The following is a 68,947-nucleotide window of genomic DNA, read 5'->3' on the forward strand; positions in this document are numbered from 1 at the left end:
CACAGTGAGAGAAGGAACACAAGCAGGGGGAGTGGGAGAGGGAGAAGCAGGCTTCTGGCGGAGCAGGGAGCCCGACACGGGACTCGATCCGAGGACCCTGGGGTCATGACCTGAGCACTTAACCGACTGAGTCACCCAGGCGGCCCTCTTTTTTTTTTTTTTTAAGTAATCGCTAACCCCAAAGTGGGGCTCAAACTCACAACCCCAAGATCAAGAGTTGCATGCCCTATCGATGGAGTCAGCCAGGCGCCCCAAGAAAGGCTGTTTTTAAAAGGAAGGTGTAGAATTCTTTTTACGTGTTGGCAGAACTTTGTGTTTCTAGGAAACCCGAAGTGAAAAAAAGCCTAAAAAGCAGTTACAGCTTAGAAAGGCCGGTAGCGTTCTAGACCAGCAAGGGTGGGAAATATGATGAAATCGGAGACAGTAAGAAACTTGGTTCAGGTGTCCATCCCTTGGTCATGCAGGAGGCAGCCTTCCGAACTGGCTACCTGAGTGGATTGAGCAGGAGACTCCTGAAGGCGTTCCATCATTTTCAGGGTCACGTTCAGACCCCCTTGGAGCATGATCGTGTGTGTGCATGCACGCACACAACGTGCTGTGTCAAGCCACCAGGTCTTTGCCTAGACCTTCAGGTGTACCTGCCTCTCCCCCTCCGCCAGGCTCTTCCCCCCCCACCCCGCCCCTTCCACGGAGGCTCAGGGCCCTCTGTGACTCCCTCAGAGGCATCCCAGGATGTGGCCCCTCATCTGTGGCCCCACGCACCCTCTGGGCCCTGACGACTCTGTGTCGTCACTGTTGATTTGCTGGCCCAACCTGCCCCCCCGACTACCAACTCTGGAGGAGCAGGAATGAAGTAAGATCAAGCTGCTCCCTCCATTTAATGCTAGTAATTGGAGGAAGCATCAGCCTGTGAGAAAGTGCAAATAACCCTGCAGGTTAGGGAGGCAATCGGGATTGCTGGGGACTGAGGCGAAGTGGAGAATACATTTGTCCACTTGTCCCATCCGGCCAAGGGGGGCAGTCATTTCTCAGCGCTTGCCACGCAGTCTGGTTTTTTTCCGAAAGCTGCTAGAAATCATGATTTGTGTGTGAAATTTCCCCCGTTTTTCAATGTGGCCACCACTTCTATTTTTGTAAACCATGGAGGCTGGGAGACAGGTCCCTGGCTTGTCCCCAGTTGTAACCTCTGTTCCAGGGCCGGGGGGGTGGGGGTGGGGGGGAAGAATCAGGAACCAAAACAGCACACCGATGTGATTCCAAAAGAGAGATTTATTTATTAAGGATCATTTAGTTTCTTGCATAAAAATCACCAATTGTTGTTCCTCATTGGGTTCTGAACACACATCAATTCTTTTGGGGTTGCTTTGTTTACCCCAACACTTTAAAAAATACAGCTCTTTTTTAGCGCCAGGAAGGACAGTTAAGGCAGCGAGGCATTTTCTTGGGTCTCAGATGGAGGGCTCACCCTCTCCCCCGTGAGAGAATACACATGGTAGGTAGTTTCTTAGGTTGGAAAAGCTGTCCCTGAAGAAAATAACTATGCAGAAGAATGCAAATATAGTCATCTGTGGTCACTTACTTGTGCCTGAGAGCTTTAAAATGACCCCCCTCCCCTTGGCCATCAAAGGCTTGCTGGTTGGTTTCAGCTATAAAAACACTGTCCGGCAAAAGACAGTAAGAAAGAGCAGGATCGATAATGACAGGGTTGTGAGGTCGGGCCGTGCAAACCACATGAGAACACATACCAGTTTGCTTTTTTAAAAAAATGCCCACCACAGGGGCCCTGTATAATTTCAAATCAAACTCCTCATGGTCCTTAAAATACCCAAAACATCATTCAGCCAGATCCTAAGGACACGTGCTTCTTCTTTTTCAAGTGAGGTGTATGACACACAGTTCCCCCCAGAGTTATGCTCCGCCTGGGGGAAAAAAAGAAAAAAGAAAGAAAGAAAGAAAAAACAAAAAAAAACCCTTGGACTTGAATAGAAACATTGATTTTTGCCACAATGAAATGGAGGGATAGCAGTCTGTGCTGTTGTGAAATTCAAAGGGGATTCGGAAGTAGGATCGTTATTTATTGCTCCATTAGGATAACCCCCCAAAATGACTTTTAAACAAAAAAACCAGGGCTGGCCGTGCCCTGCGAGCCACCCCCCCTCCCAGCCTCCAGGCAGCTCCCGGGGCGGCCGGCCGGCTGGATTCACAGTGATTCGGTTCGCCTGGTGCTGCGAGCATCCCCCTGCCCCCGCCGGACGTGCCTACACCTTGTAGTTGAGCTCGGCGTTCATCTTGGTGTACATCTCGTAGATGACGTCGATGGTGGCCGTGTAGTTGACCAGGAAGAGGCGGACCTTCTCCAGGCACTCCTCCTCCGTCACGTTCTGCCCCTTGGAGAGCGCTTTCAGGAAGTCGGACTTGTAGGGTGCCGCGAACAGTGCTGCCTTGAGACGGGCAACGGGGGGGGGGGGGCGGCATGGCGTTAGGGGACCAGCGGGGCCACCAAGCGGGGCCGCCGGGCCAGGGACGGTGGGCTTCTGGGAGGGGACGTCCCTGAGGCCCGTGCTCCTCGTGGCGTGGGAAGGGAAAGGAAGAGGGAGATGTGTGTGCCCATCTACCCCTGTGAGGGACAGCAGGACGGACACGAGCTTTTGGGGACCGACAGACCTGGGTTCAAATTCCAGCTTGTGCTGCCGACTAGCTGTGAGCCTTAAGCAAGTTACTTAGCCTCTCTGAGCCTCAGTTTCCTCATCTGTAAAAGGGGGATGACGATGGCACCCACCGAATCAGGTTGCTCTCGTAAAGGATCAAGGGGGTGGCACCCGGTGCTCGGCATGGTACCAGGCACAGGGAAGGTTGACCAGCGCCGAGGAGCCTCTGGCCTCTGGGGCCCCTGCTCTGGAGAAGGCAGACCGCGGGAGGTGACTGCTAATATGGACTGTGGCTTCTTTTGTCCTTCAGGGGATGACGCTTCCCTAACTTTCAGGGCTTCCCTGATCTGTGAAAAGTACTGAGAACCAGAAATGCACAGAATTGCAGAACCGGAAAGAAAAGGGTGCAGCCGGATGAGAAGCGTAGGCTGAGTCTGACAGGCTGAAGCACCTATAAACAGTGTCACATGACGAACACCGACAGCAAGACTCCGGGTACCTGAGTGTAAACCATGCGCCAAGCACTCTGTACACATTAACTTGTTCAATTTTCACTATGACCCTTGGAGATGGGGCCTAGTTTACACCCATTTGAAAGATGAGGATGCGAAGGCTCAGGGAGGTAGAGTCCCAGACCCCCACTTACTGTGTGGCCTGCAGCAAGATACTTAACCTCTCTGAGCACCAGTTCCTCATTTGTGAAATGGGGGTGAGGATGCACCCACTCCACGGTGCCTTTGTGAAGAATACAACCCGTGGGCAGCCCGCCCCGGGCCAGGTGCGCAGGACAGACCGTGCTCACTCAGGTGCCGGGCGTGAGGACTTGGCAAGGGAGCAGCACACAGGGAGGGCAGGGCTTCACGGCGCCCACCCGGGATGGGCCCTGCCCCCAGCCCCAGCGGGCAGCATAGCCCAGAGGTGGCCCAGCTCTTCCTGCCTACACCCAGACTGGCTGCCGGCCCAGCCTGTGCCCTGTGGGAAAGAGGCCAGCCTGTCAGACCCTGGTGACAGGGGGACGAGGATGGGCTGCAGGCGAGAGGGTGGGCCAGAACTGGCTGGGCAAGATGAGCGGGCAGGGGCACCTGGGTGGCTCAGTCATTAAGCGTCTGCCTTCGGCTCAGGTCATGATCCCAGGGTCCTGGGATTAAGCCCCGCATCGGGCTCCCTGCTCCGCGGGAAGCCTGCTTCTCTCTCTCCCACTCCCCCTGCTTGTGTTCCTGCTTTCACTCTCTCTCTCTCTGTCAAATAAATAAATAAAATCTTAAAAAAAAAAAAAAAAAGATGAGCGGGCTGAGAGAGGCAGGGTGGCCAGCAAGTGTGTAGAGCACCCCAAGGGCTGCTTCATCGCTGGAGTGCGCCTCTCAGCCTGGCGACCCTGGGGTCCCCATTTCCAGAAACCCTGCCCAGTGTCATCCCAACATAAACCACCAAGACCCCTGCGGGCCAGTGCCTCTTCAACAGATGCCCCAGCATCAGGGGATGGGGGGGTACAGGAGCCTTTCTTCTCTTCCCTGCCCAGGGTGAGGATCTGGGCAGAATTCGAAGGGGCCAAACAGGCCTGTCCGCCAGCAAGAGTCTCTGCCAGGCTTTCTCCCATGGCCTCCCAATCAGGCCTCATGGGACACAGAAACCCCACGGAGCATCTACAGTAACACCCACTGCAGCCACGGATGGGACTGGGCAAGCGCACAGGATGGGGCCACACAGATAGGGAGACCTTCTGGAGCCCAGGTGGGCCCACAGCTAAGGAGCGGCAGTGTGGGGCTGGCTCACCTGGAAGATCTTCTGCACAATCCAGCCATGGTACTTCTTGAGGGCCATCTCGTAGGCCTTGGTGGCGTTGACGCGGATGAGGTTGGGGTGATTCTCGTCCCGCTCCCCGTCGCAGATGCTCTGGAGGAAGACCTGGATGAAGCGGAGGCCTCTGCAGCCCAGGAGAGAGAGACAGCTCTTCAGGACCGCGCACGCTCCTGCCCGTCGCCCCGCCAGCACACCCCTGCGTGTGGCAGACCCTGACGCACTGGGACTCGGGCACGTGCTGTGCACACTCCTCAGGTTAGTTATCGTGAACCCGGCTGACGTGTAATGTGACCACCCGGCTCAACGCAGCCTCTCCCCAGCACCTTGCTGAATGCAGTCCCCGCTGGGCTGTAAGGTCTACGAGACAGGTCTGGGCCCACCTTGCCCACTTCTGTGTCCATGTGACCTCCCCTGGGTTGGCACTCGGCAGGCGGCTGTCAGCGCTTGAGGACTGAAGACACAGCGCTGGCCCTCAGAGGGCTCACGGACCATGGACTCTGGACACACTGGGCACGCTGACGAGCCTGGCCCTGTGCCTGGGCTCCCCACCCCCACCACAGCCCCAAGCCACTGTCCGCACTCTCCAGCGGCCACTTGGGCCCTTCCTCCAGGGGAAGGACGATGCTTTAAGAGCCAGGAGAAAGCCATGGCCATGGGGTACAGCAGGGTGACTACGTCAGAGATGGGTACATGCTAGTCCTTTAATGCACAGCATTTCATCTCCCTCAGCTCCACAATCCACCCATTTCACAGAGAACACTGAGGCACCCCCAAAAGTCTTGGGCAAAGGCCAGGATGCAAACCCAGCTGTCTCATCCCTAAGCTGGACTCCTGCCTTTGCCGTCCCTCACTGTCCCCCCAGGGTGCCTGGATGAGCTGCTCGGCTGCTTCCCTGCAGGGAGTTAGGGATCGGGTTGGAGGGCTCTCAGGGGCAGGAGCACTGGGACTAAAGGATCTAACTTTACCACCTAGGAGGTGAAGGGAAGTCATCTGTACCTGGATCAGAACCCTTAACCATCAGGGATCAGCCTGAGCTGTGGAACTGAGCCCAGGGGACAATCCCAGCCCTGCCCTGGGTCAGCCACCTCTCTTGAGCCCCTGCCTTCCCCCAGCCCTAATGACCACTCCTCTCCCCAGCAGAGGGGATGAAGCGCCATCTGACCCTGTTGCTGACCAGCTTCATGGACCTCGGTGGCTCCCCAGGACCCCTGATCATGCTGGGACTCACTTGTCCAATCCCACCTGGTCCCTCGCTGCTCCTGCCTCGCATCCAGAGCCTGCTGGACCAGACCCTCCCAGAGCAGCAGACACACCGGGCCTCTCCTGCCCTCCCACCTCTCAAAGGCCTCGTCCTCCTGGGACCCTCCTGCTCAGTCCTAGAGACTCTGCTTGGCACCCCTCCTCCAGGAAGCCCTCCCTGATCTCTCTCTGCTCCAGGCTCTGCTATCCTGCTGTCAGGATCGACCCACCAGCCCGATGCCCCAGCCAGGCTGTGATACCCACAGTGGGGCCCTGCGTCATTCAATGTGGCATTCCCCACACCCAGCAGGTGCTTATTACGTGCTCAGCCTGTTGGCATCTGCCTTCACCTGCCCTCCCAGTCACCTGGCTCTGTCCATCTGACCAGGACACAAACAACCTAACTGAGCTGAACATCACCATCTGCCTTGCTCCTCCCCAGAAACGCACAGAGCGTGCTGATGGATAGACCAGGGCAGTTCTCATCCAGGCCTGGGAGCCTCCTATTGACAGACCAAAGTGGGCAGCTCAGTTTCTGGGGGCAGTTTCTGCAATGCTCTAAGGATGTTAATCATAGCCCACCTCCCCTCTGACGCCCACTAGGCTGCACCCTCCAGGGAGCTGGCTCCTCCTGTTCCATTTCACCAAAGAAGTGTGTGGTGGGGAGAGGGGACTGGCTCCAGGGGATGGGGGGAGAGACAGGGGAGGAGCACCCTTCCTGACGCCTGACTCCAGGCCCGAGAGAGGGCAACACTGGGCACATCTGTGGGGCCAAGAGTGCATCCCTGGCTTCATAGTGGCTGCCAGTGGTGTTTGTACAGCTAAAAGAGAATTCTGTAGCTGGTAGAGAGCAGTGTGAAGGCAGCAAGCAAGCTGCCTGGTCTCTCTGAGCCTCAGTGGCCTTATCTGTAAGATGGGAACAACTGTATCTGGCTTCACGTATTTGCTAGAAGGACAATATAGAGAGAGATTATGAGCATTCTCAAGTCTACGGTAAGATTGTCTGGGTTTAAATCCCATATCAGGGTACCCTGCCCCCAGCCCAGGGGACAGATCTGTGCAAGTTAGATAGAGTTCCTTCTCCTCAAGACACTGTATTTCTGTCATAATATATGAATCTACCATGTGCATGATGTAACCAGCCCTAGATACGACACCTTTGTGCAGTGCACAACCTGCACAACTGTGCTTGGCCAGAGTCCCAGCTCTGATCTTGTGACTTTGGCCCATGATTTGGCCTCCAGAGCCCCAGTGGCCTCCCTCTGTGAGATGGGGATAACCACCACTCCTAACTCCCAGCACATGAAATAGGATCAGGCGCAGGAAATGTTTAGCACAACGCCCAGAGTATGCACTCACTTGCTATGTCTCTCTGATGGGGCTGGAACAGGGAGCGTCACCATCAGGTGGGCCTTGGCCCTTTGGGCGCTTTTCCTCAGCTCCTAACTAGCATCACACAAGGGAGCCTATGTGAAAGAAATGGAGGTGACCTCGCAGGGCAAGAGTAGGGCCAGACGTCCATCTTCTGCAGAGCAGGGCCCCGGGCTGCACCGCCACACACACCCGCCGCCCAAGCCTGTCACCTTTTCAGCCACATCAGCGCCAGCGTGGCTCCCACTTTGGGCCACTCTGCTCCGTACATTTCCTTCTCCACCTCCAGGATGTTCTGCAGGGTCCGGAACTTGGCCGGGTTGGTGTCGTACACAGCCTTGATTTTCTGGAACGGAGCACATGGAGTTTTCCCCTTGGAAAAGCCGTCTTCCCAGATGGCCAGCCCCCGTGCTCAGTCGGGGAGCACCACTTTCCTTCCCACCAGCGCCAGGCCCGGCAGGTAACTGCCATGGCTGGTTGCATTTATCGAGCACCTTCCGTGGGCCGAGAGGGGCCAAGTGCTTTACGGGTGCTGCTTTATTTGGTCCGCACAGCGATCCCAATGTTGCTCTGTCATTCTCTCAGTTTGCAGATGAGGAGACCAAGGCTCAGAGAGGGGACACTGACAGCTGGTATGGGTGGCCATGGGTTCCAGTGCAGACGGGCTCCAGAGGCCATGCCCTCCAACCCTCACTACTGAGAGCCCCTCAGACACTGAGCATCTGCAGACAATCGCTTTGGGAGTCACAGGTGTGAAGGAACAAGGCTCCTGAGTTGGAGCCAGGCAGTTCAGATCGGAATCCCACCTCTGCCCCTTCCTTGCTGTGTGACCTTAGGTGAGCCTCAGCTTCCTCATCTGTAAAATGTGGATAATGACAGACCAGCCTCAAAGGGCTGCTGGGATGTACCCAACCCTGCAGGCCAGGCCCTACGTGGATGCTCATAGGGAGAGGGTCAGTGGCTGGGGGGAAGGCAGCGGGAGCTCCCAGGAACAGGGAAGGGAAGGGCCAAGCCGATGCCCCTGTGGACTTTGGAGTTTATTTCTTATTTGGTTGGGGTGGATACAAGAACCAGGTTCCTGCTCAGGTCAACCCTTCAGACTGTGGTCCCTGTCAGGTTGTGACTGGGGGGCATGACTGCAAAGGAGGACCAGGAACCTTGAGCCCTGAGCTGGATGAGCTGAGGGCCAAGCCCATTTTCCATATCTTCCTGTTCCTCAAGCTTGTGGCGGGGAGCGGGGCACTGGTGCCCAGTGCTGGTTTAGATTCCCGATGCAGGCTCCACGCTGTGGCTGCTGGGCCAAGTACATACCGTGATGTTGCCGCTTATGTCTGCCTTGATGGGAGTAAACACTGGGGACCCGAGGCAATCTGGGGACAAAACAAGAAGAGAGATTCAGATTCCCAGCCAGGATGAAGATTCAGGAACGCCACAGGCCACGGAGGCTTGGGAACAGGAAGGAGGGTCATTTGGTGTGTTGAGGGAAAAGCCGAGCTATTCATTGGTGTTGAAAAGGCTCATGGGCAAGTTAAGATTGAGTGCTGGGCACCAGGTGAGACCAGTTTCTTGCTGCAGGACTTGTCAGAGCCTTTAAAATGCAACTGGAGGGGCGCCTGGGTGGCTCAGTTGTTAAGCGTCTGTCTTCGGCTCAGGTCATGATGCCAGGGTCCTGGGATCGAGCCCCACATCGGGTTCCCTGCTTGGTGGGAGGCCTGCTTCTCCCTCTCCTGCTCCTCCTGCTTGTGTTCCCTCTCTCGCTGTGTCTCTCTCTCTCTGTCAAATAAATAAATACAATCTTTAAAAAAATAAATAAATAAAATAAAATGCAACTGGAAGGGCGCCCGGGTGGCTCAGTCGTTAAGCGTCTGCCTTTGGCTCAGGTCATGATCCCAGGGTCCTGGGATCGAGCCCCGCATTGGGCTCCCTGCTCAGCGGGAAGCCTGCTTCTCCCTCTCCCACTCCCCCCTGCTTGTGTTCCCTCTTTGGCTGTCTCTCTCTGTCAAATAAATAAATAAAATCTTTTAAAAAAATAAAATAAAATGCAACTGGAATATCTAGGGGGCAAACCCTTTCATCCACAGCACCCTTTCTCCCTCAGACAGCACTGTCCAGAACTTTGTGCAGTGATGGAGATGTTCTATATCTGCACTAACATGGACCCCATGTGGCTCCTGGGCACTTGAAATGTGGTGTGACTGAGGCGCTGGATTTGTGATTTTATTTGACTTCCATCCACTGAAATGTGAACGGCACACGTGGCCCGTGGCTCCCGTACTGAACAGCACGGCTGTATAGTACCTTGCAGAACTAATGCTCTGATAAACCCATCTTGGTCAACAAGGCAGATCACCGCTCACTGACCAGCTGCCCAGTATGCAGACTGAGGAATCTTATGAGGCAGAGGAGGGGCCAGATTTATTAAAAATGACCTTCTCATTCACCAGCTTCTAAGAAAGAAACAAGCTGGGCACTCAGAGGCCCCATGGTTCTGAGACCCTGCTTTAGAGCCCGGGAGAGCCCGCAATGGCATCCCAGTCACTTAACAGACATGAGGAATGCGGGCTCGACCCCCACCCCCAGCTCTGCACGCATGGACAGTGTGGGCTGGGGTGTTGTCCCCTCAGCTCCCCCCCGGCCTCAGCTTTCCCATCTGGCCAGTGGGGCAACAGGACCGATCAGACATGCCACGGGCAGGACTAGAAACAGTCCACTTCCAAGACACATGTTTTGTTTATCTCTGGAATTGGAATGTTCTTAACTGGAGGGTTTTTTCCCTACGTGGTTCCTTTCTTGGGGCTACCAGTGACACCTCTGAGTTGAGAAAAGGCAGACCTAGAAACTGGTAGACCTGAAATGCGAGCGGCCTGTGGCCTGCCCGCCCCCCTTCCCTCCGTTGTGACCCCCTGGCAGACCGTCACGAGGACCAGAGATGAGCAGGCTCAACGTGGGCTGCACCCTCAGAGCCTGAGGACAGCTGAGCTCCCCCAACACGTTCTCACTGTCCTCAGCGCTGCGTCCAGAGACCCGCCACGCCTGATCCAGAGCCCAGGGGACAAAGACGCCCGAGCAGGCCGGGCGTGGGTACCAGACCCCCGGGGGGTAAACGCCAGTGCTAGACTCTCCTTGCCCGGCCGGGGGGGCCTCGGTGTGCACACCACCTTCACCGCACAGGAGCAGAGCACTGGGGGGAGCGGGGAACATCCACAAGCTGAATTCCACCCAAGGTGACCCAGCACACCTGGCCAGCCATCTGGAACAGTCTGAGCACAGCTGTTAAAGGAGGTGCACTGGGGAAACAGCTTGAAGACCCTAGAAATGAAATACCCCAAAGCCCAATGGAAAGAAAGTGCGGTAGTCACCCAGACAGGTGGGGTTCGAATCCTGCCCCAACCATGCCCCAGTTGAACAAGTCTCCTCACCTGTGTGCCTCAGTTTCCTCTCACGTCAAAAGGGGCAATAATAGTACTTAATTCATAGGGTTGTCACAGGAATTAAAAACCATGCACTGGATGCACCTAGCAGAGTGCCTGGTACAGGAACACTCAAGAAATGAACTTTGATCATTTTTTTTTTTAAAGATGTTATTTATTTATTTGACAGAGAGATAGACAGAAGAACACAAGCAGAGGGAGTGGCAGAGGCAGAGGGAGAAGCAGGCTCTGCACTGAGCAGGGAACCCGATGCGGGACTCGATCCCAGGACCCTGAGATCATGACCTGAGCCGAAGGCAGACGCTTAACCATCTGGGCCACCCAGGCGCCCCGAACTTCGATCATTTTTGTGACCTCACGCTCCATGGTCCAGCAAACGCCACCCAGATGTCACCCAGCTGTGCTTATAAGCCACCAGGCCCCACAGAATCTCTGCCGAATGGGAACCCACTTGGCCTGTGGGGGCAAACCTCCCTTCAGGGGGCCATGCTGGCCGCAGCTCCGAGGTGCTGGGCCAGGGCTCTGGGCACTCAGTCCTGAGCACTCTGGCCTCACAGACCCACCTGCCGAGGGCACTCAGAAGTGAACCGACTACTCCATCCCGCTCGTTAATCTTGCCCGGCAAGCCACTGACGTCATCCAGCAGAAGCCAACCTGGAGAGGTCCTGCCATTTGCATGCCCTGCGGCGCGTTACTACTGGGTCCCGCAAAGGACAAGGCCTTCTAGACTTAACAGATAATGCAAGTGAGCCAAGACCCCCACCGCCACCCGCGGTGCCTGTTCCCCTCTTGCCCGTGCAGCTGGGGGACACCAGCGCCAACCCTCACTGGGGCCAGCCGGCCGCCACGGATGTGCTGCGTGGGGACCGGGACGGCCCCTCTGAAGGCACGGCTGCTCCCCAGCGCTGACAGCGTCAGGTCCCCACCTTCCAGAAAGGCAGACTGTCCAAACATACAGGGTGAAGTGATAGATGGCGAGCCAGGGGCAGTCAAGCATTAACGGTGGAGTAGAGGCGGTGGGTATACAAATTCTCGCCATAAAATTCTTTCAATTTTGCCCTGTGTTTGAAAACGGTCGTATAAAATGCTCGCGGAAAAGTCAGGGTTCTCTTTGTTGTGTGTGGTTGGTTGGTTGGTTGGTTGGTTGTTGCTCCTCAAGTCACGTATTTTCCTTCTCCTTTTTTTCCAAGACCGTTCCACCGCGACAGTGCTTGTGATCCCACACGTAACTCCGTTTACCCTCCGTCTCCAGCCCTTGGACTTGAGCTTTGAGAGGGCAGGGACCCGGTCGCCTGGGTTGCCCCGTGTCCCCAGCGCCCGGCAAGCGGCCGGACCCCGTTGGGCACTCGGGCGGCATCTGTGGCCCGGATGAGGTGGGCCACCTCCCACCAGGCCTGTCGGGCTGCAGGCCGACCGCAGGGCAAACCTGCCAGGGGAGAAGGAGAAAGCCCGGGGCGCCGTCGCCAGAGGTCGTCGTCAGCCGTGCCCGGGCGGCAGACTGGCGCGGCCGGTGACGGGGCATTCGACATACATTTCAGAGATGCAGAGGAACGGCCTCCGGCCTCCTGGGCTCTGAAAAGGCTCTTGTGCGGTTCGGAGCGGCCGGGCGGCCGGAGAAAGGCTCTTTGTTCCCCGTGTCCCTGCCGGTGCGCTCCGCGGGTCACGAGGCCGCATGGTCAGCAGCAGCCGGGCCCTGACAGCTGCGGTTTTGTGCGGCCTGGCCAGCGCGCTGGGGCAGAGCTCCGGCCCCACTGGGGGCAGGAATGCAGGCCGAGAGCCTAGTGGGAGCCGGGAGGGGGAGGCAGGGGGTGGAGGGCAGACCCCAGAATCCACTGCCAGCAGCGCAGGCGTGTCTGTGGAGCCCATGGCTGAGGTGGGTTTAGGAGCGCCTGGAAGCAGGCCACCTGGGGTCACGGAAGCAGCAGTGTGGAGCTCGGGAGTCTGCCGCTTGGGGTTCAGCTCTCAGGTCTGGAGTGACTGTGGATCAGTGACTCAGCCATGCCGGGCTCGGGCCCCTCCTTGCTGGCCACAGCCCACGGGGTGGGGGGGAGGGGGGGGTGCGCTCTGGGTGTAGCTGAGCTGAAACCTTGACATCTGCTTCACCGTGACCTACCCAAGGCCACCAGGCCCAGAGACCTGCCTAGGGTCACACAGAGGAAGCCAGGCACTCAGGCACAATTACAGGACCAAGGTTGGTTCCACCACTCCCTCGCCTTTGTTTCTTTCTTTTTTTAAAAAAAGATTTTATTTATTTATTTGAGACAGAGAGAATGAGAGACAGAGAGCATGAGAGGGAGGAGGGTCAGAGGGAGAAGCAGACTCCCCGCCGAGCAGGGAGCCCGATGCGGGACTCGATCCCGGGACTCCAGGATCATGACCTGAGCCGAAGGCAGTCGCTTAACCAACTGAGCCACCCAGGCGCCCATCTCGCCTTTCTTTCTAGAATGTTTCCATCCCGTGTGAACTCAACCAAAGGGGGAGTACTCCAACAGGAAAACCAGAAGATGATTTTAAGCACCAAGCACACGGTGGCCTTTCGAATAGTTTAAACTCAGGCCTGCCCCTGCTCCAGATAGAGCGTGACACTATTCAGGTTCACCTTTCCTATAGTATGCAGCCCTGCCCCCAAATTACCTTTCTTGTTTTACCAGTTTGGCAGATACCTCAAAGTTGTTTTTCATTGTTGTCAGCAAACAGGCTCTTTAAAATGCCATCTAGAAGCCCTTCTGCCAGGAGGGAGGGAGGGGGCTTGGGAGGCTTCCTGGTTCCTCCTCCAACCTCCAGGGAGAAAAGAAGTTGTCTTTTTAAAAAAAAAAAAAAAAAAAAAAAAGCAAAACAAAAAACAAAAAACCAAAAGAAAAATCAGATATAACTCCACAATTTTACTCCATAGGACCAACTCTAATGAGCACAGATTCTCAATACAGATAAGCCTTGGTTATCTGGAGTATGTGGCAAATGGCCCCTTCTGTTTGGTGTGGAAGGCTTTTCTAAGCCTGCTACTCAACCCACGAGGCATGAAGGAAAATACCACAAATCTGATTACAAAATCCAGAGACCTCCCGTATGGGGCATGAGGAGATATTCATCACTAATCACAGGCCAACAACAAACTGATGGTTGGAGGTGCTGATCAATGAAACAAACCACGGACTGAAGATTATTATCCCTAATATGTAAAGAGCTCTAACAAATCAATAAAAAAACCCAACTCAATAGAAAAATGGCAAATCACAGAACAACAATAAAATGCCTTATCTCAGTAATAAGAAAATAAAATTAAAGCAGTGAAATATTTTCTAACTACCAGGTTTTATGAATGCACTGACCTCTAGTTCAACCATTCTGTATGGAACTCATCAAAATGTAACACAAGTGTCCCTGATTTTGTACAGCACACCATGCATGGTTTTCTAAACAGGGTCATCATGGAAAATATGAATTATGATAAAGGTGTGACCCAGTAACATCACAGACCCCCTCGACCCTTCACTAAATGGCTCTGCACAGTTTAAAAGAAACTCGTCTTGAGGGGTGATGGTCACTTCCTCCTGCTTTCTCTGCAGTGCTTTCATTCTGCTAGATACTTGGAAAATAAATAGCCAACTGTGTCAGCATCACCTGCAAAATGTGGGCGCCAAGTGAGCGCTTTTGTACCTGACCTCTGTGACAATTCTGGCTGGACCACCTCCTAGCTGGGTCTTCACCATAGTTCAGATGAGTGAGATTGCCAGAGAGCAGAATTCCCCATGAGCCAGCGGTCACCATATGCCACCCAGAGTCAGACGCATTTCTGCTTTCTCTGGCCTCAACGTGGTTGGAAAGCAACAGTCGCTGTGCTCTGAGTGAGACCACAGCACGCTCGATGCGTGGCTGCCCCACAAGACCTGCCCGACACTGGACACCAGGGGGACCCAACTGCCCTGCCTAGCCCACCCTCTCGTTGCATCTCAGGAATGCAAAGCCTTCCATTTCTTAGACACGCGCCTTCACTTCAGCCTGTGTGATTCAGGATGGAAAACACCTAGCCCAACCCATAAATACTTACTCCCCAGAAAGGAAGAACAGGATGCCTGCGTTGATGCTAGGAGCCTGGTATGGGAAGGTTCTATTTCAAATTCAATTTTTTTTTTTCCAATAGCCAGATAATAAGGTTTTGTTGTTATTAAAGACGTGGGGCAGATTAACTTTACAGGTCCTAGGTTACAAGGACCATAATGAGAGGCACTCAAATTACAGCCAATGGAGATGAATCATTTATTAATCCACAGGTATGTGGGGTGTTGTGTATGTGTGTGTGATGTCTGGGTTTGCCTATTTTGAAGAATAAGAACGCTGAGAATGCCCACCTTCCTAAAACTAAAACTTATTATTGAGATAAGGCATTTTATTGTTGTTGTTCTGTGAATTGCCATTTTTAAAAAATCCTGGCTAAGGAGGAAAGAATGTTTACAAAACAATCCAAAAACATTGTTTTTAAAAATCACCCCTATGACATGCCAACTCTTTGTCCGCAGTTGCCTACTTTGTTCAGCAAAAACCAGCCTTGAAGTGGGAATGTGGTTGGGAAATGTGTTTTCCTTGCTGTGTGGCCTGGGAGAAAGCAGTTAACTTCTCTGAGCCTCCTTATTTGTAAAACAAGGCTGATAATGGACCCCACCTCATCAGGTTGCTGTGAGGCTTAAATCAGGTTGTATGAAGGGCTCTGCATGGTCTCTGCCACCTAGTAAGTGCTCCAGAAAAAACGAAGTATTCTTTATGCTTATTATTATTATTATTACTATTATAAATGATAACATCATTTCCATCTTTTTCAGCTGGCACAGGAAATCCACGAAAGAATGATCCCAATGACTGAGAAATCAAAGGACAAAGAGAGGAAGAGAGGGAAGGAGGAAAGGGGTCTCCACAAATGGGTATGGATACAATTAGCAGGAAACCTCCAGTCATAAAATCATGACTTCAAATGTATTCCAGACAGTTAAAAAACGCGATCTCAGAAGGGAATGGAGTAAGGAACTGGGGGGAACAGCAAGGCAGAAAATGAATCATTTCCGAGCACAGGGAAGTGTGAGCGGGCTGGTTTTTATAGGACCCTGGAGAGGGCTGATCAGCTGTAATGACTTAAAAGCTCAGCTACAGTTAACACTCTAACAATAAAAAAAAAAAAAAAAGAGGAAGAAGCCAAGAAAAAAGGCCCCTGATACAAGTAACACTGTAAGAAGGTAACAAAAGGAGTTCACACCCACCCAGGCCGGTTTTTAAACAGAAACAATGAAACCTAAAACCAGAACCCCTGCACTGCCAACCCAGGGCTCAGGGAAATGCCAGGTGGGACCCTCCTAGCGTCCCCTTCCCTCACAAACTGGGAGGAAGGGCCAGAAAAAAGAGCCTTGTCTCTGCCCTGAATAAGACTGCCCTCCCTTGTTGCAGGGCCAGTCCACTTCTAAGCCCTGGGGACCCACTTCCTAGCTGCACCACCTGGTCGAATCCCTTCACCACTCTGAACCTCAGTGTCTTCCTCTGTAAAATGGCACCAACTCCTCCTCATTCCTGGGGTCATGATAAGCGGCTAGTTCAAAGCTCGGCCCATGGGAGCCACTCAAAATGGGGGTTTCGCTAACTATGATGGGGGGAGGGGGGACGCATTACATTTTACAAAGCCCTCTGTCACTCATGTCACTCATTCTTTTTTCCTTTCACTTCGACACCCGCTGGGCAGCTCCACTGGGCCGGGCGTACTGCTGGGCTCTGGGAGGACCCAACTTTTCTCTGCCCGTAAGGGATTTGCAGTGGGGCCCGGTTCTTCCTCCAAGCAGCCCCATGCTGGAGCTGAGGAGGGCCTCTTGAGCTAGCAAGAAACAGAACGGATGCTTGGGTCTTTTCTCTCCTGTTTCTCCATTTTATTCCCTCTAGGGGCAGAGGCCAGACTTTAGTCCTTGACCTCAGGGCCAGACTTCCCTGGATACGGTAGTTGTCTTGGGCTACCCAAAGTGACTTCTCCCTGCTGGGCTTCAAAAGCAGCCAACCCGCAGCTATCACGGAGACAAGAGGCTAAGACTACGGGGCCAGCGGAAGCCCTCCCATTGGGTGTTCCTCGGATCTTACTGGGGCCGGGCCAGATGAGGAGCTGGATGCCTCAGAACAATGGCAGGCACCCAGTAGGTGCTCCTCAAGCCCAGCGGGCCCTCACCACTTGCAAATGCACTGCCAACTAATAACAAAGAGTCTGCAGGCAGTTTCAAGCCTGCAAAACCCATTGCAGAAAGGGTATTTTTGGCTTCTTTCTCCCACAGGACATCGTTTCTTCCTTCTAGAAGTGTCCCTCCCAGGCATACGGTCTACGTCCCGTCCCTAGAGAATCCGGTGCTCAACAGACACTCAACCAAAACGATAACTAACCTGCTGTAGTAAAAGGGTTCATATAGCTGCTTCTCTTTCTGGGGGATATTCTATATAAAACCAAAAATAAACATCTATTTGTCTAAACTTAACAAGCAAAACAAAACATTGCAGAGATCTGACAAGGTGGTCCCAAGTCCCGGAAGGTGCTTGTTGCAATGGGGAGAATAACTTCCCCTAAAGAAGGGGAATTCTTACTCACAGACCAAGGGTGCTGGTGGGGCTGGTTCCCAGGCAGGTTAATGCAATGTCCCAATTACGGGAAAATCTGACCGGTTTGGGACCTCCCCACTGGAGGACTTCTATATCCTACTCATTCAAACTTGCATTCAAATGAGCAAGGGTTATGGGCCCTGCTGGGGAAACCTGTATATCTGGTGTGCGGTGCCCAGCATCTTGGACAAATCACTGTGGGGCCAGCAGAGCCCTGGACTTCTTTGGTCCAGGCTGGCTCCGCGGGGGGTGGGGGGTTCTCCTCTCTCAACAGGAAGCCAGGAGAGCAGGCGGGCACGCACAAGCTAAAACCACTGTGTAAGGAGTTCTGAGGCCAGAGTTCTGAGTTCTAGGCAAACTCTACTGGTTAACACCCCCCACCCCCAGCTGTGTGACCCTGGGCAAGTCACCTAACCTCCTGGGCCTCGGTTTCTCTGGCTGTATAACAAGAAGATTATTCTGTGCTCTGGGCTGCCAAAAATTGAGCAAGCACTGAACCAAAGGGATGGGAAATCACTCTTTCTGGGGTTTTCCCCTATGACTACTTGACGAGCACCAGATAGGTGTAAGACCTGATTCTCTGGACATCCATTTAATTAAGAGATCTAAATGAAGAAAAATCACCCCCAGAATTTGGATTTCAGGAGCTGAGAGATGGAAATCATCCCCTTCAGCTCCTGCATCTTAATTTCTCCCTAAACAGTGAAAGCAAACAGGTGTGATGTCACGCGTCACATCTGACCTTCAGCAGTGTGTTAAGAAAAACGCCAAGGTTGTGTCTAGACTAAAAGGGAGAGAACAGGGTCATGATTGATTAATAATGTCTGCTGTGGGTATGGTTTATGAGTTAGGTATTTTAATTTGGAAAGCGAGAGAAAAGCAAAACTGCTTCCGGAAAGAACCCAGGAAAAAAAAATGCGAAAGGAACCAAAAGCATTCACTCAGCAAATACCACTAGCTCGCCCAGGGCTAGGCACTGAACTAGCTCAAAGTCACAGAATGGGATGGGTTCTACGGTAGTCTAAGGGAGTTAGGAAAGACTTTCTAGATGAGGCAACTTTCCCATGGAGATACGTGGAACCCAGCCAGGCAAACGGAAGGTGGTAGGCTGGGGAGGAGCGGTGTGCCAGACAGAGGCAAGGGGTACCACGGTACCATTTGGGGGGTTGTAAGCCATTCATAGAGGCTACAGCACAGATCTGAAGCTGGGATAATAGGCAGCCACTGAGGCTTCTAGGCAGGGAGTGATGATGAAATGACATCTAAGTCTCTCCCTCCTCCTCTCCTACTCCCTCCGCCCTCTAATTGTTAATGCTGGAGGACACTGCTGCGTAACTGACCTAAAAGATGAGAGAGCAGGCCTCACAAAAGTCAGTTGCAAGCTGATCACTCAGAGGTGAGATCCAATTACTGGGTCAAGGTAGAGAAGAAGATGGACAAAGGGCTGGACTCTAAGTGGACATAGTAAAAGCTGGAGAGAAGGAGGAAGGGCTAGCCCACATCTGACCTGCAGCACCAAGAACAAGCAACCACCCAGGCCAGCCTATTCTGTCACAAACCACACGGGACACAAGTGAAAGAGATGCGGTTGCTCTAACAGGTTAAAAGCCTTCACATCCGTCGACCTAGCAATTTCACCTCTAAAAATTAGAACTAACAAAAGAAGTACACAAAGAAACGTACACGGGGATGTTCACTGCGGCGTTGTTTACCAGAGCAGACAATGGGAAGTGATGTGAATGTCCCACCGCGGGGGACCAGTTACATAAATGATGGCCACATTCAAACGAAGGAGTTCTAAGCAGCCGCGAAAAACCACGATCGGCCTGGAAAGATGGTCAGGCTGCAGAGCTGGGTGGAAAAAGCAGCTTATACATTTTCCCTTAAAGGTGGATAAAAACGAGTCCAAAAGGAAAGGTCGGAAGAGATGCTCTCAAAACAAAGACACACCGACCCAAAAAACCGTACCCCCAAAGGTTCTGAGAGGATTAGTGAACGAATCCACATACAGAACTGGCACATAGTAAGTGCTCAATAAACAAAAGGGACATTTTTTATTTATCATTTCTTCTTGCTCAATTGTCCCTCAATAAACAGATCTTCCTGGCAGCATTAAATACTTTTTAAAAACACAGCTTTCGGGGCACCGGGGTGGCTCAGTCGGTTAACGGTGGGACTCTTGACCCTCAGCTCAGGCCTTGATCTCAGGGTCATGAGTTTAAGCCCCACGTTGGGCTCCATGCTCTTAAATAAAAATAAATTAAAAAATAAAAACACAGCTTCCAGCCCTTTGCCCTGTGTATATCGAGAACAGTGGTTCTCAGCCAGATTTTGTCGCCTTGCGGGTATTTTTGGTTGTCGCAACTTGGGGAGATGAGGTGTTACCAGCATCTAGCCAGGGATGCCACTGAAACATCCTCCAACGCGCAGGACGGCCTCCACCACAGAGTGATCCAGCCTCAGCTGGCAGCAGCGCCATGGTCCAGGCACCCTGCTTTGGAGGGAACTGTCGCTGCGACCTCCCTCAGACTTCTTGCATCCCTTGAGCCCAACCTGCTCCGTTCAAGAGACACACACACACACCACCCAGATCATCCAGGTGACCAGATGCTCCCAAGACTTCACAGAGCCCCTGTGTTACAGCCGACAGGAGATCTCAACTGAGCCCTGAGTCCCAGAGAAAAGCCCCTGGTGGGAGCGTCCTTGGAAACCTTAAATCCTCAAGAACTCTTCCCCCCAGACAAGCATAAAGGTTCCAAATGGATCATCGCATTTTTTTTTCTTAAGAGTGCTAAGAATGATTCTGCGTGGGCCAACCCACTGGGGCTTCCGTATCAATGGCACCTCTGTCAACAGATGTGATGGCCCACAGCACACGGCTCACAGCAAAGACAAGGGTCCTTTGAGATCAGGGGAAGGGAGGAGGGGCTGCTCTTCAGCCCTGACATCACAGCACTGCTGGTTCCAGCGGCCACCATCCCCTTTCCTCTGAAACCAGCCAGATAATCACATTCAATAAGCCCCCCCATCCCCCCCCCCCACCGCCCCGGGGCTGCAGACCCGCAGTACATGCACTAGTGCTGACAATAAGGGATGAAAAGCCCTAAAAGGCCACAGGGCTTAACTCGGGGTTTCTCCGCCTCGACACTGCTAACATTTGGGGCTGGATCAAGTCTTTGTGGCGATGGCTGTCCCGTTCATGGGAGGGTATTTTGCAGCATTCCTGGCCTCTAGCCACTCATGCCAGGGGCACCTCCCTGCATGCCCCCCCAAAGCTGTGACAAACAAAAGAGCCCCTAGACGTTGCTGGATGTCCCCTGAGGGGGCCAAACTGCCCTCAGCAGAGAACCACTAGCTTCAACAGATTCTGAATCCTTGTCCAGGGCAAGCTGGCTCCATCCTGCGAATGTTGACAGAACAAGAGGTGGGGTGGGAGGCACTGAAGCCAGTTGGTTCCCAAGCCCCTGCCTGGAGGGTCTGTGTTATCTCAACACTGAGATACCAGTAATAAGCACATTTCATTCATTCCATGAGTACTGACTAAGCACCTGGCACTACTAAGTGCCAGGCACTGTTCTGGGTGAGGGAGGCTGGGAGAATAAGGAAAAGAGAGGGCTTATGAAATGGGAGGATTATTTTAAGGGGAGGGGGTTGAAAGTCATTCTGAAAAGGAAGAAGGGAATGGTGGGGGCAGGGATATGGGATTTGGGGGAGAAGGGGTGGGATGTTTTGGAGGAGATGGAAGACTGGGAAATTGAGGCTTTGGAAGAGTGAGGGGTGTCTGGGGGAGATGGACCATTGGGGGAGCCCAAGGAAGTGGAGAACTGGGGGCATCTGAAGGATATGGTGGAATGTGAGGTGCCTGGAAATGGAGTGGAGACGGAGCATCTGGGGGTGTCTGGGAAGAGATGGAGAATGTGCCATGTTGGAGGGAGAGAGGACCTGGGAGTGGTCCGGGGTGGGGAGAACTGGGGGTGCCTGGAAGGAAAGGGGGTCTTGGGTGCCTGGGGAAACAGGATTCGGGGTGTCTAGGAGAGGGATGGCTGGAGGATGCTCGGGAGATGGCGGTTTCGGGTGCGTCTGGGAGCGCTCTGGGGCAGAGCTGCGGGCCGGCTCCCCCCTTCACCCCGGCTCACCGAAGAAGGGCGGCAGGTGGGACACCGCCTCCAGGAAGGGCCCCGTCTCGATCTGCTTGTCCGCGGGCAGCGGCTTCAGCAGGTGCTCCGCCAGCAGCGCCATTTCGGGGTCGAGGCCGGCGGTGATGCCCCAGCCGGCGCCGCGGGCGTCCACGCCGCCCCCCGGGCCGCCGCCGTCAGCGCTGGGGCCGTCACTGCCGCCCGCCGCAGACTCCTGGGACGCCAGCGTCGCCACTTCCGCCCGCGCCGCGCCCCGCGTAGCCGAGCGCTCAGCGCCGCCCGCAGGCCGAGCGCCTAAGCGTTCCGCCGCCCCGCCCCGCCCCTGCCCGCCCGCGCCAATCCGCGCCCGCCGCCGCGCCCGCCCGCCCAATCCGCGCCCGCCGCCGCGGGCCTCCGCGCCGCCATTGGGCGGGGGGCGGGGCCGGCCTGTCCGGCGTGGAAGCGCGCGGACTCTCCAGTCCAGGTCCGCCCAGGTGAGCCGCTCCCAGGTGAGGCTTCCCCAGGTGTTCCTGCAGCCTCCCTCCGTATTGCCCCTCCGCCCCCAACCTGGGCGCGCCGACTCGGGCTGGGTCCTCGCCTAATGTGGGCGTAGAACTGCCCAGGTCACAACACAACCCACCTACCAGCCCAGGTTTACAGCCCAACGCAGCCAGCGCCCCTGAGGACACCTGTTTCCTCAAGAACAGAGCCTGTCCTCCAACAGCCCCAAGTAGCCTGTTGGACACTGCTTGGGTCACAGTTCTCTTTAGCTACAACCAATGGGGACGTCTGATTCTTCTCCAGTGATCTAAGATCATACCAATACCTATTGGACCCTGCTCAAGTCACAAGTTTAACTCAGCCATGCCTAGCTAAGACTCCTGTTTCCCAAAATCTGGGCTCTAGTCTGACCTAAACAGTCCGATGTTACCTAATGGACCTGGCCCAACTCAACCACCACCGGACTGGACACTTGTTTCCCCAAACCTAACCTCACATCTACAGTCCAGAATACCTGCTTGTCACCACTTGGAGCACAATTCACATGAGTCGCAACCCACCTAAACGTTTGTGTCCTAAAACCCAATGCCCATCTTCTCCAAAAACTCTAGCACACAGTTATTGAGAGGTTTTCATTCATTCCAGAATATTCATTGTGCCATGTGCCATGCACTGTGCTAGGTAGGAATTGTGGATAAAAGTTATGAACAGTACAGCAAAATTCCTGCTCTCCTGGTGCTGGCATTCTGGTTTGGGAGACAACACAATACAATACACAAATAAGACAGTTTTAGACACTCATAACTAGAAATGAAGAAAATGGAGCACCAGAGTGTCAGAGGAGGACTGAGGGAAATAGGATGTAGGAGGTTGGGGCAATAAGTGCCTATGAAGAGCTGAGACCTGAAGAAGTAGGAGACAGCCAGAGTGTCTGGAGACTGTGCAAAAGCCTTCAGGTGACAAAAAGCCTGGTGTGTGCAAGCACCCTGGGGGACCAGGGGAGGGAATGGGAGTGGAGAGATAGGAGTTTAGCTCAGGGAGGAGAGCAGGGGCATGTTGGGTTAGGTAGGGGTGGTACAGAGTTTGGATTTTCACCCTAAGGGCAATGAGAAATCACTTGTGCCAGAAAAAAATAATGGCCAAACTGTAATAAATATTTTTAATTTCATCTTTCAGGGGGCAGATGGGAGAAGAGATTGTTCCAAGACAAGGGTATAACCCAACACAGTCAGGAAGTGAGGGGGTCTGAGGGAGACAAAGCTATCATCATTCTTGCTCATGACACAGACCCTGACATGCCCCATCAAGTCAGATCTCCCACTGATAGGAGCCCAAGCCATCTACTTTGGCTTGTTCCCACCCCACCCACCCTCACCACCTCAGGCATCCTAAGATACAATCTCCTTGAAGCCTCGCCATCTTGCCCAGCACCCTGGCCCAGTGCCAGTACTCCACCCACATTTCAGACACCTCCATCAATTCCACAGAGAGATTACAACTTACAATGAGGACCTCCAGCATCAGATGACACCCTGATTTCTCAACTTGCCCCATCCTAGCCAAACCACCCAGAAACTATGGCTAACACAAGAAATTCAAGTCTATAAGAATTGTCTTGCCATGGAATATTTCATGTGCTGAGAAAGGTCATTGCTCCAAGTTAATAGAGTATTTTAAAAGTTCTTCTATCTACCCATCTTGTCTACCCACCCATCCATCCATCCAACAAATATTTTAAGTGCTTGCTCTGGGGAGATTCCCATACCTTATTATAGGGATTGGGCTGATCCCAGGGGTCAGCTGGTAGCATAAATGGATCCTATGGGCTATACAATAGCCCATATACTTATACAATAAGGAGTGATGGGGACCAAGGAGTAGGGGTAATGGGGACTGTGGAGTAGGGATCACATGACCCATCTAAAGGGCACTGTTGGGGGGGGCGCCTGGGTGGCTCAGATGGTTAAGCATCTGCCTTCAGCTCAGGTCATGATCTCCAGGTCCTGGGATCGAGCCTCGCTTCGGGCTACCAACTTCTCCCTCTCCCTCTGCCTCTCCCCCTGCTTGTGCTCTCTGTCTCTCTCTCTCTCAAGTGAATAAATAAAATCTTAAAAAATAATAAATAAAAAACAAAGGACACTATGGGGGTCCCTGGATGGCTCAGTCAGTTGAGCATCCGACTCTTGGTTTTGGCTTAGGTCATGATCTCAGGGTCATGAGATCGAGCCCCATGTCAGATTGAGCACTCAGCGAAGAGTCTGCTTGTCCCTCTCCCTCTGCTCCTCCCCCTGCTCATGCTTTCTTTCTCTCTCTAAAATAAATAAAGTAAATCTTAAAAAAAAAAAAAAAAAAGCTAATCACTTTGGGGAAGCCAAGGCAGCTCAGTGGCTCTAAGGCTTCTCTCTCAGGACAAGGTGGAGAAAGCTAAGACTCCCAATGATGTCCTGGGAAGAAAGGGTCCAGAATGATCAAACCCTCCCGCCTCAGGAAATACCAAATAATTCCTCATTACTAGCTCCTCATCTCCCTAGCAGAAAGTTCTGGTGAAGAGTAAAAAGAAGAAAGCTCTAGATCAGTGGTTCTCAAACTTGAATAAACATTAGAATCGCAAGGGCATTGTAAAACACAGATTGCCAGGTCCCGACCCCCACCCTGCTCATGCGCAAATAAATCTTTAAAAAAATATTTAAAAAAATAAAGGACACTGTGGTTATTCACCTGGCCACTCATTGCCCAGAGTTGTTAGCATTTCAGATTTCTCAAGAAGTCAGAAACCTAGATTAGAGGTAAAATCTCTTGATTTTTAGATGTTGACAACGAATTCAAAATTTTAAAAAACACTATGTAAGGCACACAGAACATTTTTTTCCTTTTTTTCTTTTGACACAATCTCAAACTTACAGAGAAGTTGCGAGTACAATTCAAATAACTCTTTACCCCTGAACCACTGGAAGTTGGTTGACACAATGCCCACCACCCTAAATATTTCAATGTGTATTTCCTTCAAACAAGGGATGTTCTCCAGTGGAATCACAATAGATCCATCAGTGCAAGAAATTAACACTGATACATCATTACCATCTAAAGTTCAGACCCATTCAAGTTTCACCATTTGTCCAAACGATGTCCTCAGTAGCAAAAAGGTCCAGTTCAGGATTTCATGTTGCCTATAGTTAGTTGTCCTGTGAAGTCTCTTGAGTCTTTTTCAATCTGGAATATTCCTGAGCCTTTCTTTGGCTCTTATGACCTGGATACTGTTAAAGAGACAGGACAGTTATTTGGAGAATATCTCTCTGTTTATGTTTGATGTTTCCTCTTAATTAGATTCAGGTCATGCATCTTTTTTTTTTTTTTTTAAGATTTTATTTATTTTGAGAGAGAGAGAGAGAGAGAACGAGCAGGGAGGAGGGGCAAAGGGAGAGAGAGAGAGAAGCAGACTCCTGGACTGAGCAGGGATCCCTACGTGGGGCCCAATCCCAGGACTCAGAGATCATGACCTGAGCAGAAGTCAGACGCTTAACTGACCCAGGCACCCCTCAGGTCATGCATCTTAGATTCTATTTTTTTAAGTAATCCCTACACCCAACGTGGGGCTCAAACTCACAACTCCAAGATCGAGTCACACGCTCTACTGACCAAGCCAGCCAGACATCCCATGCATCTTAGATCAGATAGATTAGATTAGATAGAATGTGGATTCTATACATCACAAACTATCACAGAAGTGATGCTGTGTCTTTCTTGTTGCATCATAACAGATGACGCATGACTTCAATTTGTCCCACTATTGGTAATGTTAACTTCAATCACTTGAATGAGGTGGTATCTTCTAGGCTTCTCCACTGTGCAGTGAATCTGTTCTTTTCCTCATTGAAACTAATAAATAATCCATAGGGAGGTACTTGGAGACCAGGTAAATGTCCCATCTCTCATCAAACTTTCCATTTATTTATGTCCGTAGAGACTGATGTAAATGATTCCATGGGTTACAATACATCACTGTTATTCTTTCTTTAGGTGCCAAGTTATCCTAGATTGGTCTGTGGTGGCCCCTTCAGGCTGGCTTCTGTGTCCTTCTGACATGTCACTCATCCTGTGAGCATTTCCTTACTCTCTAGCACAACGTATTTCAGACTCATCTTGTCCTTTTCCTGCCCTAGGCCTGAAAGCAGCCATTTCTCCAAAATGCCGAAGTTCCTTTTAGTGGAGAACAGTATTCAGACACCAAGATCTAGATGTGCTTCCTGTTACTGGGGAGTCACTGCTCCTAGATCCTCTCCGTGGACAGAATTGCACACGCGTGTGCACACCCATATACGCACACACACATTTATGTCAATATTTGTCTCTATAGTCCTCTGTTATATTAAAAACCATGAGTTTGGGACGCCTGGGTGGCTCAGTCAGTTAAGCATCTGCCTTCAGCTCAGGTCGTGATCCCGGAGTCCTGGGATTGAGTCCCGCATCGGGCTCCCTGCTCACGGGGGAGTCTGCTTCTCCCTCTCCCTCTGCCTGCCACTCTCCCTGCTTGAGCTCTCTCTCTCTCTCTCTGACAAATAACTAAATAAAATCTTAAAAAAAAAAACAAACCCAAAGAATAAAACCATGAGTTCATCCTAATAGATCCAATTACAATCTAAGTCCATGGGGCTAAGTCCCGTTTTTCCCATTTCCACTTGGTAACTCCCTTGTTCAACAGTGACGAACCTGACATTCTTGTTGTTTTCAGTGTGTTCTGCTTCTTTGGCCCCAAGTGCAACAATTTCTTACTGTCGATGCCACCCTCTTCCCAACAAGGATGCCCTTTACAGCCCACTGGAGCTCGGGTTGCCTTCCTGCAGGGATGCGCTCCTCACTCGCATGAGCTCTGGCCGCCCATGCTGGGCTCCCCTCACCCCATGCGGACGCTCTTCTTACCCCATGGGGACTATGACACTTGTCTGTGTGAGGCACAATGTACCCTCTCCCCGTTCTCCCACTGCTGCTGCTTACCTTGCTGGGACCCTCCAAATGGCTCTTGGGTTGAATGGCTCAAGAACAGAAGGGAGGGGAAAGGAAGGGAAAGGAGGAGACATGGAAGGAAGAGGGGAGGGGCCATGTGTTGAATGTTTACTCTGAACCAAAGAGAACAGAGGATGAAATCATCAATAAGTAAGGTGTCATGGGGGGGAATACAGCCAGACACAGAAGAGCTGCCTCATCTCTTTGGACTGTTGGGCCATCCCACTCGCCCCATCAGCTGCAAACTCCCTCCCAAGTCCATCTGCTCGACCAGCTTAGCCAGCAGGAGTCTACTCTTGTGGCTGGAAATGACTCAGGGGGTTGAGGTGTTCGCCGTACACAGTTTCATCATCTTCCCAAGCCAGCCCCACCCAGGCTTAATAGCTTCTTCCCAAACTGAATCATCCAATCCTGGCTACTCAGACTGTCTCTCCCCAACAGCATCTGTTGGGATGGATAGAGTAGGCCAAATCCATGGTCTTTTTGACATTTTATCCTCAGCCTTCCCACAGGCAACAGTAATAATAACAATAACGACAGGTCCTGTTTTTTGAGCATTTACTGTGTTTGAAGCCCGACACCTCCACTTTCTAGCTGGGTGGCCGTGGACCAGTCATTTCCTGTGTGAGTTTCCTGGGGCTGCTATGTTGCAAAGGCCCACAAGCCTGGTGGTTTAAAACAATCAAAAATTTATTCTCTCTGTTTTGGAGGCCAGAAGTCTGAAATCCATACCACCAGGGCAAAATCAAGGTGTCAGCAGCACAGCAAGCCCTCAAAAAGTTCTAGAGGAGAATCTGCTCCTTGTCCCTTCCAGCTTCTGGGGACTCCGGGCATCCTTTGGCTTGGGGCTGCATGGCTCCAATATCTGTCTCTGTCTTCACATGGCTTTCCTGGTATGTGTACAGCCCCCCATCTCTTTCTTATAAGAGTGCTTGTGATGGCAGTTAGGGCCCAGCCAGATAATGCAGGATAATCCCTCCATCACAGAATCCTTAAGTCAATCACATCTGCCAAGACCCCTTTTCCACATAAGGTCATATTGAGCGGTTCCAGGGATTGGGAGCCCATCTCTTTGGGGACCCATTCATTACTCAGCCTAGCACACTTTCCCTCTCTAACCCTCCGTGGTCTTGTTGGGGAACAAGAACCTCCTGTCCCCTCAAGGTCCTAGTTGGACCAAGAATCAAATTGATGGGGGCACCTGGGTGGCTCAGTCGTTAAGCGTCTGCCTTCATCTCAGGTCATGATCCCAGGGTCCCAGGATCGAGAAGCAGAGCAGGAAGCCTGCTTCTCCCTCTCCCACTCCCCCTGCTTGTGTTCCCTCTCTCTCTGTGTCTCTCTCTGTCAAATAAATAAATAAAATCTTTTTTAAAAAAAGAATCAAATTGACGTAAAACAGATTAATAGGAGAAAATCAGATGTGATTTTGTGTGTACGGGGAATCCATGTAGACATGGAAATTCCAAAGACAGGCACAAGGAGGTGTACGTGTCATGCTGAACTAAGGAGAAGGGGGTAGGGGGTCCAGGACTTCGAAGAGAAGGAATGCAATTCATAGGAAGTTAAGAAATATATAAATATATATAAATAAATAAATATTTGGCGGGGGGGCGCCTGGGTGGCTCCGTTGGTTAAGCGTCTGCCTTTCGATCAGGTCATGATCCCAGGATCCTGGGATCGAGCCCCACGTTGGGCTCCCTGCTCAGCTGGGAGCCTGCTTCTCCCTCTCCCTCTGCTGCTCCCCCTGCTCGTACTCAGTCTCTCCCTGTCCAATAAATAAATAAAATCTTTAAAAAACAAAAAAAGTAAATATTTGGTAAATACATGTTTGCTGGGCTGCTCAGAAACAACGGAACATGGAGAGGACTTTGATCAAAGTGGCCTTGCTGGGTCCCTCCCTGTCCACCGTCCCTTGTTCATACCATAATGTAGTTCTATATGGTGCTAGCCCTCTTCCTGGAGCAGGTCCTCTATCTAAATTCTTTTTAGACAGTTCTAGGAGAAGGTAAAGCGCTTTTCCCGAAGCTGCCGGGGTTTGATGGCTTTTTAACTCACCATCATCTTCATGCCAATGTGGCCCATCTTGGGGCGGCCCGCCTTGGCCCCCATGGTCTCATCAGTGAAAGGAGGATGGTAGGTCACGGTCACGACTACCGACGTGAGGTTGAAGGGGTTAATGTAAATCAGGCAGTCGGCAAGTTGGCAGGCAGGCAGCCCTCGATGAATGGGGTGGTTATTATGAATTGATTTATTGAGTTATTTCTACCCAGGATTGGCAGTCCTGGGGGTAATTGATTCCAGTGATGTCACCTCTCCAACTGCCAGGTTTTCGGCAGGACTAAATGTGCCAAATGGGCTTTGTTGAGCCAACTCCTCTGGGTGTGAAGAGCCGCCATGCCAACCCGCCTTGCTGTTTCCAGGGCCCGTCTGCTGCTTTTCCCTAATTAACGTGTAGGCGACACCGCGGGCAGGCCCGCTTGCTGCCGTCCCCGGAAAACGGCACAGCGCACTGCAGCTCAGTATTTGCACATTTCTTCAGTTACTGGATGGAAAAAGTACTGGGGGGCATTGAAACAGCACAGAGTAGAGGAAAGGGAGAAATACCACCTCATCCTTGCCCCCATACGGAAAATGCTGCAAGCAGACCCAAGCATTGTGTCCCCGGCCCAACACATCACAGCAAACGACCACTGTTAATCAATTGGAGAAATACAGAAATTGAAAGCTAGTCTTCTTCATTCCACTCAATTCCACAGACTTTTTAATTTTTTTATTTTTAAAAATTATTTATTTATTTATTTATTTGAGAGAGTGAGTGGGAGAGAGACAGAGAGAGAAGGAGCAGGGGCAGAGGCAGAGGGCGAGGGAGAAGCAGACTGCCCCACTGAGCAGGGAGCCAGCCATGGGGCTCAATCCCGGGACTCCAGGAGCATGACCTGAGCCGAAAGCAGATGTTTAACCGACTGAGCCACGCAGGCGCCCTTCTTCTCTCCCCCTTTTTTTTTAGTTTTTTTTTTTTTTAAAGATTGTATTTATTTATTTTGACAGAGAGAGACACAGCGAGAGAGGGAACACAAGCAGGGGGAGTGGGAGAGGGAGAAGCAGACTCCCCGCTGAGCAGGGAGCCCGATGCGGGGCTCGATCCCAGGACCCTGAAATCACAACCTGAGCCGAAGGCAGACGCTTAACAACTGAGCCACCCAGGCGCCCCTCTTCTCCCTTTTTTAATAGGAATAAATCATGCACCGAATCTGAGCATCTGAAAATGAGGAGGCAAGGGAACAGATAAGAACACAGACTCTGGAGTCCGACAGACACGGGATCAAACCCTAGGTGTACTGCTTCCAGCTGTGTGACCTTGAGCAAATGACATCATTTCTCTGAGCCTCGGCTTCCTCATCTGTAAAATGGGGATCCTAATGGCACTTCCTTCCAAGTGCCAAGGACAATATTCAGGGAGATGGCATATTTAAATATTCAGCTGGGACACACCTTGGCACTTGACAGAGGTCCCATGGGGATGCCGAGGGTGACGTTGCCGACTATCAACATGTCCTCCCCAGCTCTCAGAAATTCGGGGTAAAAGCAGGGAGTCCAGGAAAGTGGAAAGCACCCAGGCCCACCTGTCAGGGGACCTAAGATCTGGTTCTAACTCTGTGGATCGGTTTCAAGACTTGATGTCCCTCTTTGAGCCTCATTTTCCCCGAGGGTTAAGGGAGGAGGCCTGGCACGATAATTTCAGAGGTCCCTCCCTCTGTCACGGGCACACTAGGAAGGCACACACACGAAATGTGTCTTTCCACAATGTCAGCTTTATTCAGTCATAAAGCAAGGCTCACATAATTATACAGCAGGTTCAGGATTCCAAACTCAATGACATTTCACCACGTGACTAACTTGGCTTCTTACATGGCACACAGAGCAGAACACAAGTCACACAACAAACAAGATAACAGAGGGGGGAGGAAGTTAATGAAGAAAAAAAGAAAAAACGCGGAATCAGTCTGTGGGTGCACCGTTGAGACGAGACCGGGGCCTAGTCCCGGGTCAGCTCTTGGCACTTACTGCTTCTTATTCTGTTCAAGCGGCGAAGGATCTCAGTTCTGTTGGGGGATCCAACAGGCAGAGCCTTCGGGGACCGCTGCCTTTTTTAAGTGGCCAGGCATAGAGGGGTCATGGCTCAAGAGTCTGACAGTCTCAGCTCCTGCTTGTTATCAGCTCTGGAGTGTGGTCAGCTGGTGGATATCTCGTAGCCGAGGTACCCTTAACGGCTGGCGTCATTGCTCCGCACAGGCCCCTGCTTGACATGAGTGACTCCATCTTGCTCTCTACATCCTTCTACTTTCTAACTCCAATAGTGGCTTTGGGGTGCAGGGGGCCCTGTCCCTCGCTCCTGCTGCCCTTCCCCCAGGACCCAGGCCAGTCACGTGAGCACTTTGTTGTCCTGGTGAGGGTGGTGCGGTGACACACCTGAGGAGACAGGACAAGTGGGGAAGATTTTCCCAGGGACTAAGGCTCTTGAAATTCAGTAGAGGAGTTTGGGAACACCCCAGGTGCTTGCTCAACCGAGATTGCGCTCGCTTTCAAGAACCAGTCCTGGCACATGGCCCAGGTTGGGGGCAAACATCTCCAGCAAAGGTGTGGCCCTCCAGCTCCAGTCCCCGTGTCCCCCACTACAAGTGTGCTTAAGTTAGTGTCCCACTGGCCAGAGTTTCACTCACTCCTTCATCCAGTATTTATTAAGCACCTGCTGTGTACCAATCAGTACAACAGAGACAGGGGACACATCGTAGGAACAAGGCAGCGAGGTCCCTGCTCTCATGAAATCCACACAGTCTAGTGTGGGCAGGTTATTAATTTAAAAAAAAAATCATTTCTTTCCCACTGCAGTGAGCACTATGGGAAAAATGCAGTGTGCCCCAAGGCCAGGCAACCTGACCTCATCAGAGAGGATCAGGGAGGGCTTCCCAGAGAAAGGGGCATTTATGAGACCTGAAGGATAAAGAGGAGTTAGAAGCGGTGTAGAGCCTTCCAGGCAGAAGGAACAGCATGGCAGAAACTGGCCATGGGAGTTACAGGAAAGGCCAGTGTGGTGGGCAAGGCTGGCCAAGGGCCAGACCACCACACTGGGTCCTGTGGCTTGCTCACAGTATGGGCTTCGTGCAGAGGGAAACGGGGAGCCCAGGAAGGCTCAAGGTTAAGCAGAGAAGGGAGTTGCTCTGACATGATCCACCAGTCACCTTGAACTTAGGAACTTAGGAAGTAGAAGCTCTCTGCCATCCAGGGGTGGCCAGTGGGTGCCCACGTCCAGGAAAGTCACAGAAAACGCAAGGCTGGCTTGATGATGCTCCATCTCGGTGGACCGCGACCACATCTGACAGCCCAGCAGAATGGAACCAGTGTGGGCTTTGGGATGGGGACCCTGACTCACTCTACGGGCCCTGAGAGTCCTCTGCCCACCGGCACGAAGCCTCAGTTTCTCCATCTGAAAAGTGGGGTGGCCATAACCCATACTTCCCGGAGACACTGTGAGAAGGGAAGTCACAGGGGCACGGGACAGTCCCTGTCCAACGACTGCTGAGCAGGTACTCGCTGAGGCCACCAGCCGCACTCACCGCTGGCTTGGCCGCTTACCCCGTTTGGGCACGCCCTCCCCATCTCTGGGCCTCAGCTCCCCCTGTGAAAAGTCAGGGGTGAGCTCCACCAAGCTGGCTCAGGTGGTTCTCCCACTGTGGTCTTGGGAGAACCGGCCTGGGGGTGAGGGTGAGGGTGGGGTTGTGCGGGGGAGGGGGGACCTCTGACATCAGTCTCCAGCGGCTGTCGTGGTTCAGGATCAGGAATTACACTCGGGAGCGCCTGGGTGGCTCAGTGGTTAACCGACCGCCTTCGCTCAGGTCATGATCCCAGGGTCCCGGGATCAAGTCCCGCATCGGGCTCCCTGCTGGGCAGGTAGTCTGCTTCTCCCCCTGACCATACCCCCTCTTGTGCTCTCTCTCTCTCTCTCTCAAATAAATAAATAAAATCTTTAAAAAAAAAAAAAAGAATTACACTCGGATTCTAAAAGTGAAGGTCTCGCACATCACATTTTTTTTCTCCCCCAGAAGGCGTGCTATTTGCACGTGGAGCAGCTGTGTCTTCTGAAATGCGGCCGTGGCAAAAGCAACCAGCCTGAGTGATTCAAGCTCTATTCTAGGCCCCTCCTGCACCCCTGCGGGGCGGGGGAAGCATTCTTCCAGCAACCTCTCCTCTCTGCGGGCCACGGCAAACTGCCAACCTGCCTAGGGAAAAGGGTATTTGAATATTTTGTTTTCTGCTTTTTTAGCCAGTAATACCTCGGTCACAGAAATACCCATACCCGCCCGCAGTGTGATACGTGCCGTGTAAGTATTATTATTGTTATTATCTGTTTCCACAACCTGATTTTGTACATTAAATAATAGCTGAAGCACATGGAGATGGTTGCGCAATACTGTGAGTATACTTTTTTTTTAAGATTTTATTTATTTATTTGAGAGAGAGAGAGCACAAGCCAGGGGGGAGGGGCAGAGGGAGAAGCAGGCTCCCCGCTGAGCAGGGAGCCCGATGTGGGGCTCGATCCCAGGACCCTGGGACCATGACCTGAGCCGAAGGCAGACGCTTAACGACTGAGCCACCCAGGCGCCCCCACTGTGAGTGTACTTCATGCCACTGCATTGCACACTTAAAAATGGTTGATTTTATAAGTATTTTAACGCCCTCCTCCCTAAGTGTCATATATATATAGCACTGAGCAATGCTGCTCTGGGAAAGTCTGTCGGTGGGAATGCTTCCTGGTAACTGAAAAAATGACTTAAAGCAAGAAGACTCTTTAATTGATCTTCTAAAAAGGAATCCCATTATCTGTATATACCACATCTTCTCTATCCATTAACAATTCTTTACTGTATACTTAAATCTTTGTTAAGGAGGGGGGACGCCTGGGTGGCTCCATTGGTTAGGTGACTGCCTTTGGCTCAGGTCATGATCCCAGGGTCCTGGGATTGAGCCCCACATCAGGATCCTTGCTCTGCGGGGAGCCTGCTTCTCCCTCTCCCTCTGCCTGCCCCTCCCCCTGCTGTGCTCGCGCTCTCGCTCTCAATCTCTGACAAACAAATAAATAAAATTTTTTTTAAAAAAGCAACTTTCGGGGCACCTGGGTGGCTCAGTCGTTAAGCGTCTGCCTTCGGCTCAGGTCATGATCCCAGGGTCCTGGGATCGAGCCCCGCATCGGGCTCCCTGCTCAGCCAGGAGCCTGCTTCTCCCTCTCCCACTCCGCCTGCTTGTGTTCCCTCTCTAGCTGTCTCTCTGTCTGTCAAATAAATAAAATAAAATCTTTAAACAAACAAACAAACAAACTTTCTTAAGGGGGTAGATCTCAAGTTACATGTTTTTTGTTCTGTACCATAAAACAGTAATAAAAGGAAAAACTTAGAAAAAAAAAAAAAAAGAAGCCCAAGCTATGGGGTTGGGCCCCACGGATGGGCTGATTCTGTTTCTGACCTCACCATATCCCCATCAAGGAGCAGATTCTTCTTTCTCCTGCCCTGTGATGATCACAGCCAGCTGGGTCAGGGGGCTTCCTCCCGGTGGGGATATGGCTGCAGCAGTACCCTGGGTCTCCTGCAGATAGGACAACACCCAGCAACCACCCCCCAACACCCAGCAGACATCCCCTGAAGTGTCATTGGGCAGAACTGGGCCCCACGTCCCCTCCCAGACAAGGGCGTGGGGCCACCGCAGTTGGTTTGGACACATCAGGATTTCCTCCTAAAGCACACAGAGGAGGATACTCCACCCCAGTCAGGGTGCAGCTTGAGCAGGGAACCTGGGGGGGCTAGGATGATCACAACCCCCGATGGGCAAATAAGTAACAATGTCCCAGCGCCTTCCTTTCCCAGACGGGGGACTGAACCCAGCCCTTACGGAGGCAGACGCTACGCAGAAAACCATCAGTGTCGGGGCCACTGTAACCCCAATAGGGGTCATTTATCAAGTCCTGACACTGTGCCTAGCTCTGGGCTAAGGCAGCTGTTACTACCAAACTCATACTATCGTCCCCATCTCACAGATGGGAAAATTGAAGCTCAGAGATACAAAATGATTGAGAGCGGCACGGAGCCTCCTTCCTTCATACTGGCTTGGCCTTGAAAAATAAAAGGAATCCCCAAAACAGTGCCGTTCCATCAGATGAATATATTCTAGCAGCTGGAAGCAGGCTGAACTACACGAGGGCTCTGAATGGGAGGTTCTGGAACACAATTCCATTTTGCAGCTCCCTCTGCACATAGGAACAGGGTCTGATGCACTCACCTGATTTACAGATGGCGCATCAGTGGTCATGGGAGGTCCCGAGCACACACCTGAAGAGGGCAGGCTTACCTGGACAGATGTCTCTCAGGGCGATGACCTCCACACTGGGAGGAATGAGGTAAGCACGTGCCAGGAGTGCTCAGAGGGATGAGTGATGTGGCAGTGAGGTACCTTTTTCTTTGGGGGGGGGGGTGGTAGAAAACAAAAACGAAACCAGATGAAATTGAATGACAGTAATTAAAAGTGTCCCCCTTTCCTCCTGTGGTGGGTGGAGTGATGACCTCCAAAGATGTCCACTTCCCAATCCCAGAAGCTGTGAATATGGTACCTTGGCTATGTGGAAGAAGGGACTTAGCAGATGTGATTAAGGTTAGAAACCTTGGGATGGCGAGGTTATCCTGAATTATCCAAGCGGGTACATGAATCCTTAGAAGTGGAGAAGCTTCCCCAGCTGCAGTCCAAGCAGATGTGACTAGTGAAGAATGGTCAGAGGGGGATGCTCGCTGTAAGCTGTGAAGACGGAGGAAAGCCAAGGAACGGGGCAGCCTCTAGAAGCCTGGAGAAGGCAAAGAAACCCATTTTTCCCCTCAAGCCTGGAGAAAGGAGTGCAGCCCTGCCGACACCTTGAACTCAACCCCATGAGACTTCTGTCCTACAGAAGTACCTAATGAACAGAAGATGTTAGTAATGGAAAAATGAGTATCGAGTATAATGGAACTCTCTGTACTCTCTTTGCATTTTTCTGTAAATCTAAAACTATTCTAAAATAAAGTTTATTTAAAATACGGATGAGCTTCCAGTTAAATATATCAGTCACCAGGATGATCAGTACAGCAAAGGGAATACAGTCGATAATATTGTAACAACTTTGGGAACAGATGGTGACCACACTCGTTTTGTTGTGTATACAATTGTGGGATGGCTACATTGTGCAGCTGAAACTAACCTGATATTGTGTATCCACTCTACTTCAATTAAAACATTACAAAATTTTTTAACTTTTATTTTTATTTTTTTAAATTTAATTTTATTTATTTGACAGAGAGAGACACAGTGAGAGAGGGAACACAAGCAGGGGGAGTGGGAGAGGGAGAAGCAGGCTTCCCGTGGAGCAGGGAGCCAGACATGGAGCTTGATCCCAAGACTGATGCTTAACCACTGAGCCACCCAGGCACTCCTCAATTAAAACGTTTTTAATTAAAAAGAGGGGCACAATGGTGGCTCAGTAGGTTAAGCATCTGCCTTCGCCTCAGGTCATGATCCCACGGTCCTGGGATCCAGCCCCGCATCGAGCCCCGCATCGGGCTCCCTGTTCCTCAGCAAGCCTGCTTCTCCCTCTCCCACTCCCCCTGCTTGTGTTCCCTCTCTCGCTGTGTCTCTCTCTGTCAAATAAATCAATAAAATCTTTAACAAATAAATAATTAAAAAAATAAAAACCTATGGAGAGATAAAAATTCAAATCACCCTGAATCCTGCCCCCTAGTGATATCCACTGTTGTTGGTGAATGCCTTTTTACTTTTCTCATGGATATCTACATTTATGATTATTCCTATTCTTATTATTAAAACACACAACCGGAGGCTCTGATGGGCAGCCCCATAGCCCCAGGGTCTCCTGCAGCACCTGTTGTCTTCAGGGAGGATGGGGAGCCCAGCCCCAGGGAGGAGAGAGAAGCTGGAGGAGTGGCTGATGTTGAAACCCTGTGAAAACCCAGCTTAGACCAATGTGCCTTGGCAACGCCACCTACTAATTAAGTGAGGGCACAGTGTGGCCTCCAACGCCATCACAGTTCAGCCAATGTGGAGCTGCTCCCATGTCATCACACCATCTCTCCAGCCCTGTTTTCTCCTCTCATGCTAGGACACCCAAAGACACAAGTCCAAGAACAGCCTTCCTCATGGCGCTGGCCCAGGGCCCCAGCATGAGCAGCATCCACATGCCAGGCCTTCCCCTCTCCGCCCCCTGTGGGCCACAGTCATCAACCTGTCACTAAATATTTAATATTCCTGAACTCTTTAAATGGCCCAACTGGTCCACATCTGCTGGCTTCTTTTAAGAACTACACCTGCAGGGTGCCTGGGTGGCTCAGTTGGTTAAGCGACTGCCTTCGGCTCAGGTCATGATCCTGGAGTCCAGGGATCGAGTCCCGCATCAGGCTCCCTGCTCGGCGGGGGGTCTGCTTCTCCCTCTGACCCTCTTCCCTCTTGTGCTCTCTCTCATTCTCTCTCTCTCAAATAAATAAATAAAATCTTTAAAAAAAAAAAAAAAAAAAGAACTACACCTGCAAGTCACAGGCTCCTGGAAAAGCAGTCTGAAGAGGGATCACACGCTCCTGGAGGTTGCGTGTGAATCCTGGTTTGCACAGTCCTTGCTGTGTGACCTCAAGAGAGTGGCTTGACTTCTCAAGGGTCTCAGTTCCCTCATGTACGGGGTGGAGGCAGGACTCCCACGGACTGGAGGGAGGCTTAAGGGAGCGAATACATCCCAAAGCGTCTGGCACATGGTATTCAAAGAATGTTTTAGTTCCGTTTTGTTGTTCTTTTTGCTTTCTTTCTACATTATGCTTCCCTTTTCCTTTTGGAAAAGAAGAAGGGACTCAAAAGCAGGGAATCTGCTCATTCATTCTCAACAAATATTTATGGTGAGTCTTCCCTGTGCTGGATGCCGGCATTGATCTCAGGATCATGAGTTCGAGCCCTGGGTTGGGTGTAGAAATTACTTAAAAAAATTAAAATCTTTTGGGGTGCCTGTGTGGCTTCGTTGGTTAAGCGTCCAACTCTTGATTTAGGCTCAGGTCATGATCTCAGGGTCCTGGGATCGAGCCCTGCGTCTGGCTCTGTGCTCAGTGGGGAGTCTGCTTCTCCCTCTCCCTCTGCTCCTCCCCCTGCTCATGCACACATGCGGTTTCTTTCAATCTCTCTCTAAAAAAATAAATCTTTTAAAAAAATTAAAAAAATAAGATCTTTAAAAAAATAATAACATGGGAATAAAATATCTCACAGGGGTCTTGAGAAGAACAAAGGAAAAGATACTTGTAAAGATGCTTAATGAGCTACAGGTAGCTATGTATCATAAGGGTAGAAGTTGAATAAATGGGGGCCAGTGGGGATGGCTGTCCAGCAGAAGATGCCCAGAGACCACGGCCGGAGGACGAGGCCCGTCAAGCCCTAGGACCTGGAGTCCCACTACTGGAGCTTGCTTGTCCTTTAAGGCAATTACACAGATAAGAAAACCAAAGGCCCAGGGAGCAGAGGAGACTCACTCAAGAGGCACAAAATCGGGACCTAAGCTAGGTCTCCCCCTACTCAATTCACATATTTCTTTTTCTCCCCCCAATTCACATATTGCTGAAGTTCCTACCACACTCAGAGAGACCCACCAACAAGCATTTATGTATTGGGCTCTTTTGCTGGGCTGACCCTGGTGGGTAGCTGCTTCCCTGGCCCATTGAGGAGAGGGGGGACACAATATGGAAAAGTGGCCATGAGCTTGGCCAAAGGGGTAGGGACCAACAGGAGGGTAACCCTGGGGAATCTCATGCATGGTGCAGGGCAGACCCTGAGTCAGCAAGAGTCAAGTAAAGGGAGATGGGAAAAAACAGTACCTACCTGAGATGCACCAGGTGCTCTGCTCTCCACTGAACCCTTCATTTCGTCTCACAAGGGCAATTCTAAAAAAACAGCGCTGCTAGTACTCTTGTTAAAGGGTACACTGAGACACATTAAAATTTTCAAGCGTTTATTTGGGTATATATCAATTTTTTTTAACTTTTTTTTAAAAGATTTTTATTTATTTATTTGACAGAGAAAGAGAGAAAGAGTTCACAAGCAGGGGGAGAGGCAGAGGAAGAGGGAGAAGCTGACTTCCCGCTGAGCAGGAAGCCCGATGCGGGACTCGATCCCAGGACCCTGGATCATGACCCGAGCCGAAGGCAGATGCTTAACCGACTGAGCCACCCAGGCGCCCCTGGGTATATATCAATTTTAACTGAGTATCACCAAACCAAAGGTGGGTAGGAGCTCTCTGCCAGAAGGCAGGACCTGGGGGGAGAGCTTTTTTAAAGAGAAGAGGCCGAAGCAAAGCAAGGAAATCACTTTATTGGCTACAGCTTATGCAATTGCTTTGTTTGGGAAAGGCTAGGTGGCTCTCTGTGGTTGGCTGTCCTTACGTTTAATCTTTCTCAGATTTTGGATTTTAAATTTTAAATTTTCTCAGATTTCTTGTGTGCAGCCAGGCTTGATTCTGGGTTAGGTTTTGGTTTGCTTGCTAGGCTAGCAAGGCATCAGAGCTGCCTGGTCTAATGGTCTCTCTGTTCAATTGCTTTACCACTCTCATTTCCCAGAGAGAAGTGACCTGCCCAAGGCCCCACAATTGGCTTGGTGGAGGTTGGACTAGAGGCCAAAATGTTCAACAAGACGCTATGCTGCACCCAGGAAAAAACAGAGAAATAAGAAGGAAGGGAGGAATTAAGAGAATTAAACACGAAAAATGGGAAAAATGAAAGAAAAGAGGAAGTTGTCTTTATTATTTTTTAAGGTAAATTTATTTATTTAAAGAAAAAAATGAGTGGGCTCCTTGGTGGCTCAGTTGGTTAAGCGGCTGCCTTCCGCTCAGGTCATGATCCCAGGGTCCTGGGATCGAGTCCCGCATCGGGCTCCCCGCTCAGCAGAGCGCCTGCTTCTCCCTCTCCCTCTGCCTGCTTCTCTGCCTACTTGTGCTCTCTCTCTCTATCTCTGTCAAATAAATAGATAAAATCTTAAAAAAAAAAAAAAAGAAAGAAAGAAAAAATGAGTGAAGTTGTCTTTATTATTTTTTTAAGGTAAATTTATTTATTTAAAGAAAAAAAATTTAGACTAAGCTTTACGCCCAACATGGGGCCCGAGAACTCACAATCCTGACATTCAGGAGTTGCAAGCTCCATGGAATGAGCCAGGTGGGCGCCCCTTTATTATGTTTCTCACACATAAAATAATCCATGTAACACGTGCGAGTCATAAAACACCAATAGAATGAACACCCTTGAACCCACCACCAAGCTAAAGACAAGAGATACCAATAACTGGTCTCCACTTAGGCCAGCTCTTCTGCGAGCTGGTTGCACGCTGAGTGCACCTGGGGAGCTGAGACAACCTCTCACGCCCTGAGAACCTGATGGGACTGGTCTGGAGTTTGGTCTGGGCATCTGGATTTACTTAATTTTTCTTCTTTAAAGGCATCTGGACTTTTAAGACCTCCCCAGGGGATTCTCGTGTGCAGCCAGGCTTGAGAACCACGGACTTATAGTCTCCTCCCCTATCGTGTCCCCCTGACCTTCCCCCCTGCAACCCTCACCTTCATCCCCCGCCAGGTAACCACCGTTCTGAATTTTGCGGAGTAGCGAGTATTCCTTTACCTTCATCCTTCCCTGTTTCCGGGACTAGCGACGTTTGCGATTGATCTCCCGCCCCCCACGAGAGGGCGCCAGAGAAAAAAAACACAGCCTCTTTCCTCTCCGCGCGTTCGGTATCGCGCTGGAGGCGGCTTGGCCCTCGCGGCGCTCCGTCGTCGGTCCGTTGCCCCGGCAACGAGCGGGGAAACGGCCGGTGTTGGTGGCGCGCGGCCGGGCGGGACTGGCCGGCGTTGGTTGAGGCATGCCGGAGCGCGGCGGGGGCACTTTTCGGAAACTCCGGGGCGCGGAGAAACGTGAGTCGGAGGGTGGGCTCGGCCGGAGCCGGCGTGCGGGCGGGGACCCGCGGAGCCCGGCCGCAGTGGCCCCGCGCTGGCGGGAATCGCGGCGGGCGTCCGGGGACCCGCCGTCCCTGCGCGCTCTGGGTGCGACGCCTTCCTCTGCAACCCCTTTTGTCTATGTGGACGTTGGGGCTGCAAGAAGGATGCCCCCGATTCGGGACCGGAGTCTCGTTTCTTGATTCCTGGTGCAAAGCTTTTCCACGGGCGGCTTCCAGGGCAAGGAAAAAATTATGTCCACCTTGCCACGGTTTCAAGACAGGTTGTAAACTGGCAGCCGAAGGCTAAACTGGGTCCATAGACGTAGATTATTTGCCCCCAGCTCTGAGCACTGAGCTTGAGGCTTGGCCTGGACGCAGACCTACCCGTTTATTCAACAGACGTTCCATAAGCACTGTTCTAGCCAGGCACTGTGTAGACCCTGCCCATCGTGGCAGCTCTGGGGTCAGGGAAGGAGGTGCCGGAGTGAGAGTGCTCTCTGCTTTCAAGTCTCCATCGTGTCCCCATTTTACTCCGTGACTCGGGCACATCGATTCCTCTCTGGGTCTCAGTTTTTCCATCTGTAAGTTGAGGGATGTGTCCTCCATGCTAATCCAGAACGCTTCTAGCTGTGACAGCCGGGCTGGGCCTCTCCCTGGGCGCTGCCAGAGCCAGGGCGTGTTGGTCCCCACAGGCAACCTTTTGCTGTCCACAGAGCCCAGGCCCTGGTCTGACACCACATGAATTAGGATCCCAGCCCTTTCATTTCCTCTGCTTCCCGGCTCTGTGGTTTTGGGCAAGTCGCTTCACCATTTTGAACTTGAGTTTGCTCACCTGCCAAATAATGGGGGGATTATAACAATAAAAAAGATCATATATGTCAAGAGCTTGACACATATATATGTTCCTGAAATTATTACCCCTGTTACTTTGTGGAGAGCGTAGAAGTCCCCAGGTGTTTGGGCCAGCACTGCTAGGACTGGTCCCCTGTCGTCATCTGCAGCACCCTTGATGGTGTCTCGCTCACAGCTGGGTGCAGCCCAGGCTTATTTAAAGTGATGATTTGCAAATCATTTGAAAGATGCTGATGCCTGGGGGCCTGCACTGAGACTTTTTTGATGTCATTGGTCTGGAACAGGGTGATTCCAGGGGGCAGCCAAGGGGTGAGGACCACTCATTAGGGGGCTGCAGCAGGCTCATTTTCCTACCATTGCCAATTTCCTCAGATGGCACTCCCTACGCTGCCCTCCTACTGGTGCAGCCGGAGGCTCCTGGATCAGCAGATGGCCCGACAGCGACACCGAGAGCAGGAGGCCCGGCTTCGGCAGCAGTGGGACCAGAACAGCCGCTACTTCAGGATGTCTGATATCTGTAGCTCCAAACAGGCGGAATGGAGCTCCAAGACCTCCTACCAGCGGAGGTAACTTCAGTGACCTTAGGGGGACGGAGGCAGGAAGCCACTTGCTGGTCATGGCATGTGGCTTTAAGAACCCGGGGGGTGGGGGTGGGGGAGTGTGGCTTAACAGCATGTTTTCTTGAGGAATTTGCTGGATGGCATAAATTCCCTGCATGGTCATGTTTTTCCAACTGAAAATTGAAGAGAAAGATCATCAGTGAAATGATACATTTGCACTGAAAAAGAGAAAACAGTAAGAAATATATGTAGAATCTGGGAGTCTCCAGGTGACCCTTTATCCCCAGAGAGAACCACAATTAACAGGCTGATGCAGATCCTCCTGTACTTTTCCCCTGCTGTGTGTGTATAAATACACACACACATATACATCCATTGTTGCAGAAATATATGTAAAAAACATGGAAGGTAAAAGCCTAGGCTTTGGAGTTAGACAGACCTAGATGGAAATCCTAACTGTGTCACTTGCTGTATAAATGAGCCTCAGTTTCCTCCTCAGTGAAGTGGGGCTACAGCAGAACCTACTTTGTAGGATTTATGATTCGGCGTATCGTACGTCGTGCATGGTAATTGCCCAAGTGTTACCTAGTACTGTCGTTACGTGCATATGTGAGACCACTGTACATTTTCTTATTGCGAAACCAAGATTCTGTTACGCATAGTGTTCTGTGACTTGCCGTCTTCACTTTGGCTGGAAGACACTTTCCTGTGTCGCCGTGTCACGTCCACCTCAGCCTCTTTGGCCGCAGAGCAGAGCAGAGCGTGCTGCGTGTGGCTGTCGTGTGACTGATGGAGGGAGGGCTCCTTCCCACCCAGCATGCATGCCTATCAGCGGGAGAAGATGAAGGAGGAGACGAGGAAGCAGCTGGAAGGCAGACGGGACAGACTCAGGCAGCTGCTGCTGGAGGAGCAGGACCTCCTGGCCAGAGAGCTGGAGGCGTCGCGGCTAAGCGTGGACTTGCAGGAGGGAAGGATCCGGGAGCGGTGCGGCAATCTGAGGTCGGCCCGAGAAGAGCAAAGGAAACTGGTAACTTCTTCTAGCCCCGTAGGAGCCAACAGAGCTGGAGTGTCCCCAGCCCGTCAGTGAGGCACTTGTGGGGCCACCCCCGGGCACTGGTCTGATGAGCCAGCAGTTAACGGCAGAGCCAGCAGGGGGACGGGCGTGTGCTACGTTGTTCTTCGTGCGTGTTGGGCACGAGCCACCTCTATTCTCTTTGGCCCCTTAAATCACCACCTCTGAGTCCTTTGTCTTTATTCCAGTCCCGTGGTCCCGCAAAGGCTTGGCACTGGTATACTTTATCTTCCGAGTACTTGTGGGGAATGGTGAGCCCCAGTCTACGTATTGAAGCCTGCTGTATCTTTTGCAACAGGTCTGTCCCATCTGGGATCCATCTGTAGCATCACATCTTGGCACGCTTCCATCACCATTGTGGCAGTCATTTGTCAGGGCTGTCTGGTTCCATTCTGGTGTCTCCCAGAGCCGGGGGTGCAAGGCGGGCAGGAGGTCTGAAGGGCAGGTGCAGGGACAGCGAGCCGGTGGAGGGGCTCTCAGCCTGAGCTGACTTCCCCTGGGGGTTATCCAAAATGTGAATGGATTTGAAAAGTGACATCAGGCTTTGTGTTTTCTTGACAGATTGCTGAACAACTTTTATATGAACACTGGAAAAAGAACAACCCCAAACTTCGAGAGGTGAAAACCTTTGATTTGCCTAAGTAGATGAAATCATGGTTCCCTTCTTGTTTGTAAACTTGCATCTCTTGCTGGGGTGAAACAGGAGAGGACACCCCAGCCCCCTGAAAAATGCACCAGGCAGATCTGGTTCGTTTGGTGTTTAGCCAACACTTACCGAACATTTGCTGCATGGTCTAGCACCTGGGCGTGTAGAGATTAGAGGGGGTCCCCGCTCTTCAGGAGCTCGCAGCCCAGTGCAGGAGACTGGGCAGCTCATTACAGTGCAGGCTGTAGTGGGCTGGGCAGGCCCGGAAAGATGTGCACTGGGGCAGTGCCCCCAACTCAGTTGGGGGTCAGAGAGGCATCTCAGAGGAGTTGCTGGAGTGGAGGAGTTTGGGCTTTTACCTGATGGTGTGGAGGTGAGGAAAGGACCCTCCAGATTGAGGCAACTGAGTGAGGATCAGGCCCAAGCAAGTCCAGGGAGCAACAGTGGCTGAGAGGTTGTGCCGTCAGAGAAGGAAGGGGGACTGCAAGAGTTGAGGCTGGTGAGGCAGGCGGGCCCAGACCCCGGCCAGCCTTGTGTGGCCTTCTCCTGGAAGCATGGGGAGCACCTGGATGATTTTAAGCAGGGGTACAGTGGGAGCCAGCTGCATTTCAGGGAGCAATAACTTTGGCAGCAGTGTGGAGGTTGCAGGACGGGGCGAGGCCAGGGCAGTGATGGTGGAGGCCAGAATGGGGTAGCAGCAGAAAGGAGGACAAGGGGCGAGACCTTGGGGGCAAGGGAGGGTGGGGCTGGTTTGAATGGCATCATTCCACGGAGACTGGGCCAGAAGAAGACCCGTGATGATGTCAGTAATTTATTTCAATTTAAGCTTTGTGTCTTTGTTTGGTGGGATGAGTTTATTCATAATTATAGTTAGAAATGGCTAGTCACTAAGTAAGGGAGCAATTTTGTGCTTTTGAGTCTTGTGCAGTTAGCATTAAGACTTTCCCTGGTCCTTTGAGGTTTAGGTAGGTGCTCCAAAGTCTTTTACTCAGAAATGTTTATTTAGAGGGCGCCTGGGTGGCTCAGTTGGTTAAGCGACTGCCTTCGGCTCAGGTCATGATCCTGGAGTCCCGGGATCGAGTCCCGCATCGGGCTCCCTGCTCTGCGGGGAGCCTGCTTCTCCCTCTGCCTCTGCCTCTCTCTCTCTCTCTGTCTCTCATGAATAAATAAATAAAATCTTTAAAAAAAAAAAAAAAGAAATGTTTATTTAGAACACTCAAATTAGTTACAAATATTTACATTTGTAAGTCAAGAAAGAAATTAAAACTTTTTATAGACAATTTCCCAAACAAAAGCTTTTGGACAGTGCTATAATTCATTTTCTGATCCAAAAGATTCTCTAAACCCAAATCTCTTTTTTTTTTTTTTTTTAAGTAGACTCCACACCCATCGTGGAGTTCAGTGTGGGGCTTGAACGCAGGACCGGACCTGAACTGAGATTGAGAGTCAGATGCTTAACCGACTGAGCTGCCCAGGCAACCCCCGAAATCTCTTCTTAATCACCCCAAATGTGTTGCATCTGTTGCTACGGGAGTACATGTTTATACACCTCCGCTTTGCAGAGGGAGTTTGGAGGAGCCAGGCGAAAGGCTGAGCCTGTTCCTCAGCTAGCTCCGGTGGCCCTGGGGCCTGGCATGCTCTGGAGTAGCCAGGGGTGGCCTTTCAGATCCTATTTCCATTTCAGTGTCCGCTGACCGGCTCCTGCTCAATCCCAAGGGTGCCGGCAGAAAAATTTGTGCTCCTTTGTTACAACTCGTACGATTTGTTTAGAACTGCCTGGTCCTTTAAGTCAGTAAACACTAACTGACTGGCATTCAGACTGTACATGTTGGGGTCTCCTTGTGCTCCCCTGTAAGGTACCTGGGCCTCCCTGAGTCCTCGTGTAGGGAACTTAGGGTCGCTGCGTTTCACAGCACACATCTGTCACATGAACCAGTGAGGAAGTTCGTCTTCTCTGCCTTCTCACCCTCAGATTGAATCAGCCCTTCACAAGGAGCATGTGATAAACTCTTGGAAAATGCAGAAAGAAGAAAAAAAACAGGTGTGGTATATGACTTGGGAAATAGCCCTCCGCGCTGTGGTGGGCGTGCTGTGCCTCCACGGGCTTGGAAGTTTCCTTGTTTTCGATGTTAATGACTCCGATCCAGGAATAGACTTGATCTCAGCTTATGTAACGTGCTAACACTGAACGGCGGCTGCTCTTACACGTACGACGGTCCATTGTGCTCGTTCCCGGGGCAGAATCACACCAGGTGACCAGGGTTGGCCCCGGGCAGGTGCAGTGCTCATCTGAAAGGTCACTGTTGTTGCTGGCAGTCTCTTTTGACATAGTTTGCAACCTTGGCTTACAGCAGCACCTCTGGGGACAAAAGTCCACACCTCTGTGAACCCATAGCTGTGCCTCTGGGTTAATTTTGGAGAGTATTGTGCTGACTTTGGGAAGGGGAAGGAACCCCGCCATTCTTGAGCCCCTGCTCTGTGCCAGGCCCTGTGCTGGGTACTTTCCCAGCATCGTCTCTGAGGGCAGCATCACTCCCATGATTCCCACCGTGAGAACAGAGCCCAGGAAGACGCACCATTGCCCAGGGTCACCAGGCTGATAAGTGGCATGACCCACTCTCGCGTAGACATGTCCAAATGAGGGATAGCGGCGGGGAACTGGGTCTTTGCTGGCCATGTTACAGATACTGACCTCCTGGGTTCCTTTGGGTCCATGTAGCAAGAAGCCACCAGAGAGGAAGAGAACAAACGGTATGAAAATGAGCATGAACGGGCCCGAAGGGAAGCTCTGGAGCGGATGAAAGCAGAAGAGGAAAGGAGGCAGCTGGAGGGCAAGCTCCAGGCTGAGGCGCTGCTGCAGCAGATGGAGGAGCTGAAGCTGAAGGAGAAGGAGGTGAGGGCACGGTCCTGGCCGCACAGCCTCCTCTGTTGCAGCTGCCTGTCGTTAGAAAATGGGCACGTGGAAAGCGGTGCTGAATAGGTTCTGTGGGCGGGCGGGGGGATGATTCTAAGACATGCAACAATGCTGGGCTCTCCCTTCTCACATGTATTCCTAGCTGTGGTTTTTCCATCCTCCTAGGTTGTATGCCCAGATTCTAGAATGTTCATGATACGGAGAGAATACCTGTTCTCTTAGGTGTGTTTCCAGAGTGGCTGTGTGAGAACCTTCTTAGAACTTGGATTTTCCAGGGCACCAAGTAGACTTGACTTGGTCTGATGTCCTAGCACACAGCTATGGCTCTCCCCAGCTAGCAGGTTTGGGATCTCAAGGCATAAACTGTGAGGGTCTTTGGTTCAGGAGGCTGTTTTGAGGATGCTGTGCAGTTTCCCTGAGCTAGATTCCTGGGCTGGATCTTCCCATTCAGACAAGGGGAAGCCTGTCCTTCCTCAGGCCCAAATGATTCAGGAAACAGGTCCTTAATGCCCACCATCTGCTTGATGCTTGATGCCAAGCACTGTGCTGGGCCCTCACGGCGGGAGCTGTGTTGGGTGGGGGAGACAGGTTAATTCACAGTAAGGTGTGGATGAATGCAGGGTCCCGTGGGAGCATGGAGCATGGGTCTCGTCCTTGTCCACAGGCCCGGGAAAGGCTCTTGCAGGAAAGGAGTGAGCCACGCCCAGGGCTCAGAACCCAGAGGTGGGAGGGCGTTCTGATCACCCCCGGCCAGGCCAGCCCTGCTGCAAATGCAGATGAAGAATGAAGGGAGCTCTGATTCTGATGACCTTAATTGGATTTAACTGTCGTCCCCACAGGCCACCAAACTGAAGAAGGAGCAGGAGAATCTGCTAAAGCAGCGGTGGGAGCTGGAGAGGCTGGAGGAAGGGAGGAAGCAGATGGCAGCTTTCCGGCAGAAGGCAGAGCTGGGGTGTGTGCGAGAAGGGCCCCCAGCAGCTGCCCTGGCCAGGCGGGCGAGCCTCTCACTTGCCCAGACTTGCACGGGTACCCCAAACCAGAAAGGAGACAGTCTGTAGTAAGCAGCTGTCTGACCTCCAGTAATTGTTCATAAGACACTGAAGGCAGCCCCTATTTTGCTCATTTCTAGACGCTTTTTGAGACATCAGTATAACGTGCAACTCAATAGGCGTACCCAGCAGATCCAAGAGGAACTGGTGAGTCTGAGTCAGCCTGGCATTTCTTTCACCCTCTTCGGAAAAAAATGCTTTCCGTTGCTCAGTAGCTGAGTGCGTTCTCATAATAAGACACCAGGGGAGATTCCACCTTGATCAGCCCTGCAATCCCTGCCCCTCCCCAGAGGTCTCCTCCTAGATATATTTACATGATACCCAGAGAGAGAAGCGGTGGGGTTCTTTACAAGTTGAAGTGGCATTCCTCAGTATATTTACCTACCGGTAAACCTCAGATGCTGGGAGGGAGCCTGTTCTTTCATACTAGCTGCTCAGTCTTCCTGTTAGGTATGTCCGTGGGCTCACTAGTGACGCAGGGACGGGGAAAGTGAATGGGCCAGCCCATTTGCCTCCATCCCTGCTTGCTGCAGTCAGGGCGGGCCAGGGGGCGGGGGGCGCCTCTGCTGGGGCTCGAGCGCATTTTTCCCATCCCAGGACCTCCAGAGCTCCCCCGTTCTTTTTTTTTTTTTTTTTAAAGATTTTATTCATTTATTTGACAGAGACAGAGCGAGAGAGGGAACACAAGCAGGGGGAGTGGGAGAGGGAGAAGCAGGCTTCCTGCTGAGCAGGGAGCCCGATGTGGGGCTCGATCCCAGGACCCTGGGATCATGACCTGAGCCGAAGGCAGACGCTTAACGACTGAGCCACCCAGGCACCCCTAGAGCTCCCCCGTTCTTTACAGCGCCCCACTGTAGCAATGTGCACCACAGCCGGTTCCCCACCGGTGCATATTGGGGTCGTTTCTGGTTTTTCCCTCTTACAGCACAGCTGCAGTGAGCATTTTGTGCACATGTCTTTGTGCCTTTGGGTCTCCAGTCTGTGTTCTCAGAAGTAAGACTGCTACCCAGCTGTGTTCTCGAAAGCTGTGCTACCAGGCCTGTCCAAGGGCAGGGACATGCATGTGGTGGCAGAGGGTTCTCCCTTGGAAAGGGAAAGCTCCTGGGCCTCTCCTGCATTGTTTTAAACCATCCCTAAGTGGTTAAACCCTGACCCTTCCCGTCTCTATCTTGGGAACCATCGGAAGCCTCACGAATGTCTGCTCTCAGTGCCGAGTGCAGAAAGGCGGGGCCGTGGGAGTGGGAGGCAGGGGCCACAGAAGGGCTCCCCCCGCTCCCCCTGTGCTTACTTGGCCACCCTCCAGGAGGCGGACAAGCGCATCCTGCAGGCGCTCCTCAAGAGGGAGGACGAGAACCAGCGCATGCAATTGGCCAAGAGGGCGCAGGCCGTGGCCGACGCGGCGTGGATGAAGCAGGTCATCGAGGAGCAGCTGCAGCTGGAGAGGGAACGGGAGGCAGAGCTGCAGCTGCTGTTGAGGTGAGAGGCGGCCCCTGCCTGCGCCCGACACTCCTGGCCTCTCCTCTGGTCCCTCAGTCCCCACAGGGCACCACAAGGGTCTCCCTTGTGACCGAAACATCTGCCCTTGCTCAGCTGTCCGTCGTGATGAGCACATGTGTGCTAACGGACCTGGCTTTCGGGGGTGTTGCCCTGAAGTTCTCTCAGGTGGAAATCATCAGGGTTTAGAGTAAGGGTCTGTTCCTTTAAGATCTTAGAAACTTGATAGGAAGTTGTTATAAACTGTGGAGATGCTGAATGCTTCGTAGGTCTGTTAGAGATGGTTCTGGATCCTAAAAACCTAGGAGATTGAAATAATCTAACAGGTAACATTTATTGAGCACTGACTGTGGGCCAGACACTGTGCAAAGCGCTTTCCCGTCCTCATGTTATTGGCTCCTGACATCGTTGGGACATGAGGAGCAAGGGGATGGGGCTCAGGCACCGCTGGGCTCCTGTCCCTCTCCAGGGTCCTGACGGCTAGAGTCCCCTTGGTGTCCAAATGGCGTGGGTGCAGGTCATCACAGTTGTGTTTCATAAGGAGGCGGGAGCATAACCAAGGCAGCCCAAAGTACTTACGGGAGGAATACTCTCGGTGAGCTGGTCCGGAATTGTCACCTGTGAAGAGTTGGGTGCAGAAGTTGGTGTGAAGGTTGGTTGGCCTCACAGAAGATGTGTGGACCTGTGTGCCAGAGCCCTGTTGGTTCTTTAGTTGTCTTCTGCCGTGGGTGGTGGTAAGGAGCCTGCTCTCACCCGCTCTGTGTTCCCAGGGAGGAGGCCAAGGAGATGTGGGAAAAGAGAGAGGCAGAGTGGGCCCGGGAGAGGAGCGCCCGAGACAGACTGATGAGTGAGGTAATGCCGGCTGCGAGCACATACTGACCCTGCCAAATATTCTGGAACACAGGCCTCTCTGGTCATCATAAAGAGACTTTTAACGTCATTATGAGAGTAGTATCAACTTATTCGAAAAATATTCATAAGTACAGGAAGTAAACGCCAAGTCACCCAGACCCCCCAGCATCTACAGTCATCATTACTTGATTTCCCTCAACTCTTCCTGTTTCTGTGCATAGTGTGTGTTTCTGAGCATTCGCTATTATACTGTGCTATTTGATTTCAAGCATTCTAACATACTATTCACATCTTCCTTGTAGATATTTTGACGACAGCATATTATATCATGTGGGTGTGTTGTAGTTTGTGTTCTACTTCCCTCTTGTGGGTATTGTTTTTTTCCTAATTTTGAGGCATTACAAGAAACATTACAGTAAACATCTTGGGGCATAAGGCTTTCCATTTTCCGTATTTAGGATTTTTTCCCTTGAGGTGTAATAACCAGAAGTGGATTCTTGGAGGAGCGTAACTGTTTTCTTTGTCAGGATTTAAGTAATACACATAAGGCATACCCCATTTAGAAGGAAATCTTTTAGGGGCTCCTGGCTGGCTCAGTTGGTGGAGCATGTGCCTCTTGATCTCGGGGTCGTGAGTTTGAGCCCCACATTGTGGGTAGACATTCTTAATAAAAAAAATTTTAAAAAAAAGGAAATCTTTAGAAAAAAGCCTTCATTATCCATGTATGGAAAGTTAAAGTGGTTTAAAATGGAAATTCTATTTTGTGCATGTCCTTTTCGAATCCATGGGAAGTCGGGTTCCCACTGGTGCTGTCTCACTTTTATGAGTACCGATACTCTGCAGCATGTTTTGATTTTCCCTATTAAGAATGTTCCTCCTCATTGTGGCCACTTATGTGTCTCCTCCGGGGAGCATAATTGTTGGGTGTGGCAGGTGGCTTCCCACCGTTCCTGGTTCTTGAGGCCTGACCATGCTCTGGATGTAATCCTCTGCTGTGGCCAGGTCTCAAACCCAGGTTTCTGCCACTCTAAGCCGTAAATTTAAATCCAAAAGGCTGAGGGGAGGACCCAGACTCTATCTCTGGTCATCTGCATGGCTTGTGGTTTCTTTTTCTGGAACTGATGGGGAGTGAGACTCACAACCTTATTGCTACGTTTCTGCCCTGGGGAGGGAGCTCCATCCCCTCCTCTGACCTTGTCGGTGCCCAGCGGTCTCTCCCTACCGCACAGTGTGTGCATTTTGTATGTGGTGGGGACGGGTGGGAAGCGGGGCTGACACTGTGTGGGCCAGTCCTGTGATCTGGACTTGCCTTCACCTGGCATATTCAGGCCTGAGGCTGAGGACAAGGCTGGGTCTCAGGGCAGCTATGGCCTGTCCACGGCTTACAGGACAGGTACTTGTTAGCGTCACACTGAAATCTGCCCTTTGCCTTCCCGCTGTGGGTAGGTTCTGACAGGGAGACAACAACAAATACAAGAAAAGCTTGAACAAAACCGACGGGCACAAGAGGAGTCGCTGAGACACAGGGAGCAACTTATTCAGAATCTTGAGGAAGCCAGAGAGTCAGCTCGTCGTGAGAAAGAGGAGAGTGAAGAACTGAAATCAGCCAGGAAACAGGAGCTGGAGGCCCAGGTGGGCTCAGCCGGGGGGTTGGGGGGGGTAGGGGTGGGAGGCAGCCTCAGCCAGGGGGATGCGAGCTGCAGGTAGCAGGCCTCGCTGCGGCCCCCGCCCCACTGTGGCACCAGATGCCAAGACCCTTGACTTATTTTCGCAGCCTGGCACTAGGACCTTGTCCGAGAAGCCCACGTTAGTGAGCTCAGTGCACCCCTTTTCCTTTCCAGCTGAAACCCCGACCCTCCTGATTAGTCCCAGCTTTACTCCAGGTCCTCCGTCTGTGTGGGAGCAAGGCTGTCAGGCCTGGCCAGCCTCTCTCTTTGCTTGCTGGGACACAGTTGACTGAGTTCAGGACCTGACAGGGAGCAGAGAATAATCTTCCAAGCACGTGGGCACACCGGACCTTTTTACCAGCTGCATGTTACACACACAGCCTTTCCAAGCTCATAAATGCCCTTCCTTCTGGCACTTGCCGTCATTGTGGCTTAGCTGGGCTTCTCCAGCTGGCAGAGGCCCACGGACTTTCCCCCATGATCCGAGGCAGGGTCTGCCCTGGGAGCATTGTCCTGGGTGACTGTGCTCTTGGTGGCCAGGTTGCAGAGCACCAGCTGCAGGCATGGGAAGAGGACCAGCAGCAGGAGGAGGAAGAAGAGGCGGCGAGGCAGGCAGAGCGGCTCACCGACACCCTGCTACAGCAGGAGGCGAAGACGATGGCCAAGCGGGGCTACCAGCCCAAGGTAGGGAGTCTGCAGGGAGCCACCACCCAACCTGGCCCCTGCCGTCCCAGGCCTGTTCGTAGCCCTGTGCTTGGCTCCGGTTCTTCCTCGCTCCTCCTCGGTTTCACCCTTTCTCGGCCAGTAGGGAACCGTGACACATGGCTCGTCCAGTCCTTCTTTGGGCTTGAGGTGATCTTGCTCTGGTCCTGAATGCTGAGCTGTGGGCCGTGCGGCCCCCGCTGGGGCCGGGAGCCATCTAAGAGCTCCGGCGCCGTGGGTGGAAGGTGAAGGAGCAGTGGTGCTAGGTCTCCGCTGTGCAGACAGCAGAGCCCAGCTGAACAAGGGCCCGGTGTCCCTTCTTCTCAGCACCTCTGCCTGCCCCCTCCCCGCTCTGCGATCCTCTCTTCTCCTTCCGTCTTTCCCTGTCCCTCGAAGTACGTGAGTCAGCCCTGCGCAGCACAGCACAGGGCACACAGACAAGCCGAGGCCAGCACGCCGCTCCCCGGGAGCTGGTAGCAGAGGACCGGGAACCGAGGGACGGCCAGCAGGCCCGTCGCCTCTGCTGCGGTTCCAGGGCCACTCTGGCTCCCTGTCCCCCACCCCCACCCGGCGCTCTGAAGCGCTGCAAGACCAGGAGGCTGGCTTCTTTGTGGGCCGAGAACTCTGGGAAGCCGACGAGGCAGGTAGAGCGGGTGCTGCACCAGCTGCAGACCCATTTTGTCCTGGCTGGCTGGGGCTCTCAGGGCGCAGGGAACAGCATATTCTCAACTCACTTGACCAGGGATCAATGAGTGTCTTGGGACCAGGCTTTCACAGAGCGCACGTGAACACATTATTTAAAAAGGTAATAGGGGCGCCTGGGTGGCTCAGTTGGTTAAGCGTCTGCCTTTGGCTCAGGCCGTGATCCCAGGGTGTTGGGATCGAGCCCTGTTCGGGTTCCCTGGTTGGTGGGGAGTCTGCTTCTCCCTCTCCCTCTTTCCCCCTGCTCCTGTTCTCTCTCTCGCTCTCTCTCTGTATCTCAAATAAATGAATAAAATCTTTAAAAAAAAAGGTAATAAAGTGTCTCAGTTATGGCTTAGGATCAAAGCTTTGTCACTTGTAAATGAAAAAGCCATTGATTTATACGGCGCTTTCAGCTCTTAAGTTGGGATTAATTCCCAGTGCTCCAGCGATTGGCTGATCTGATCAGGCTTGTGTTTTCTTTCTTTCCTCAGCCCTACGGACATCCCAGAATTGCTTGGAACTGACTTTGTTGGGAACGTAAGCACAGAGAGCAGGGACGCTGAGGCCTGTGATACGCAGGTGCCAGACAGTTGTACCGTGTTCTGTTCGAGTGTTCGGGTCACTGCAGAACAGTTGAGTGAACCTGTTCGGGTCCACAGTTACCCAGAGCAAGGGCCTCACCGGACTAAGGGGTTGTGGAGAGGCAGCACCCAGCAGGAGGCCCTTTCCTGCCTTTCGTATCCAAGGATGGGGCTCTTAGAGTCACACACTGACAATACTGTCACGCAGTCCCTAGACTTAGAAAGTCAGACTCTGCAACCGCGCTAGGAGCTGTGCGGTGTGTCCTGTGACAGGATATATGGTATCCTGTTGCCTCAGGCTAATTGTCCACCACCAGTGAAGACTCCCACTGGAGAGATGAGGGAAGTTTCTCAGTTCTTAAACTTGCTATTTAAATTTCATTATTTGGTTGCGAGCAAACTCGTAAGTCTTGGTGCAGTTTATTTCAGGGTTTATTAATTTAGCAATCCCAGAAGGATCACATCTTGTTTTCTGGAAGAAAAAAAGCTATGAACTCTGAGACAGTCTGATGTGCTCCACAGATGCTTTCTGGAAAGGTAGCAAGAAGTGGGTGTTTCCTCCTTCAGGAAACATTTGGTAGAACTTCCATAGAGTGCCCTGTGTGGGCTGATCCCAACATGTATGTGACTGAGCCCCAGAAGGGAGCCTCAAAAGGCCACCTGGGTGGCTAACCTTCGGGCATAACACTTTGGACCTCTTGTGTCTTGGGAAGGTCTTGGCAATATGCAGCCTTGTGGGATGTGTGTGTGCAGAGGAAGGGGCACTGAGCCTGAAGGAAGTAGATCACACTCAACCAGACTGACCAGAACTGCCTCTTCCCACTGTTCTATCAACATGACACAGTTCTAGAGTAATCTCGGCATGGAGTACAAGTTCCCTGCAGCAATAATCATATTTTTGTGACTTGTATTTTTTTTTTTTCAGATTCTTCCTCTGAGGTTTCAGTTTTCATTATATTATATTTAAGATTGCCTGTCTCAGTAAATTACAGCTAATTATAGGGCTATGTGCCAGGTTATTAAAAACCTGAGTTTATTAAAAAAAATCCTGAGTGTAAGGGCTGCATTGCCTTCCCCATGCATTGTGCTATAAAAACAAATGGAGCAGCAAACTGCATCCTTAATACGTTTTTCGTTTTCTTGTCTTGAATTTCTTTGGCTATGATCCCCTGAGCACCACTTTCATTATGCTTGCTTTTATTTGCTTCCCGTTTGAGACGTTCATTTATTGTGAAATAAAGTTCTGGTGTGACGGCATGGCTTCTTGGCTTTGTTATTGTTGCTTTTAGTAACTGTTACAGAGTGGGCCCTATAGAATGAAAGATCTTTACTGACTCAGTCACATCTCCTACAGCTTTGCGTATTTCCTACGACTGCTCACAAGAAAAATGAGTATTTTTCCTGTGGAAGGGGTGTTGTCTCCCCTCTCATTTCCACTGGATTCTCTTTTAAGTAAACCACAGGGAATTATTAGGAATCATATGCTGTCTGAGCTCCAGTATAGATTTGTTGTGGACAGAATGCCTGGTAAATAGGCATGTAAATATTTACTGAATATTTCTTATTTCTTTCAATTTCTTATTTTTGAAGCCTTTTTGGTGACGCTGGTTCTCTGCCTAATTCATTTAAATGTTTCCTCTCTAAACTTGGCCAAAATAATAGTTTCTAAGTTTAGAGCTTCCATTGCCTTCCTGCTTCTAGTATAGCCCAGAGTCGTCTTCTCTCATGTGTAGTTTGTGCCATGATTATGTACGTATATTGTCTTTGTTGTTTTTAAGCACCTTTTTCTTTTTTCTTTAGCACCTTTTCCCATTCCCTGTAAAATTGGTGATTTTTAGATTATTCTTCACAGATTCTTCTATGAAGTTCAGTTTCTTTAGAACAGATGGTGCTGAAGCTAATATATAGTAATATATAAGTAATTATTTTCTGTATTTTCACTCTTTGTGCTCGTTCAGCATATACCTTGAGTTACTTTTTGTGAAGGGTGTCAGTCTGTGTCTTTATTCATTTTTTGGGGCACGTTGCTGTCCAGTTGTTCCAGCACCATTTGTTTAAAAGATTACTTGCTTCGGGGCACCTGGGTGGCTCAGTCGTTAAGCATCTGCCTTCGGCTCAGGTCATGATCCCGGGGTCCTGGGATCGAGCCCCGCATCGGGCTCCCTGCTCAGCAGAGAGCCTGCTTCTCCCTCTCCCACTCCCCCTGCTTGTGTTCCCTCTCTCACTGTGTCTCTCTCTCTCTCAAATAAATAAATAAAATCTTAAAAAAAAAAAATTACTTGCTTCATCATATTGCCTTGGTTCCTTTGTCAAAGATCAGTTGACTATATTTATGTCAGTATATTTCTGGGCTCCTTAATCTGTTCCATTGATCTGTTTATTCTTTGGCCAGTATCACAAACTTCTATAGTCAATGCCACCGTCTTGATTACTGTTGCTTTATTGTAAGTCTTGAAGTTGGGTATTATCATTTGTTTGTTTCCGTCAATATCGTATTGGCTCTTCTGGGTCTTTTACCTCTCCACATAAACTTTAGAATCAGTTTGTTGATATCCACAAAATAACTTGCTAGATTTTTTTAATTTTTAAGTAATCTCTCCTCCCAATGTGGGACTCGAACTTGCAACCCCAAGATCAAAAGTTGCGTGCTCCACTGACTGAGCCAGCCAGTCTCCCCCCAAGTGACTGGGATTTTGACTGGGATTGCATTGAATCTATAGATCAAGTTGGGAAGAACAGACATTTTAAAAATCTTCCTGTCCATGAACATGGAATATATCTTTTTAAAACTTCATCAGAATTTTGTAGTTTTCTTCATATAGCTCTTATACGTTTTTTTTTTTTAGATTTATACCTACAATGTTTCATTTTTTTGGGGTGCTAATGTAATTGGTATTGTGTTTTTAATTTCGAATTCCACCACTTCATTGCTGGTGCATAGGAAAATGATTAACATTTATGATGTTAGATCATAACTTTAGAATGATAACTTTCTATCCTATAACCTTGCTAAAATTGCTTATTGGTTCCAGGAGTTTTTTTGGTTCTTTCAGATTTTCTACATAAAGCTGATCATGTCATCTGTGAACAAAGACAATTTTATTTCTTCCTGATCTGTATCTTTTACTTCCTTTTCTTGTCTTACTGCATTAGCTAGAACTTCTGTGTTGAAAAGGAATGGTGAAAGGGGACATCTTTGCTTTGTACCTGACCTTAGTGGGAAAGCTTTGAGTTTCTCACCATTATGTATATTAGCTATAGGATTTTGTAGATTTTTTTTTTTAATCAAGTTGAAGAAGTTCCCCTCTCTTCCTAGTTTGCTAAGAGTTTTTATTATGAATGGGTATTGGATTTTTTTCACATGTTTTTTCTGCATCTATTGATATGATGTGATTTTTCTTTTTTAGATTGTAGATGTGATGGATTACAATAATTGATTTTTGAATGTTGAACCAGCCTTGCATAGCTGGGATAAATCGAACTTGGTTGTGGTGTATAATTCTTTTTATATACTATTGGATTCAATTTGCCAGTATTTTGTTGAGGATTTTTGCATTTATGTTCATGAGAGAGATTGATCTGTAATTTTCTTCTCTGGTAATGTCTTTGTCTAGGTTTGTCTTTAGGGTAATGCTGGCCTCACAGAATGGGTTTTGCATTTATCTTCTGAAAAAACCTAAGGGGAATTGGTATACCTTTTTCCCTAAATGTTCGGTAGAATTCACCAGTGAATCCATCTGGGCCAGCCTGGTGCTTTATTTTTGCAGTTATCAATTATTGATTGAATTTTGTAAGTAGATACAGGCCTGTGCAGATTGTTTCTTATGTAAATTTTGACAGGTTATGTATTTCAAGGAGTCGGTCCATTTCCTCTAGGTTATCAATTTGTGTGCATGGAGGTGGTCATAGTATTCCTTTATTGTCATTTTGATTTTGATGTTCATGGGACCTGTAGTGATGTCCCCTCTTCATTTCTGCTTTAGTGATTTGTATCCTCTCTTTTTGGCTTAGCCTGTCTAGAGGCTTATTGATTTTATTGATCTTTCTAAAGAACCATCTTTTGGTTTTGTTGATTTTTCTCTATTGATTGCCTGTTTTCTAATTCTACTCTAGTTAACATATACATTATGTAATAGGCTTACAGTTAACGTATTTTTTGTTCCATCTGGGTTGATAATACAAATGAGGTTCTTTGGGCACTTTTGCAGTCACTCTGGCCTTTGCCATTTGTAACCCAAGGAGTGCCAGCCTTTAGGCCCAGGCTTCTCTTTACCACACAGGCCCTTCCTACATGATGTGAGCCAGGCCTACGGCTTCTAGCGTCATCTCCACATCAGTATGTCCTGGATCTGTATCTCTAGTCCAGACTTCTATATCCACCACCCCTTTGATATCCCCACTTTGATATGCATCTCAAAGGCACCTCCAACTCAGCACAAGACTATCAAATGATCTGTCCTACTAAACTCCTATCATTAAAGAAAACAACAGCAACAACCTGGCTCTTCTCCGGTGTTCTCAGATAAGTGAATGGCACCCCCATCCATCCTGCCAGCTGCAGGAGCCATAAGCCTAGGGGCACTGAGTCCTGTGACTTTGAGCTCCAGCAACCTCCAAGTCCATCTGCTTTACTCCCTCTGCCCCTATCTTTCATGGCTACCACTGACTTCTGTCTGAAGTCACCCATCCACCTCACTTTCTTCTCCATCCTGCAGTCAGAGATCTTTTACAAACACACACCTGAAATGAACATCTCCCACCTTCTTCAACAGTGTCCCTCTGCTTTTAGACCAAAACTCAAATGCTTTTGTGGCCTACCAGGGAAGGCCTTCCAGGGGCCCTCCCTGAATGTGCCATCCTGCCTCAACTGGCTGGGAAATAACAATCGAATTGGGACAAAGATGTTTCTCACAGCATTATTTATAGTAAGAGAAACTGATAACCTGGATGTCCAACACTAGGAGGCTGCTTGAATTTGGGATGTTATGCAGTGAATTAGAAGGAAATGGAATGTTTTTTTTTTAATTCTGGAGAAATGTTCATGCTGTGTTAAATTAAAAAGTTGTCCAAAAGTGGGGTGTCTGGCTGGCTCAGTCATGAATTTGAACCCTATGTTGGGCTAGAGATTACTTAAAAATTTTTTTAATTAAAGTCCAAGAGCAATATTTATATATTTCTCCTTTTAAGGAAGCAAAACACTCTGTTGGTACTTCTAAAAGTTGGGATTATGACTATTTTTCATTTTGGGTGCTTTTCTATATTTTACACAGAACATAACCCTTGAAACAAGGGGAAAATGTTTTTTAAAGAACGAAAAAGGCAAATTCTAGAGATAATTAACGTAACTACCTGACAAAACTAAACAACTCTGCCCTGTTCCTTAAAGAGATAATTCCTACCTTCTGGCAGGGAAAATTAAGGACTCTTTCCCAAATATGGATGTGGGAGGTTTCTGGTGAGGCCACAGTCCTACGATGGCCTCTGGGGCCCCTATCGAGGCCCCTGGCCACTGAACAACTTGGAGGGGTATTACGAAAAAGGCAGTGTTAAAAGGTCCCGTGCTGTATGATTCCATTTGTATAACATTCTTGAAAGGACAAAATTGCAGAGCTGGAGAACAGATTCATGGTTGCCAGGGCACAGGGTGTGACTCTCAAGGGGCAGCATAAGAGAGACGTCTGTGGTGATGCGGGAGGTCTGTCTTCACTGTGATGTGACAGGAACGGGAACCTACATGTGGATACGACAGCATAGAACTACACACACACACGTGCATATAAAGTCGTGACATCTGAATAAGGTCTGTGATTGTGCCAAAATCAGTGTCCTGATCTTGATATTGTACTACAGTTTGTTAGAAATTATCATTGGGGGAAATTGAGCGAAGGGCACAGGGGACCTCTACTATTTTTGCAACTGTTTTGTGAATCTATGATTATTTCAAAATAAAACATAATGGTCTAGTGGAGGGGAGGTTTCTTAAGACACAAGGAACATGAACCATGAGGTAAAGGTTGATAAATGTGACTACATTTAAAAAGCTTATTTCAGGGCACCTGGGTGGCTCAATCGTTAAGCGTCTGTCTTCGGCTCAGGTCATGATCCCAGGGTCCTGGGATCGAGCCCCACATCAAGCTCCCTGCTCAGCGGGAGGCCTGCTTCTCCCTCTCCCATTCCCCCTGCTTGTGCTCCCTCTCTTGTTGTCTCTCTCTGTGTCAAATACATAAATAAAATCTTAAAAAGAAAAAGAAAAGAAAAGCTTATTTCAGGGGTGCCTAGGCACAGTCAGTTGAGCATCTGATTCTTAGTTTCGGCTCAGGTCATGATCTCCTGGGTCATGAGATGGAGCCCCGAGTCAGGCTCTTTGCTCAGGGCAGAGTCTGCTTGGGACTTTTTCCCTCTTCCTCTCCCTCCCCCTTTGCCCCTCCTCCTGCACTCACATGCTCTCTCTAAAAATATAAATTTAAAAAAAAAAGTTTATTTCAAAAGACACCTAAGAAGGAAAAGACACGCTACAGAATGTTAAAGGATGTTTTAACACAGTCAACAAAGGACTAGTGTTCAAAGCATTTTTAAAACTCCTATGAAGAATAATACTAATAAAAGATAGAACCTAATGGAAAAATGGGTAAACACTCCAACAGGCACTTCACAAGAGGAAATCTAAATGGCTAATAAACACGGAAAAGCACACAACCATATTATAATCAGAGGGATGCATATTGAAACTGAGATACCACCACAAACCCATTGGATTGACAAAAAAAAATTTTAAGTTTTATTTTTAAGTAATTTCTACACCCAACATGGGCTCGAACTCACAACTCTGAGATCAAGAGTCACATTCTGCTGACTGACAAAATTAACACAGCTTTTATACCACTGTTCATGAAGATGCAGAACAATGGGAAATCTCATATTCTGCTGGTAAAACACTTTGGAAAAAGGAATAAAAACAATGTTACAGGTTTGGAGATGCACGCTCTCTACGACCCAGGAGGCTCCACACCCAGGTCTGTATTTATCCCCTACAGAAGTATAGTCCTATACGTACCAAAAGACACACCTTTCAGAGCAGTTTTTTTAAGAGCCAACAACTAAAAATAACATCCATCAATAAAATACTAGATAAATATATCTAGTGTGTATATATTGCATGAATGCTACACAACATGGAAAATCTAAGCAGAGGCATGCACGTTGACCTAGTTGACTCACAATGTTGAGGGAAAGAAGAGAATACATCAGGAGGGTTCACTTACACATTCAAAAACCAGACAAAACAAAGCTCTTCCTTAAGTCTCAGCACACACAGGGCATGGAACCAAGAGCTAGGAAGCAGTGAGCACTGAAGTCTAGGGGAAGGAGGGGCCCATGGGGACTCCTGGGGGAAAGGCAGTGTTCTCTTTCTTGCCTGGGTTGTGGCTACACAGGTGGTCACTGTAGAATTCTATGCAGACATGGCAGACCTATTTCTGAATTTAGAGTTCACATGGGAGGCCGTGGCAAAGAGAAGTGTAAGAGTGAAGAGGGGAGGGTGTGGCCCAAACTCGCAGGTTCCCTTTTTGAGGCTCCGCCTCTACCATGTAGAGCCCAGGTGACCCCTCTCTGAGCCCAGTTCTTCATCTGTGAAATGTGGAGAATGGCGATATGTGTGGATGTGGTAAGGTAAACACAGAAAGCGCAAAGCCCAAATGGACCTGTTTTCCTGCAAAGAGGGGGCCTCCCTGCCCAGGGAAACAACCTGCCTACGCCCTTGTCTCTGTCATTGGACTTGGGTAGGATTTCATCTTGCTTTAACTGGCAGAAGCAGGTCAGATTCCGGCTTCCACCCTCCGTGGGGAGCTCTCCCCCTATACTGGGGCTGAGTGGACACCCCTCCACCCTCTGTGCTGGGCCCTGGAGCCCTCTTGCTTCTAGCGGCAGGCCCAGGGCTACTCCTTCCAGAAGGGCTGACGGGGTGTCACCATGCCACGTGGAATCTGTGAGGTCCCTGAGTCACTGAAACTGGTGAAATGGGCAACATCCTCCACTCACAGATCAGTCTTACTGGAGCAGAAGTTACCAAGAATCTCAATTTGAAACAGACAGAAAAGATTGGAAATATTTGTGGCAAAAGTAAGGAGTGGAAAGACTAAACACACATGCGGCCGCCCAGACCCCATTCCTCTAAGCCTGCCCAAGCGGGAAGGGGACCACACAGACAGAAGCATCGGCCTTCCTGCTCCGCCACTCCCAGACAGGAGAAATGGTAGGAGAGCAGGGCCACTGAGCCTGCTCCTCGTCTCCCTCCCACCTTACCTCTGCCAAGCTCATGGCTGGCCTTCATCCTCTTCTGCTTCCAGAAGTTCTGCCACCTGCCCGTCCTTCCAGCCACCTTCCTCAGATGGCCCACTGTGCCAGAAGAGCCCCGTGACTAAAAGCACAGGCCCCATCCTCTAACTTCCTGTACCACCACCAACGGGGCTTTGAGGTCTGAGCCTCAGTTTCCTCATCTGCAAAACGGGGTAGTTTCAATTCCTACTTTATGAAATGGTACCCAGCGCGGTGGCTGCACACAGTATGTGCTAGTATTCACTTAGCCCCTCCATTCAGAAAGGAATAGCAGGGGGTGCAGTGGGGAAGGGTGGAAAGGGCCAGGGCATGGGAAGGGGAGGGCTGGAAGAGGGAAGCAGATAGCAAGTGTGGTGCAAGGGGAGACTCAGGCCAACCTTAGATCTGGGGTCAGAGTGGGGGTCCAAGTTAGACTTCAAATCTTCCCTGTCCATAAAGAGTTCCAGGCCCATGAGCCAGATGAGGCTTGCAGGACTCAGCCCCAACGAAAGGCTATGGCTGGGGGTGGGGTTCTGAGGGGGATGGGTGCAGAGCTGGCCGAGGGGGAGGGCAGGACACAGAGGTCCCCGCTACAAGAGTGGGGGAGAGGGTGCTGGGAGGGAAGAGAAGGGAAAGGGGAGTCCCAAAAGAGGGGAGGTGCTAGAAGGGGTGAGAAGAGGGATTTTGGAGAGGTGGGTCCTTGGAGAGAAGCTGCATTTGGGGGAAATGTGGCGGAGATGTTCCCATCTCTCGGGTCTGGGAAGGGAGTGCAGTCAGGAAGCTGTGTGGCAAGAGCCTGGGCGGGAGGGAAGGTGGTGGTGAGGTGGGAAGGAGCAAGGTTCGCACATGCCTCTCCTTATCCCCAGCAGCCCTCCCCGGGGACCTACTCTGTAGTGAGCTGACCATGCCCCCGTAAAGCAGTGAGGGCGTCCATCCCACCTCGTGTGGCCCTGGCTTTTGGTGGGGTGGCTGGCTGGCAGAGGCATGGACCACAGTGTCCTCTGCCTGGCATCTGTGGGCCAGAGGGCCCGGCTCCCCGACATTCCTGCATGCCAGCCTGCTGGGCAGCGGGTCACCCTTGGGTGGTTGCCAAGCTGCCCTGTGGTGAGGCCACCCCTATGCAGCCCCACGGGTGAGAGAGCGCTGCTCATGGTCCTTGGGAGCCAGCGGACAGTCTTCCCAGGAGTCATTTGGCAAGCGCTGGAGGGGTCCCGGCGCCCGGGGCTCAAGGGTGAGACAGCCCTGCTCAGGGGGCCTGTCTTAAGGGTCACCAACTGACTGTGCCCCATTTACCCACAGTCTCACATCATGTACGGGCCCCCCTCTGATGTCTGATCCAGACCCTGGGGGAACATGGTCACCCCCTGGTTTCACCTCCAAAGGGCCACATTGTCTGAGACTCCGCGGTCCTGGACTGCCAGGGGCGGGAAAACCCAACTGGGCCAATTAAGAGGAAGACAAACTGGCCTACTGATAACTCACATGCCCCTCCTCAGCGTTAAGTGCCAGGGAGTGAACTTCCTCATCCCCGCCGTGGAGCCGCGCCTGCTGCACAGGGACACGGGATTGTAGGAGTTAATACTGTACAGACCCCAGCACAGCACCTAGCAGAGTCAACAGTTGATACAAGTTAGCTGCAATGATAATTATAAAAACATGTTGAAAAGCAGACAGCCAGGAGGTGCGTGGTGGGGGGTGCAATGGCCTACAGCAGAGTGGGGGCCGCGGACTCCGGGAGCCTGGCTGTGGTCGGAGCGGGAGGCTGTGTTCCAGCGGGGCTGCGATGCTGGCGCCCGCAAGAAGCCCTCGCCTAGGAAGAACCTCCGGGTGTGAGCTGATGCGTCTGGGGCCTCAGACAAGCTGGCTCACACGGAGAGGACGCTCCACGTCCCCCAGCCTTGTTGCTTGGGAAGGCACCTGCGATGGCCAGGCCCTGCTCCTTCTTCTGTTTGAGAGAAGAGCCCCAAGTCACCCCCCTAGAGAACAACTGTTGGGGACTGAGGGTGGCCCCGATGAACCCAGGTATACCCCACCGTCCCTGTGGGAACCTGCACAATGGGCCTGGCTCCGAGAGTTAGAAGACTGGTGGCCTTAAGAGACTAAACTAACCCCACAACCCCCTCACCTGGTAGAGGAGGTGAGGGTACCGGGCCTGGCTGGCTGTCACTGAATTTGAAAAATTAAACTTTAGGAGTGAACACATCGTAAGATCAATGGAATGGAGAATGGAGTGGAGTGATGTGTAATTTCTTTTGAGAGAGCTACCTGCTAATAAGCAGGAGGAAAAAGGTCATCATTCCTGTAAACGGACAAGAGACGCCAGGGTGGAGACACTCACTACATTCACTACTGTCTCATTAAAGATTACCTTACGGGAGGAGAACGTTCTTGAAACTTTGACAGAGAATCTGGTAACATCACCTAATTGCCAGGAAACAGAATTACCACAAAGACACTATAGAGTCTGTTTATTGCATAACTAGCAGGCACAAATTCCAAAACAATTTTACAATGCTTACAGGGTTGTACAGTAATTACAGGGGTAGAATGTACAAGAGACACAAAAAGTACAGAATAATGGGCGACATGGATAGAACACATTTGAACGAAAGGCATTTCGTTTTTCCTATGCAGCATCTTCTTTCATAAAAACAAGGGTGCCTTTCACGGGGACAGGGAGAGAAGGAACAATCTAGGATTGGAGAGCTCACAGCCGCTGTGGACAGACACATGCTCGTCTTGCTCTTGGTTCTGCAGCTTCAATCATTGGAGGAATGGGAGAACAGCTCCCAAGGTGTGCGTCTGTGGTTCCAATTGTATGAAATGCCGTATTTGATCTTTGGGCCCGATTCCCTGTTCTTTGGCAAATAAGAACTATTTGCGTTCCGAGGCAGAGGAGGACTTCAGCTAAAGGAGCTTCGGGGCGGAGCAGTCTCCTTCGGCAAGTGCCAGTTTCATAAAGTGCACCTCCGTCCTATCAGCTTGTGGCGCGGGGATGGGGGAGATTGGAGAACTAAGAGTAAAAAATGACTTTAGAGAACGTGGGCATTAGTGCAAGGCTATGGAACACATGTGCAAAAGGTGGTGAACGGCCGTCCAGACAAGGTGCCGCTTGCCAACGGGACCGGGTCTCAGAAAAGGTGGAGGAAATGTGCAGGGCAGCAGAGGGAGGCATCCCACTCCATCCAGAACTTCTCTCTGGAGTGTTGGCACTGTGGGTTCTCAGAGCAAACGCCTGCGGTGCTCTTACAGTTGGAAGTGCTCTCTGGTCCCCACTCCTTGACTTTCTCTAGGGGCACAGAGACAAGGTCCTCCATCACTTGTCCTTGAGTGTTCCAGAGAGGACGCTGCTGCACCCCCACAGACGATTCATTTAGAAGCCTGTCCTCCCTGGGAGGCCGAGGCACCAACTCAAGACGGCCACTGGGCCTTTCCTGAGGCCCCCGCATGGGCCCAACACGAGGGCAGGTGTTTGCAAGAAAGAGAAGGAGAGACAGCTAAGTATGTGCAGCATGCAGACAAAGTTATCAGATGGTGCTTGAACTTAAGGTAGAAGGCATCCCCTCAGCATCCAACAGGAACATGGCACTTAGGATTGTGCAGACAAGTGGATGAGTCTTTTGGAGATGTGGACCCTTTCCCCACGCTAGTCAGTGTAGCAAAATCCGGCAAAAGCATCCACACACCAGGACTTAGTAAACCAAACACCATCACGGTGCTTCCTTCACAACAGCATCCGGTCAAGCTATAAAGATGTTTGTGAGTCAAACAGTTCTGTGAAAATACAGGCTTATTTAGCACATATCTAGGCAACTGTGATTACTTTGACTTCGTCACGTGTATGAATGAGCACTATGGGACAGAATATACGGGTAAGATGAGGACTAAAAGCAACTTGACACAGGGTAGGCCTGGCCAGGGTACAGGTAAGGCTCAGAAGTAAAGCAGGTGTGGCCTTCCTACTGTGGCTGACAGGAGCCCCGGGCAGAGACTGTGGGCTGCAGCCTGGAGGCCATAGCTCACCCACACATGTGCTGTGACAATGTTTTGTCGCCGTTTATAAACAGAGAAATGGCACAAAAAATATCCATATTTCTGGTGTCTCTTAAAAAAAACAACAACAAAGTTCGGCCAACCCCAGGCCCTCTTTTCCACAAGGCAGCCTGGGTGGAACTGGGGAGCTGCTGTCCCTACTGGGTGTGCCACTTCTCCCCCACGGTCCTCTGGCCCTGCTCTGTACCTGGCCCACTTCATTCATCTCCATCGGTGCTGCCTGGCCCCTCCGGTCCACAAAACTGCACAAGAAGCAGGGACAGGAATAGGCTTTAGCATTCAGAGCAAAAAAGGTCTTTTTAGTAGTTTAAAAACCAATGTCAGTATGTTCCAGAACTTAAACCTGTACTTTTGTAGTTTCGGGATAGCTGGCAGTCAGCTAGAGTACTCGCTGAGGAATTCGTGAAAGATGAGCTCTAATTTTAAAGTACCAGCGAGGTAATGGAGGAGAAATCATACTCAGATGACTGTATAAGCCTTACCTTATAAGAAGTCCTTAAAGGTGATGAGATGTGCCAAACAGGCCGTGTGAGGAAGCTTTAAATGGTTAGAGAAACCGAGTTCTGGGAGAGAGATACATTATGTCAGGGAGTAGGTGATTTCTCTTCCCACGGTTTATGGCAGTGATATCTGAATGGGGTGGCACAGAATTAGTTAGGGCTTGTGGGATCTGACTCCTCTTTGCCACACATTTGGAATGACACATCTGGTTTCCACAGGAAGGTGGAGCACTGAGCCGTGCGTGATAATGTGGCCGCGCTCCTACCTGGACAGGGCCAAATGACACGTGACGTGGGGGATGAGTGCTTATCTGGCACCACGGAGACCTCAGGATGATGGTAAAAGACAGAGAGGATCCAGACCGAAACATCAAACAAAAGAACACCTAACAAGATAAAACAGTTAAAAGCAATGAAGCAGTTCATTGTTTCCTTCCAAGAGAGATAGTTGTACTACTTTTAGAAAGGGGCAAAGTCCTTTCTCTACATCCATCCATGTTTGGAGACACCCCAAACTTTACAGATTTTTGCACTAGGGCTGGAAAATACGCTTATTGCACAATGCTTGCTAGGGAACAGATGAGGTGGATTTTTTTTTTTTTTAAACCCAACTCTCTTCAGAAAATGTTTCACTAAAAATCTCATTTATAATTTTAACCCTAAACGGGCAGTTTCAAAGGGATGGAAAAGTTCTAACAAACTTGAAACAAACTATGCATTTGGATGACTATGACCATCAACTCAACAGCACAACAGAACATCAGAGAGGAAACTGGCAAACAGGCACAAAATAAGGCAAGTGGGTTAAATTAATAGTCGAAAATTTGTTAGAAAACATGCAAAAATAATACTGAGTTTTTTTAAAAAAAGTTTTAAACTTTCATTAAATGTTTGTTTCTGTAAAAAGTGGCAGAATTCCACATCTCAATTTGAAAGTGGACTTTAAAAAGCCTAGAAAATGCAAGGGCCGGCACTGAGCTGTTCAGTTGTTGTTCTCTTTGGTGGTGATGGTGACCAGCTGCTTGGCGGCCTTGGCAATGTCGTACGCGCACTGGATGACCTGCTGCGTGACCAGCTGGATGTCTGTGGGCGGGCCGGGGTCCCCGGGGAGGGTCTTCTTGCACTCTGACTGGAGTCGGTAGGCACTGGATGTCAGCAAGCGCAGGGAAGTCCTCACCGTGTCAGACTTGGGTTTCTGAACAGAAGAACACAGTTGTCTGCGTGAGCTGTGCGGTAGACACCCAAGAGCAGGGACAAGCGTTCTTGTGAGGACAGCTCAAGCTGTTCCACAGTGCACGGCAGTTTCATCGTGCCCTTTCTCAGTGGGGGTGCTCGGGACACGGCAAGCTGTGCGGCCCACATCATGAGCATGCTCGGTCAAAGGTCAAAGTGTACGCAGTGTCATTTTAGTAGGATATCCTATTCTGAGGTAGTTTTTGAAAAACAGTAGTAACCCACTCGGGTGAAATATTCCAGATACAATTTTATTCTATTAATGCTTTGCCTTTTAGCACTGGGCTCACACATTCTTGTCTTATTAAAACCAATATTCACAGGGGTGCCTGGATGGTTCAGTCGGTTAGGCGTCTGACTTTTGGTTTCAGCTCAGGTCATGATCTGATGGGTCCTGGGATGGAGCCTCGAGTCAGGCTCCTCACTCAGTGGGGAGTCTGCTTGAGATTCTCTCCCTTTGCCCCTCCTCCCCCACTCTCACGGACATGCGTATGCACTCTCTCTCTCGAATAAATAAATCTTTAAAAAACAACAAAAAAACCCCACCGATATTCATGTAGGACAAAGTGATTTCCGTGTCCTCTTTCACTGCGTATTTAAAACCTGTGCTAAAAAAAGGTTAATATAATATCAAGGGTCCTGAAAAAATTTCTTTCAGTTCATTTAAAAGGATCTGTACCAAGTAAGTAGGAAGCGACTTACTTTGGGGAATAACGCTGCCATTTCAGTAACAGCTACGTGTATCCTCTCTGAGCAGGGGATATAGCTGCAAGAATATTGAAGAGGTTATTCAAGGACAGCAAAAGTACTGCAGAGATGGAGAGTACTCAGGGGCCAGAAGGCGCTCCATTTATATTCCCCCAGGGAAGGGGCTGAGGCTGCCACCAGCCCACTGCGGATGCCACGCCAACAGAAGCAGGGTCCCCATCCTTTCCTGAAAGTTCATTCAATCTGCTACAAACAGTCTCCAAGTATGGAACGTGGACTAGCCAGGGGAAGCCACAGCCAGCCAGCCAGCCA

The 68,947-nt window shown here is 50.7% G+C and overlaps 3 protein-coding genes and 2 long non-coding RNA genes across 28 annotated transcripts in view; 2 read left to right on the plus strand and 3 right to left on the minus strand.

The window, feature by feature from the left end:
• Positions 1–1,249: 1,249 nt before the first annotated feature.
• On the minus strand, positions 1,250–21,491 carry GLTP (glycolipid transfer protein). 2 transcript variants are annotated; one of them, XM_081802018.1, is made up of 5 exons: positions 21,241–21,491; positions 8,370–8,428; positions 7,271–7,404; positions 4,422–4,572; positions 1,250–1,919 (listed from the first exon to the last, which is right to left on the minus strand). In XM_081802018.1, exons 1-5 carry the CDS (start codon positions 21,341–21,343, stop codon positions 1,794–1,796), a joined length of 573 nt encoding a protein of 190 aa, XP_081658144.1. In that variant the 5' UTR covers positions 21,344–21,491; the 3' UTR covers positions 1,250–1,793. The 2 variants fall into 2 exon arrangements, with proteins under 2 accessions (XP_081658144.1, XP_081658143.1); XM_081802017.1 differs by having other exon boundaries at positions 1,250–2,441; positions 21,241–21,486.
• Positions 14,563–16,956, plus strand: LOC145716838 (uncharacterized). Of its 3 annotated transcripts, none has more exons than XR_014139757.1 (3): positions 14,563–14,760; positions 15,307–15,405; positions 16,786–16,956. It is a non-coding gene; the product is annotated as an uncharacterized LOC145716838 (long non-coding RNA). The 3 variants fall into 3 exon arrangements; XR_014139756.1 differs by lacking the exon at positions 16,786–16,956 and adding an exon at positions 15,923–16,570; XR_014139755.1 differs by lacking the exon at positions 16,786–16,956 and having other exon boundaries at positions 15,307–15,460.
• Positions 21,492–30,513: 9,022 nt separating the features above from the next.
• Positions 30,514–40,521, minus strand: LOC115942520 (uncharacterized). Of its 9 annotated transcripts, none has more exons than XR_014139763.1 (6): positions 40,382–40,521; positions 38,659–38,720; positions 35,378–35,605; positions 35,119–35,226; positions 34,245–34,359; positions 30,514–32,095 (listed from the first exon to the last, which is right to left on the minus strand). It is a non-coding gene; the product is annotated as an uncharacterized LOC115942520 (long non-coding RNA). The 9 variants fall into 9 exon arrangements; XR_014139760.1 differs by having other exon boundaries at positions 30,514–31,191; positions 31,962–32,095; positions 34,245–35,226; positions 40,382–40,492; XR_014139766.1 differs by having other exon boundaries at positions 34,245–35,226; positions 35,378–35,521; positions 40,382–40,492.
• A 77-nt stretch (positions 40,522–40,598) lies between these two features.
• On the plus strand, positions 40,599–55,085 carry TCHP (trichoplein keratin filament binding). 2 transcript variants are annotated; one of them, XM_081802019.1, is made up of 13 exons: positions 40,599–40,732; positions 41,971–42,173; positions 42,984–43,194; positions 43,801–43,857; positions 45,858–45,926; positions 46,605–46,778; positions 47,639–47,751; positions 47,929–47,995; positions 49,152–49,324; positions 50,113–50,194; positions 51,641–51,826; positions 52,402–52,545; positions 53,739–55,085. In XM_081802019.1, exons 2-13 carry the CDS (start codon positions 41,980–41,982, stop codon positions 53,769–53,771), a joined length of 1,503 nt encoding a protein of 500 aa, XP_081658145.1. In that variant the 5' UTR covers positions 40,599–40,732; positions 41,971–41,979; the 3' UTR covers positions 53,772–55,085. The 2 variants fall into 2 exon arrangements, with proteins under 2 accessions (XP_081658145.1, XP_081658146.1); XM_081802020.1 differs by having other exon boundaries at positions 41,980–42,173.
• A 9,509-nt stretch (positions 55,086–64,594) lies between these two features.
• The window catches only part of GIT2 (GIT ArfGAP 2), a 49,360-nt gene continuing 45,007 nt past the window's right edge, over positions 64,595–68,947 (minus strand). For all 12 annotated transcript variants that reach the window (XM_081802024.1, XM_081802023.1, XM_081802026.1 and 9 more), the window contains 2 exons: positions 68,630–68,693; positions 64,595–67,889 (listed from right to left, as the gene is read on the minus strand). In XM_081802024.1, the coding sequence (XP_081658150.1) occupies positions 67,677–67,889; positions 68,630–68,693 (277 nt within the window). In that variant the 3' untranslated portion in view covers positions 64,595–67,676. The remainder of the gene's footprint in view (positions 67,890–68,629; positions 68,694–68,947) is intronic.

Source organism: Leptonychotes weddellii, chromosome 13, assembly GCF_054177405.1.
Source record: "Leptonychotes weddellii isolate Sample4059 chromosome 13, ASM5417740v2, whole genome shotgun sequence".
Classification (NCBI taxonomy): domain Eukaryota; kingdom Metazoa; phylum Chordata; class Mammalia; order Carnivora; family Phocidae; genus Leptonychotes; species Leptonychotes weddellii.

Bases quoted from the DNA above. Each gene is read 5' to 3' on its own strand.
- GLTP (XM_081802017.1), bottom strand. From the start codon at position 21,343: ATGGCGCTGCTGGCGGAGCACCTGCTGAAGCCGCTGCCCGCGGACAAG. The intron at 7,405-8,369 runs GTATGTACTTGG...GCTCCGTTCCAG, and splicing joins ACATAAGCGGCAACATCACG to AAAATCAAGGCTGTGTACGA. The intron at 4,573-7,270 runs GTGACAGGCTTG...CCTGGGCTGCAG, and splicing joins GCGCTGATGTGGCTGAAAAG to AGGCCTCCGCTTCATCCAGG.
- TCHP (XM_081802019.1), top strand. From the start codon at position 41,980: ATGGCACTCCCTACGCTGCCCTCCTACTGGTGCAGCCGGAGGCTCCTG. The intron at 43,858-45,857 runs GTGAAAACCTTT...TCTCACCCTCAG, and splicing joins ACAACCCCAAACTTCGAGAG to ATTGAATCAGCCCTTCACAA. The intron at 45,927-46,604 runs GTGTGGTATATG...GGGTCCATGTAG, and splicing joins AGAAAGAAGAAAAAAAACAG to CAAGAAGCCACCAGAGAGGA.